Source organism: Macaca fascicularis, chromosome 12, assembly GCF_037993035.2.
Source record: "Macaca fascicularis isolate 582-1 chromosome 12, T2T-MFA8v1.1".
In the NCBI taxonomy this organism is placed as follows: Eukaryota; Metazoa; Chordata; class Mammalia; order Primates; family Cercopithecidae; genus Macaca; species Macaca fascicularis.
In genome coordinates this window covers 87,340,206-87,412,294 of record NC_088386.1, presented here as the reverse complement: position 1 = coordinate 87,412,294, position 72,089 = coordinate 87,340,206, and the positions used below count along the sequence as shown (strand labels likewise).

General features: G+C 38.3%; 1 protein-coding gene, 1 long non-coding RNA gene and 1 other non-coding gene across 10 annotated transcripts; 2 read left to right on the top strand and 1 right to left on the bottom strand.

Moving 5' to 3' along the window:
• Positions 1-17,022: 17,022 nt before the first annotated feature.
• Positions 17,023-26,390, bottom strand: NABP1 (nucleic acid binding protein 1). Of its 8 annotated transcripts, XR_012421322.1 has the most exons (8): positions 25,825-26,390; positions 25,403-25,541; positions 22,518-22,589; positions 21,938-22,041; positions 21,158-21,261; positions 20,749-20,824; positions 20,270-20,336; positions 17,023-18,971 (listed from the first exon to the last, which is right to left on the bottom strand). XR_012421322.1 is itself a non-coding variant. In XM_005573789.5 (6 exons), the coding sequence occupies exons 1-6, from the start codon at positions 25,913-25,915 to the stop codon at positions 18,802-18,804; spliced, it is 615 nt and encodes a 204-aa protein (XP_005573846.3). In that variant the 5' UTR covers positions 25,916-26,390; the 3' UTR covers positions 17,023-18,801. The 8 variants fall into 8 exon arrangements, 3 of the variants coding, with proteins under 3 accessions (XP_005573846.3, XP_005573847.3, XP_073865702.1); XR_012421321.1 differs by having other exon boundaries at positions 20,749-21,261; XR_012421320.1 differs by lacking the exon at positions 21,158-21,261.
• A 439-nt stretch (positions 26,391-26,829) lies between these two features.
• Positions 26,830-67,842, top strand: LOC135966583 (uncharacterized). The gene is made up of 4 exons (XR_010580007.2): positions 26,830-26,906; positions 40,854-41,056; positions 41,286-41,439; positions 66,389-67,842. It is a non-coding gene; the product is annotated as an uncharacterized lncRNA (long non-coding RNA).
• Positions 48,533-48,639, top strand: LOC123568226 (U6 spliceosomal RNA). The gene has a single exon (XR_006691429.1). It is a non-coding gene; the product is annotated as a U6 spliceosomal RNA (small nuclear RNA).
• Positions 67,843-72,089: the final 4,247 nt, after the last annotated feature.

The following is a 72,089-nucleotide window of genomic DNA, read 5'->3' as shown; positions in this document are numbered from 1 at the left end:
GACTTTAACTCACCATGGAGGGCTCCTTCAGGCACTCCAGCTCCCTGCAAAATACTCACCCAACCCAAGAGTTCCAGGAGCCCTTCACAATCCAGGGGTCCCCACTTCTCTGCATGTGCACCCCTGCCTGCTCCCAGCTCAGGAGCAGCCCTGCTGCTCTCACCGGTCCAGCAGGAAACATACAAGTTGGCAACCTCCTGAACCCGTAGCTGAGTCTAGCAGGGCAAGTGGATGTATAATGTCTGCTTTGGCTCCAGGTGTTTGAACCTGTGCGAGAGGAATCTCAGAGCAACCTTGAGCTCTACTATGTTACATGGGTTACTGAGTCAGCCCTTTCCCTTTATCTCCAAAGCTCTCTCCTTCCCCAGAACCCAGCCAGCATGCAGGGCTAAGGATGGACTCTGAGAAAAGTCACTGCATCGTACTCAATGCCTCCTCTTGCCCTGTTAAGAAAGGCTTTGTTCTGGTCAACTTCCACATGCCCAGATCTTTTTTTCCTAGGATGTTTCTCACCCTTTCCCACCACCTCCCTCTCCCACTCAATCACATCTATTGGGCAGTCTCACCAGTGGGTCCTGCAAGGGTAGACGCTACTAAACCCCAGCAATGGGCCTAGCTTGACTTCTCTTCCCAAGAAGCTCTTCTGCCTCCAATCGACAATAAACACAGACAAGCCTGAAACCCTAGATATGTTGATAATCCCAAGGAAGGATTCAGAAGAAGAACAGGGAAGGTAACAGGCAGCGCCAAGAGCACTTTCCCTCCTACTGAGCAGCGGCTACCGGGTTGTTTTGGACCAATGGGTGCTTCATGCCATTTCACAGCACGGCTAAAACGTAGGGGTGGGGGTTTGCACAGACGGCTCAAATGTGACAAACAATTTGTCACGTAAGAGCAGGTAAAACCAGACCTATGCTTCAGAATTTACATAGCCAAGTTCATGTTCTCTGACAGCGCTGTCACATTTCTACCCCTACCCATTACTGCTTATTCCCCTTGGGACATTACCAAGAGTTATTTTCCCACATCCTTTGGCCCTTCCTTCCCCAGATGCTGCATTTAAGCTTCATCTTCACTCTTCAGTGCTCTCCCAACCCTGTTCTTAAGGACTTACTTTTGTTTTGTATGAAACAAAATAATAAACATCCTCTGTGCCACACTGATTCACCACATTCAAATGAGGCATTTGTTTTGATTCAATGTGTATAATATAAATCATACAGAGGACTCATGCTTTTTGCAGGGATAGGGTCTAAAGTCAGCATATAAAATAAAACCATGCATTGCCTAAATTTTTTTTAATTTCTTTAAATTAACTTAGGATGCACAGTTTTATGTATACAGCCCTATACAATAAAATAAATCACTTACAAATGATTCCATTTACTGTAACAGAGACATGAAAAATCTAATTTTCAAAATTTTATTTTTATAGAGTGAGAGAAGTGGGTATTCTTCACTGAGTTCTGGGTAAGGCAGTTGCTTTACATTATTTTAAAAACAGAAAGATAGATGTGTTTTCAAGGGCTAGAGTCCCACAGAGCAGCAAGATGCCACCCTCTAAGAACCATGTCAGAACCCAGACAGACCAGGGGGGCGCCAGTTGTTGGTGTCATGGTGGATGCACTAGTAAAATGAATATTTTTGTCTTTATTTCCCAATTCTGTCTTGTTTTTATTGGATTTTGTTGGCTTTCTTGTTTGCTAAGCCAAGTACCCTTAGTGAATTGTCATAAATTAAATGTGTATGAAATGCGACTTCACGGTAGAGGGAAAAATATTCATCAGGTTGATTATTCAGCAATGTTTGCTTACTCAAATATTTAATCTAAATATGAAGTTAGGCTCCTTTTTACCAGGGGATTGAGTCCTCCTGGTATCACTGGTGCTGCACAATCATATGGCCATACAAACACATCCACATCTGCATGCTCATGGTACATACACACTCACAATCAAGCAGCCACACAACCACCACCAAGAAGGCAGTGAATGAAACACCATCCTCCAAAAGCTCCAATCAATGATGAATCAACGTATTCTCCCACTAGTGGGTAAACTCTTTGGTGTCTGTGACCCCACATTAACTCCCTCCTATGTGGCAAGTCGTTACTCCTACTCCCCTGTGTTCCTGTGGTGCCCTACTGGCACTGAGCTCCTTGGCTCCATCTGCACTGTTGTCTCGCTGGGTCCCTGCTGTGCACTCTGCTGCCCTCCTTGCTGCCAGCATTTTGCAGCCGCCACCTTTCTGCCTCCAGCGCTGCTGGCAACTTCTATTATTGCTGCATTTGCTGAGAAAGCCAGTCCTACAACTGTCTCCCTTCTCTAGAAACAAAAAAACAAAGGGGAAAACAAGGCAGTCTCAGGGACTAGTCAGTTTTCTGTCCTTCAAAAGTCCGAGGTCTTAATTTCTGGTTTGTATAGAGTCTCAATACTACCTCACAAAGGTAAGAGGAGGTCTTCCCAGCACTAGTGCTTATTTCGGGATGGCTGATGATGGGGAAATCATTAACATGAAATAACAACAACAAACATTTACATAGCACTTAGAATATTCTAGGAACTGTTTAAAGTGCTTGGCACACATTAATTTATTTAATGCAATTATTATACCAGTCCCTTTCAATGTTAAAAGCATGCTTATACCTAAATTGGCCTCCTAAGCCCCAGATCTAAACTTTCCAATAGAAGGGAAATCCTTTGCTCTCGCATCATCATCCAGAGTGATAGTTACGTCTTCCCACTCAGGATATAGTAAGATTGGACAAGGTTAATACCTGGCCTGTCCCAAATTCTGAGCATTCCTAGATTGTTATATCATAGTATAAAGGTTTAGCTTTCTCAGGGCAGATAATGTGTCCATTCAAATTTTTAAACTTTTTAAAAAATGAAAATAAATAGAAGATAGAAAAATATAATAAACCCTTTTATACTAGTCCCCAATCCTTAATAATTATCATCTTATGAATAATCTCACTTCATCTATACTCCCACCCACAGTACTATTTTGAGGCAAATAACTAACATCCTATCATTTCATCTTGTGTGACCAGCTGCCTTGTCAATGGGCAGGAATATTTTGAAAAGAATCCTTTTTTCTGAGTAGTAGTTCTCAATAGTAGGCTTAAAATATTCAATAAACCATGCTATAAACAGATGTGCTGTCATCCAGGCTTTGTTTTCCCATTTATAGAGCACAGGCAGAGCAGAGTTAGCATAATTCTTAAGGGCCCTAAGATTTTTGGAGTGAGCATTGTAAATGAGCAAGTAAATGAGCATTGGCTTCAACAAAAATCACCAACTGCGTATCCCCTAACAAGAGAGTCAACCTTTTCTTTGAAGCTTTGAATCCAGGCATTGACTTCTTCTCTCTAGCTATAAAAGTCCTAGATGGCATCTTCTGTCAATAGAAAACTCTTTTGTCTAATCATCCTTCAGTATTGCCTCCAGGTCCTTCTACATATACCCAAATACACACATGCTCAAGTCCCACAGTCAGTTCTGTGGAACCTGCATATATGAAAAGATGGCCCTCTATATATGTGGGTTTCACATCCCATGAATACTGTATTTTCAATCTGCATTTGACTGAAAACAATTAATGTAAAAGTGAACCTGCACAGGCACAAACCATGTTGCTCAAGGGTCAACTGTGCATTGAAAATCTGTTGTTTAAAGCAGCCACCTGTCTTCCTCTGTTTGTGTTGCTATCAAGGAATACCTGACACTGGGTAATTTACAAAGAAAAGAGGTTTACTTGGCTCATGGTTCTGCAGGCTGTAGAAGAAGTATGTTGCCAACATCTGCTTCTAATGAAGAGCTCAGGAAGCTTCCCCTCGTGGCAGAAAACAAAGGGGAGCTGTTGTGTAGAGATCATATGTCAAGAGGGAAAGCAGGAGAGAGGGGAGGTGCCAGATGCTCACAGAAACCAATAGAACAAGAACCCACGCATTTCCACAAGGATGACACCAAGTCCTTCTTAAGGAATCTGCTCCCATGACTCAAACATTTCCTATTAGTTCCCACCTTCAACACTGGGAAACAAATTTCAACATAAGGTTTGGGGGGACAAACATTCAAACTATAGTACCAACTTCTTCAATTAACGATCTTAGCTAGATCTTCTGGAGAACTTGCTGCAGCTTCTACATCAGCACTTGCTGCTTTACCTTACACTTTTATGTTACGGACTTGGCTTCTTTCCTGAAATTTTATAAACTGACCTCTGCTAGCTTCCAACTCTTCTTCTGCAGCTTCCTCACCTCTATCAGGCTACATAGAATTGAAGAGAGTTAGAACTTATTCTGCATTAGGTTTTGGCTTAAGGGAATGTTATAGCTTGATTGATCTTCTATATATACCACTAAAACTTTCTGTATATCAGCAATAGGCTGTTTCACTTTTTTATCATTCATGTATTCAGAACAGAATTCTCTGGTTTATTTCAAAATGGCTACTTTTCCCATCCCTCTGCCAGAAGCAGAAGAGGATTTTTCTTTGATATTCACTATGAGAACCTGCTAGAGCTCCAGGAGATAAAACTCATGAAAGTGTGGGAGCCCCTCAGTGATTGGGTTTTCCTGGTGTTTTTAATCTCTTAGAATTGTCGCTCTGAGCCTCCAGCAAATCATCCGCTACTGTTCAAGTTTTCCTACCCTGCACTGGTTCCCGCGGAGCTTTCTGCTCCTGGGTTTTTGCTCTGGTAGGTTGTGATTCTTTGTATTTGCCTGACTCTACAAATCTGTGAGGCAGTTGTTTGCTCTATGACCTCACTGTTCTTACAGATCAAAGAAGAGTTGTTGACTTTTCAGTTTGTTCAGTTTTTTTACTTGTTGTTACGGTAGAGTAGTGATGTCCAGGCTCCTTAAATGTGGAACTGGAAACTAGAACAGGACACAACAGGTATCTCCAAAATATTAGGACTCTTCAACATAGCCAACAAGCCATGTCACACTAGGAAAAAAGTGACCCATTTCTTAATATTATCAATATCTAATCACAGTTCAGGTTTTCCCAAATGTCCATTGCATACTTTTATCCAGTGGATTTTTTCACAACAACATTCAAATAAAATTCACGAATTGCATTTAACTTATGTTTCCCTTGAGAGGACTTTCCACAATCATCACCCCTTTAATTTCCTTGCAATTTATTTGTTGAAGAAACATAGCTGTTGGTCTTGTAGGGTTTCAAACTTTGTTTCTGGATTATTTAACTTGTTCTCTGTACTCTAATTTCCATAAACTTGTAGATATAGAGACCCGAATACAGTCAGGCTCAATTTTTTTTGAAAGAATGCTAGTGTTAGTTATTATTGCTTCATATCAGGAGGTGCATAATGTCTGGTTGTCTAGTGTTTTGTGATTGATCAAGGTGGTTCCGAATTGTCAACTAGATCCATTTATGAGAAAGTATTCATCAATTTTCCAAAATGATTTAGAAAACATTGGTGATCATTTCATAGATTCATTATTTCATTAGAAGTAGCAAAATGGTGATATTATAATGTTGTTATTCCTTCTTAATTTATTAGCTTGAATTTCTTATAAAGAAGAACTTTTCCATATCAACTATTAGATTACCCTGAGGCATGGTTTCTATAGGAAAGACAATATAAATATTCTATTATTCTTTTTATTTATCTTTTTGCAGAACAATGAGTTTTCTGTGTTTTGAGTATATATAACATATATACATATATACACATATATTTTATATGTATGTAATATATGTAATACATATATGTATTGTATGTGTATATGTATATTATATGTGTTATATGTATATATACATATAATATAATATATTATATGTGTATATATGTATATATATAATATATATACACATATAATTTTTTTTTTCTTGGAGGCAAGGTCTTGCTCTCTTGTCCAGGCTGGAACGTGGTGGCATGAACATGGCTCACTGAAGCCTCGATCTCCTGGGCTCACAGGACCCTCCCATCTCAGCCCACTCAGTAGCTGGAACCATAGACATGCGCCACCACACCCAGCTTATTTTTTTTATTTTGTGTAGAGATGGGGTCGCGCCATGTTGTCTAAGCTGGTCTCAAACCCCTGGGATCAAGCAATCTTCCCGATCTGCCTCACAAAGTGTTAGGATTACAGCCATGAGCCACCACATATGGCCAAGCATAATTTTAAACTCACAGATTTTAATATGAATTTTGATTTATCATAATTGTTTTGGTATACACAATTTACCATATTTGGCAAGAAATAATCCCTTCAAATTGGCTCCTAAGTCCTTTAAAATGTAGTATTTTTTAAGGGTTTCCTTTCTTTCATGTTCAACAAGATGTTTTCAGCTTATCTCATACATTTGTCATTTCTCCAAGGAATTCTTATTCCTTTTAGCAGAAAATTGCATTTAGAGACTATAATCTGGGTTCTGAGGGTGCTCATTACTGATTTTCAAATAACAGGGCAAGAAAATGTGCTTCTGTAAAGGAAATACATTATGATTTTATAATGATATTTCCAATTCAAATTTGTAATTATAAATACAATTTATAATTTTACTTAGCAGCTTTGATTTTATATATATAGATTCTTGATTCCTAATATTAACAAATTGCATGTTATTTATCCTGCAAAATATATATAACAGATTCAGAGTAACAATATTAACATATGTTATTATTTAACATTAATACTATTAGTAAGTTAATTTTATTTTTAATTCATTTTTATTTATGTTTAATTTATTTTCATACCTTAAGGCATATCCACTAAAAATGCATAGACAAATGACTGTGTTTTAAAAATACTTGAAGTAATTCTCCTCTGTGTGTTTAGGGCACCAACACAATTCGTTTCATTTATTTCATTTTGCTTTTGCTTTGGATATATAGTCATGCACCTCATAACATTGTTTCAGTCAACAATGGCCCACAGTGAACCATGTAAGCCCTGGTGGTTCCATAAGACTGTAATGAAGCTGGACAATTTCTATCACCTAGTGACACTGTAACTGCAGTGACATCATAGCTGTCTTAATGGTATAGCACAATCCATTACATATGCAAATCTATGATTAAAAAAGAAGCAAATTGAGTAAACCACCATGGACATATTTCTGAAAAAAAGTGACACCTCCTCAAAAAGAGCCTCAGGCAGGTCCTTCAGGAAGCATTCCAGAAGGTATTGTTATCATAGGCGATGACAGCTCCATACATGTTATTGCCCCTCAAGACCTTTCAGTGGGACAAGATGTGGAGATGGAAGACACTGATATTAATGATCCTGACCCTGTGTAGGTCTAGGCTAATGTGTGTGTGTCTTAGGTGGTTGTTTTTAAGCTTTAAAAGAAAAAATAAATAAATACATTTGAAAAAATTTTGAAAAGCTTATAGAATAAGGACATAAAGAAAATATTTTTGTACAGCTGTGCAATGTGTGTTTTAAGCTTAGTGTTATTACAAGAGTTAAAAACTTAAAAAACATTTAAAAAGTTTATAAAGTAAAAAAGTTACAGTGAGCTAATTCATTATTGAAGAAGAAAATGTTTTTTTATAAATTTAGTGTAGCCTAACTGTTTATAAATTCTATAGTAGTGTAGAATAATGTTCTAGGCCTCCATATTCACTCACCACTCACTCACTGACTCATCCTGAGCAACTTCCAACCTCTGAGATCCATTCCTGGTAGGTGCCCTATGCAAGTGTACCATTTTTTGACTTTTATAGTGTGTTTTTACTGTACTTTTTCTATGTTTAGATAAACAAATGTTCACCATTGTGTTACAACTGTCTACCGTATTCACTTCAGTAACATGCTATACAGGTTTGTAACTTAGGAGCAATAGACTACATCATATAGCTTAGGTGTGTAGTAGGTATATTCTATGATGTTGGCACAGGGACAAAATTGCCTAATGGCACCATTTCTCAGAATATATCCCTGTCATTAAGTGACACATCACTGTATAAGTATTTTTTTATCTTGATTGTAAGTGTGCACGTGTGTAAAACATTTACATGGTTCTAAAGTTCTAGCTACAAAACAAAGTAAATTTAGAGATATCTAACTTCTATCTGTGTCCCCTCTTCTAAAAAATCATTATTAGTGTTTTTTATTAATTCTTTCATTTTTCAAATAAAAGCAAAATACATATTTATATTCTCCCTTTATTAAATAAGAGGTAGCATACTCTATTAACTATTCTGCACCTTTTTTCACTTAACAATATATCCTAAAGATCATTTTATGAAAGTATACAAATTTCCTACCCCTGTTGGAGCTGCTTAGTATTCCATGGGGTGAACACACTGTAGTATGTTCAACCATTCCTGAGTTGGTGGACATCTGAGTTGTTTCCAGTCTTTAACTATTATACGCAATGCTTCGGTGAACATGTCTTTTCGTATTTGTGCCATTGTATCTTTAGTTTTGTATCAGTTAGCTTTTGCTATGTATAGCACACTACCTCAGAACTTAATGGCATAAAACAACAATCATTCATTAGCTCAAGATTCTGTAGGTCAGCAATTTTGGCAGAGCTCAGTGCTGTCCTTCTGTTGTTCTCACTCATGTGACTGAAGTCAGCTGGCAACTCAGCTGGAGCTGGATAGTCTAAGACAGACTCATCCATGTGTCTAGTATTAGCAGGCTGTGAGCCAAGGTTTCTCAAGTGACCTCTCATCCTCCAGCAGGCTAGCTAGTGATCATTTATATGGTCTCATGGCAGTCTCATGGCAGTCTCAGGGCTCCAAGTACTTCAAGAGAGAGCAAGCTCAATGCCCAAGCACTTTTCAATCTTCTGCAGCCATCAAGTTTGCTATTGGCATTTTGATCTAGCAGGACACATGAACAAGCCCACTGTCAGTAGAAAAGAAGAGGACTAACCAAAGACATGCAAACATACTTTCCTGCTTCCATGGGAGGGGTATACCCCCATCTCTTTGCAAATCATCTACTGTGGAGAGACATTACTAAACGTGGGTGATACAGTTTGGGTACTTGTCTCCTCCAAATCTCATGTTGAAATATGATCCCCGCTGTTGGAGATGAGGCCTAGGGGGAAGTGTTTGGGTCAAGGTAGTGGATCCCTTGTGAATGGTTGGACACTTTCTCAGTAGCAATGAGTTCATGTGAAACCTGGTTGCTTAAAAGAGCCTGGTATCTCTCTTGCTCCCTCTCATCAAGTAATATGCTGGCTCCTCTTCTCTTCCACCATGACCAAAAGCTTCCCGGGCCTCCTCAAAAGCTGAGCAGATGCTAACAACCATGATTGTACAGTAATATGCTGGCTCCTCTTCTCTTCCACCATGACCAAAAGCTTCCTGGGCCTCATCAGAAGCTGAGCAGATGCTAACAGCCATGCTTGTACAGCTTGAAGAACCATGAAAAAAATATACCTCTTTTCTTTATAAATTTTCAGCCTCAGATATTTCTTTGTAGCAATACAAAAGGACTAATACAGCAGGATTGCTAGGTCACAAGGCAAATTCAAATGTAAAATTGCCAAATTCCCCTCTATAGAGATTATATAGTTTTGCATTTCCTCCATGAGTGAATGTTCCTATTCCAATAGTGTTACCAAGAGAATATGTTTTTTTGTTTTGTTTTGTTTTGTTTTTTTGAGACGGAGTTTCACTCTAGTCACCCAGGCTGGAGTGCAGTGGTGCAATCTCGGCTCACTGCAACCTCCACCTCCCAGGTTCAAGCAATTCTCCTGCCTCAGCCTCCTGAGAAGCTAGGATCACAGGTGTGCACCACCACGCCCAGCAAATTTTTGTATTTTTAGTAGAGACAGGGTTTCACCATGTTGGCCAGGCTGGTCTCGAACTCCTGACCTCAGGTGATCCACCCGCCTTGGCCTCCCAAAGTGCTAGGATTACAGGCATGAGCCACCCCACCCAGCGAAGAGTGTGTGTTTTCAGACTTTCATATTCTTTCCAATCTAAAAGTTACGAATGGTATCTCAGTGGTATTTTAATTTACATCTTTCATTATGAGTGAAGTTGCTTCTTTTTATATACTTAAGGGCCATTTGAACTTTTTTTCTGTGAACTGTCCATATTTTTTGCCCATTTTTCCATAGTGTATTTTGTCTCCTCTATTTATACAAGTTCTTTTTATGTTAGGAATATTAGCCCTTTGTGATATTACACATATTTTTCCCAGTTGTCATTTTATTTTTTAACATGTAATTGTAGTCAAATTGATCAATCTTTCATTTAATGCCTCTGAACTTTGAGCCATTTTTAGAAAATTTTCTCCATTCTTAATAGAACTCACCCATGGTTTTTTACTGTTTGTGTGGGGGTTAGGGAGAGTATCCAGTTTTCCCAACATCCAAGACTCCATATTTTCCCTGTTGATCTGATACTACTTCTGTCGATTTAAATTTGACTAATTGGGTCTGTCATATGTTGACATTTAAAGTATGACTAATCTCAGGTAAAAATGTAAATTAGTAAAATTCCATATTTTGTTTTCCATTTCGCCTCTGCATACACTTCCTTTCAAAACTAACTCCAATTCTATCTCCTCTATGAAGCACCATCCAGGGTCAGCAGCAGCCACAACGTTTCACTACTGTTCAGTCATAACAGTATAGGCTTTGGTGTGTTGAACTCAGTCACCTTGATCTCATGCAAACTACTCAATCCTTCTCATGGGGATAACAAAACCTCCCTCTCAGGGTCATTCGTAGGTAACTCACTAGCATAGTACTTGGCATATAGTGTTCAACAAAGTATAGCAGCCCATTAAAGAAGTGGAAGGAGAGGATCGTTAAACAATTGATGAGAAGGAAAAGCAAAGACCTGATATGCATGTGACTCAGAAATGTGGAGTTCAATGCAGACACCTCTGTTGGCAGTGATAATGTGTCATGTGTTTGTGTACATACGTGCACGTGCACATGGACTGGGAAAGAACTATATATTTTTAGTCTGTTTCACTCAGGAATGCTTCCCTGTAGACTCAGGTTGGTGGATTGTAGCGGGGCGCGGGGTGTCTTTGCTTGACAAGTAACTTACACTGTCTGGCTATGCCGATTCTGAATGCCAACCTAGGAGTATAAAATCCTGAGAGGGCACGTCAGCCCAGCTCATACCTTAAGAAAATCAGAGCTTGAGAATCAATATCTGCTGAAGAACCGAGCACCCAAACTGCAAACACTGAAGTTCCAGGATACCCCCTTCTACGCTTGGCACTCTATCTCTGAGGACTTCATATCGCACCCTGCCACAGGCTCCTTCTCTTGTTTAGAGCTGTTCAGGGCAGAAGAGTGGTGTGCTAACTCCTTTCAGCCAGTCCTTGGATGGCAAGTCCTCCTTCATTTCAGTAGTTTCTGCCCAAATGTCAAGGCTGACAGGTGTAAATCTTGGGAAAAAAAGAGCTGGAGCTAAGTTGAAACAGGGAAAGAATAAAATACCAAAATCTTGGAACTATATTTGAGATGCATGATGGGGTTAGGTTTGGCTGTACTCCGGCATGGTTGAGAGTTATAAGTCTTGGAGAAATCTAGAGATGACTTTGGCATATATGAAATTTTCCTTTCAAATAAGAATGTTTTCTAAAGTATCGAAAGAGTGATGGCTGCTGGTGCCATGGAAAAAGAGATTGACTGGGGAAGGCACATTGGAGAGGCTTCTAGAATGACAGCAATGTTCTGTATCTTGATAGAGGTTGTGATATAAGCCTAGTTAGGTATTTGTTAAAACTCACTAATGCACAACTTAGATTTCCATATTTCTTTGTAAATTTTACCAAAAAAAAAACACCCTGAAAAATACTGAATTCTAATGAATAGGCATGTTGCAATGTTTAGGGAAAATTGTACGGTGTCTGTAATTGACTAAAAATGTATTAAAAATGCATTAATGGCTGGCCGGGCATGGTGACTCATGCCTGTAATCCTAGCACTTTGGGAGGCCGAGGCCGGAGAATCACTTGAGCCCAGGAGTTCAAGGCCAGCCTGGGGCAACATGATGAAAACCCTTCTTTACCAAAAATACAAAAATTGACCAGGCATGGTGGCTCCCCCCTGTAGTCCCAGCTACTCAGGAGCCTGAGGTGGGAGAATCGTCTCAACCTGGGAGGCAGAGGTTGCAGTGAGCCGAGATTGCACCATTGCAATCCAGTCTGGGTGAGAGAGAAACTCTGTCTCAAAACACATAATTAAAAATGTATTAATAGGATGCACAGACATCTGATAGTGGCAAAATCTAGGTGGTGAGTATATAGATATGTACGCTAAAATTCTTTCAGCATAGCTATATGTTTAAAATTTTTAATAAAATGTTGGGAAGTCATCCAATACTATAGTTATCAGAAGCCAATAAATCACTATGCACCTCTGGGTGCACAGCAATCCCGAGGACTGTCACCAGGAACAGAGAATTCCTTCCAATGTGTCCTCTGCCTGGCCCTAAGCAAGCCACTGACCTCCTTTCTGACACAAACCTGGACCCACAAGTTCTCTGTACTTTTATCATCTTGTCCCTGCTGGGCAGAGGTGAATGGAAAAACACCAGTGTACTCAGCTAGTGGGCAGGTCTTTGTAATGAAGACCCAACTCTACATGCTGTGATGGTAAATCGTCAGCATAAGTGCTTTTCTGTGCCCAGACAAGACAGGAAAAACTGGTTTGTTTTAAAAAGAACATATTGTAATAATTCATATAAATTGCTTAATATTTCAGATTTTAAATTACAGATTGTTTTCTAATAATGGCATGGAGAAATGAACAGTATTTTATCTTATTTCCAATGCTGATGGAGAAACGGCTTAACATTTGTTGAGCCTTAGATATGGAGCAGAGGTTTTGCATGCATTAGCTCACACAGTCCTCCTAACACTTCAAGTACATAGCTCCAATATCATTTTATAACGAGGTTCGTGGTCCTGGAGCCAGTAAATAGATCCAGGACTCAAACCAAGATCTCCTCAGCCCAAAACCATGTTCTTTTTCATGGAAGCACATTCTGGCATTTAAAATAGTTTATGTTCTGCAAAGCTCACATAACTACAACAGCAGCAGTCATTTGACCAGGATTTTACCAAATACCATTGGGTAAAGGAATGAAATTTCTAAGGGAAGTGTCGTGTTCCACTTCAATTGTTTTTACCAAACCACCGCTCACCAAAAGGCATTTTTAACAGTTTACACTTCTCACCAACAATATAGACAGATGTAATGAGAATACAAAACTTGGCAACCTTTCCCATATTTTCTATAGCTTTAGGGGCAGTTCAGGGTTTAATCTACTTAACTGAAATTTAATGTCAGTGTTGATTGTTCATAAACAAAACAAATGGCCCAGGTGCCCCTTAATGATTTTCCATATCATGCTTACACCACCGTCACGCAAAAATTGCTATTCAATGGAACAGAACCATTTCCCCCACGTGTTAAACTAAGCCAGATTTCTTAACAGACAGAAACTATGCATTAATGACCCAGTAGATGGCACTAGCTGTGCTGACTACCTTTTTATTCAAGTAGTCCAGCAACTTAGGTCAGAAGTTTGTTTCCTACCAGGGCTATAAACATTTGATACTGAAGATTAGAAAAACATGGCAATCAAATCATGATTTCCATGTTACTTGCAGAAAATATTCATTGTAGTTGCCTCTCTGTACAGAACAGGAGATCTTTACGTGGAAGATGAAGGGTGGTTTCTGTATTTTCAAAAGTATTTATCAAGTCTCCAACTCAACTACTTTTCAATTTGGACAGCCTTCTTTCATATAGTAAAGTAGGGAATTGAGGGACAGGAGGAAGGCAGAGGATACCGATAACATGATTTTGCTGAGATGAGCAACAATAAACTCTAAATTTTCAAAACCTTAGGGCAAAAAAAGCATTTTACTTTTATCTAGATAGGCTCAAGTCATGTAACCTCCCTATTAATATCTGATCCTCACATTGATATATAATTTAGATAATTTTATTTGAACCTTATTCAAAATTTGCAATGCCCACAATCAGAGGCCATACTAAACCTCTTATTCTGCTCAGGGCTATATGCTTTACCCAACAATTCTGCCCTCTGGAGGCACATTCTTTTAAGTACAATTTTTTGTTTTATAATCCAAAACTTCAGCATATATTAGCCTCACAAAGGTAAAAGAAACTGAGAAAATATATATATGTGTGTATATATATAATTTCAATACAAAGGGAGATCTCAAGGGCAGGAAGCAGGCAACCGCAGGGTTTCAAGTGCAGATCTCCCAAATGTACTGATGTTATTCTAGTAATGCAGACCTGTACTTTTTAACAACCTGTACTTTTAACAAGTTCCTGGGAAGCTTCATGTAGATGGTTTCTAAATCATTAAGAATTTTACTCAATATCTATTTAATATACAAACCAAGAAACTAGACTACCCTATGCTGAGAAACATAAATTTTGATGGAGTAGAAGACATAAAACTTACTTGAATTTCTGATTGGAAGTAACATTTTTAAAAATATCAATAGCCCTTCAACAGAGGTTGAGACATATTGTGGGGGTGTAATCAGTAGTTGTGTCAATAAACTCTCAAGAGACCTGTGCTCTTTCATAGGTCAACAGTGATCATCCAAGCCCACATGTTCTCAAATCCTGGGGAGCCACAATAAAATTGTGGGTTGTCGACCAAGACCCTCCAAAAGACTTAAAAGAAACGTCTACTAGTCAAACTTCTTAAAATGTTCGTTGTCTTCACATCATGCTGGTTATCTCACAGTAGTAAAAAGCCCTTAGTAACATCTTTGGGTCTAATGTTAACATGGAAAAACATTTGTCATAAACCAGACTTGATTTCCTCTTTTCCTATCTGTGATCTATACTTTGAGAAACATCAATAGATCATTTTAGTTCAGAAACGTGGAGTAATTTGGTTACAGTATTTGAATTCCAAACTCAGGCAGTCCCCAGTAAAGCAAACTGTGAGACATTTGGATATAATTTAAATATACCTGAAAAGTAAAATGTTTTTCTAGCTTTTCCCTCAGGGCGTAACACCACACCATTCATAACAGTGCTATTTTCCAAAGGTCGCAATTAGATTTCCTCAGAAGCATACCTGAACTGTTAATCATTACAACTCTTTTGTGAAATATGGGACTGGTTAATTACCCAGTGTAATCACTGGCTGAAACCTCAGCACACTGGTTATCACCCCAGTGGAGGCAGGTTTTCACCTCTACCCCTACCTGTACCCCTCTCTTAATGCCCATACTAGAGAACTGTGATCTTCTTTCTCCACTAGAAATGTTCAGACTTTCATCAGGTAAGGGATAAAACAAAGACAAGAGACAGATCTTTTAAAAAAAAAAAAAAAAAAAAGTAGTAATAGGGCAAGTAAACTCAGGTTAGAGGAATTTGGGGGCATTCCATGTTGTTACTATTTCATATCATGTTCAGTTTGCTGTTTCTAGAACCCTTTGAAATTCATTAGAAGAACTTAGAAGAACTTAAGAGTCATTCTCAGCCTAAAATGGCTTGGAGCAAACAGCCAGTATGTTAATGACACCAGAAAATGTCATTTCAGTAACTAAACTGAAATGTTAAGCGCTATATGTCCGCAGACTGATGTAAAACTTGTACCTTCTGAGAAAACTTTTTAAGGCCATTTACCTACTTTCCTATACTTTAGAAGTTCTCCTATCATAAATTGTAACTTAAATCTTTTACTAACCTCACATCTATTTGTTTTTAGCATCATTCCCTTGGCATTACTCAACCCAGCAAATTAAACATTCATTTAAAATGTTAAATGATAAAAATACAAATGACAAACACTACTATACATATTCAGGTTATCCTCAAGTTAAACTGTCATCAAAGTTAAAATTACAAAGGCTATAGGGACAAAGTATAAAGCACTGGTACACTAGGAAAAACTGAGTGTTTAAATGCCTATGGGAAAGCACACTATAGCCTTCCCCACTAAATATCATTATCTGGCTTTATGGATTTTATCTTTCAGTTTCTGTATTAGAGCAACTTCTCCTAGAACCTGCCCAAACAAGAAGGGGCAAGCTGATCTGATGAGACTTTGATCCACTCCAGAACCGTTTTGTAGAAACGATATGAGGGACCCAATTCTGGTGAGGGATATTTTTATACTGAGTGGTTTTTGTTTTCAGTAGGTGTTGTTTAAACTTATTTCAAAGTTGATAGCTGAGAGCACCAGGAAGGAGGAAGGTAGAAAACTTTCTTCCTCTTAACTTCTTGATGAGTGTGTTCCAGTAGGCTGGTAAGGCAAATATTCATTATGGATTGTAACTCACTTTGCTTTGCTTTTGGAGGCTTCCCTTAAGAAAAAAGAAATCTGTTAATAAATGATAAAAACACAGAACAAGGTTACATTATTGAAGCAAGTGTCAATCACAGAAGTAAAAGCTTAGGTCTTTCTCCATTTAATCTCAACTTGTTAAACAGGGGTTCACAACCGCTAGATCAGTATCCACTCTGGCCTGCTAGGAACAGGAACACCCAGCAGGAGCTGAGTGGCAGGCGAGGGAGCCTAACCGAGCTCTGCCTCCTGTCAGATTAGTGGTGGCATTAGATTCTCATAGGAGCACGAACCCTATTGTGAACTGCGTGTGCAACGGATTCAGGTTGCACGCTCCTTATGCGAATCTAACTAATGACTGATAACCCGAAGTGAAACAGTTTCATCCCAAAACCATCCCCCCCATCCCATGGAAAAACTGTCTTCCAGGAAACTGGTCTCTGGTGCCAAAAAGGTTGGGGACCACTGTATTACAGGGTAACAATACTTTCATACTGAATTCTGCATTTTTTTCCTACTGTTGGGGTATAAGACGACATTATTATGTGTCGCAAGTCATTATAATTACTTACATGGAAATCTTAAACAAGTCTAGAAAGGATACTGATACTTACTTGTTTTCATAGTTGTGGAACCTAAGGCTTAGAGACATTTCAAGTGTTAATAAAACTCACCCAACATCACAGGTGACGAGACAATGAAGCCAGGATTGGAAGCCCAGCATTCCATACCTGACAGTATTAAATTTTCTAAAACTCCAAAATCTTTTCTTTTAAAATCACCTTTAATGCCACATCCTCCTACAAATAATTTAAAGTGTTGCTCCTATCTTACTTATATAAAACAATCATATACTAATTTGTTTTTTAAAAATTCTAAACATCCACAATTTTAAGAAACATATTCTCTATCCCAATCCTTAGACAACTTCTTCTGAGGTATTCTGTAATGTGAAAATCTTATGAAAACATTAATCACAAACAAAGCCAAATTATAATCATGAATATGCATATGAATAAAGGAACAAAATTTCTATAATTTATGTAACCTCAGTTACAAAAGTACTATAGAAGACAAATAAACTTGTGGAGATTATTCGGGATTTTGTCTAACCCTTAACACTTTCCACACAGTGCCTAACACATACTGTGTACTGAAATATTTGTTAAACACACTGAAGTAGGATAAACTGGCACAACCTTTTGTATTCAAATGCTATGGAGTTTTCAGAAAACAAAATCTACTTATTTTGTGATTTGAAGTGGAAAAAAAACAAAGCAACAAATGCAGAGCTAAGTAGCCATAAGGTTGATACCATCACTACAACAGTAGTAGTTAAGATGTACTGGCTCTCCACTGTAAGTCATTGAAAGAGCAAAAATTAGGTACATTTATTAACATTAACACACGCTTTATTCAAGAGATAATATTCAAAGAGTTAAACCTAAGAGTTTATCCACCCTACAGTAAAAAGGGGAAGTGGGTACCACTTACGACATGTACATAAATTCCACCTTTACATTTCTGAATAAAGCTGTAATTGCTTCTTTGATAGAGCCATTTCTTAAAACTTTTGCTAATAAGGCTACATGAACTGTGTTCAGAAACTTTGACAACATGCACACTCACCCCTCTCAAAGTTAGTACCCAGGATTTTCACTCCAGGCTGAGTACCTGTTAAGTAACGAGGACTTAAGACTGCATGTTACTATATAATTCAATTTGACTCACCTCCAGTATGTTTATAATTTTTTTTAAATAATCAGATCAATGTTTATTATAACGTTATAACTCTCTCAAATTATACTTCGGTATTTAACATGGTAGTTGCAAAAAATAAATATTCAAGGCCCCACTTTTAAATTTTCCTCCAATGTAATCCACAAAGTTGATAATACATGTTAGGAGCACTACTCTAAAATAAATGTAGCTTTCTTTTAAAATTACTTGTTGAAATATAGATTACATTCTATTCCAAATTCTGATAAGGAATCTGTTTTTCTGGTAATACAACAAAAATTTGAGATGAGTCAGTCCTTGGAAAATCTCAATGGTAGTCACTCAACAAAGTCAATCATTCTGAGAGCCACAAACACTCAAAAATTACTGCTAGCATTGACAAGTTCTTGTGTTTTTTGATAGTTATTGCTTTAGTTGGCAATATCTGAATACAAGACAAAAGAACATCTCCCATTAAGCCTTATGTTAAATATTACAAAACTTATACAGAAGATAGACTCATAGAGGCTATAAAACTGATGTAACTCACCCATGAAATGGGTGCAGGTTTTTTAGAGGCTATCCAATAATCTTTTTGCTCTAAAAATAAATGCCCCTACTTTTCAGTGTTCCCATTCTTCAACAGGAGACTTGAGCAGCTTAACAGTTTTGCTATAAAAACAAACCATTCTTCTTAATAAACCAAGAATATAAAAGGAAACCCAATAAAGGACATACTTTTCACAGTTAACAATAAATAAAAGTGCAGTAAGTGTTCAAGTAGGGCATGTAGTATAAAAACTACACGTGAGTATTTAGCATAGGTCATCTTTTAAAGGCTCTCCGAGGGTCCCTGCCATTACTGATTGTGGTCATCACTGTTTGATTACTAGCGGTTCCTTGGAGTTGTGGATTTATAGGTCCCCGGCCATTGCTTCTGCCAGCATGTGAAAACTGGTGTCCCCTTGATTCAGGGTCAGTGTAAACACCATTTCCTAAAAAAGAATACAAAAACTCATCACTATTTTCAGAGGTAGTCTATAGAAGCAGAACTATCTTAAGTGCCAACACGTTATTAATGCTTAAAAATATTAGGTAAAGCACACACTTTCATTTTCATACTGAAAAAAAAAACACTCAAGGTGGGCTCTAAGTTCTTCCAAACGTATTGCTATAAATATGTTAACTTGATGCTGTATTAATAGAGAGAAAAAAGCCAACTTGGGCATCAAAATTAGAAATTTATTAATAGAGTAAAAAACATGCATTGCCTACACTATAAAAGTAAAAGAAAGGGCAAAATAGTGAATATTGGAATTTGGCTCAAAGATGATTAATATCTCAAAACAGACAATGTTATTCTAACTTTTTAAAGGCAAAGATGGAGTTTCCCACAATATGATCAGCTATGCCAAGACATGTAGCCTTCAAGTTAAAACATGAGCTGGACAGGCTCAGTGGCTCACACCTGTAATCCCAGCACTTTGGGAGGCTGAGGCAGGTGGATCATTTGAGGTCGGGAGTTCAAGCCTAGCCTGGTCCATATGGTGAAATCCCATCTTTATTAAAAATACAAAAATTAGCTGGGTGGTAGTGGCGCACGTCTGCAATCCCAGCTACTTGGGAGGCTGAGGCAGGAGAATCATTTCAGTCTGGGAGGTGGAGGTTGCGGTGAGCCAAGATCACACCACTACACTGCAGTCTGGACAACAGAGTGAGACCCTGTCTCAAAAACAAAACAAAACCAAAACTTAAGCCATCCTAATGAACTCCAATCACAAAAGACTGACCTTTCCTCATATATTTAAGACTTCAGAAGACCTTTAACAGGGCTATAAGGATCATAAACATGATGTCTGGGGGTCACGTTAAATGACATTTGAGGGTCATTAGCCTTTAAACGTCTCAGCTCATCTTTTAAAGCAGCAGCTCCTTGTACATGAAAAATTAAGGTAAACTATGACTCTAAAGATAAAATGCTTTCAGTGCACCAAAATAACCAGTAATTCTGTGTCTACTATAAGTAATCACTAGATTACAGAAATTTTATAGGAATCAATTTTTAAAAAAGCATGGTATCTCTTCACAGATATCACCAAAACCTAGAATTCTCAATAAATTGGCTTAAGTTTATCGACTTTCTAGAGAATCAGCTGATTGGGGATTCCCTGTTTACTGGCAGTTCATCTTTATCACTAATTTATGCCTAAAGACATTGCTTTTCATCTAAATCTTTATAACTCTCTTAATTCTTACACCTGATCACAAATGAAACACACAAACAAAATCTTACCCACTGGTCCAAATGTACCTGTACCCATATTATTATTTGTGGAATTATTCTTCTGTTCACTCTGTGCCTAAAAAAAAGTTTTTAATTTAACCAAATGAGAATAAAAACACAATTATATTATTACAACATTACTATATCCTTTCTTTTTCAAAGTTTTGGGTATTTTTTTTTTTAATTAAAATTTTAAAAGATTTTGCCTAGGTCATTCAAGGTTAAAATGTTAAGAAATGTTTCCCAAACCTTTCAGAGCTCTGTTATATCCTATTTCCTGATAATTAGTCACCATACCACGAAGTGCAAAATGGCACATATATCTAGTAGATGACACCTCAGATATACATCCTCACAAAACATAACAATAAAAATTACGTATTCTTTTAAAAATTCTCATTATACTGAGTATCAACAGGGCTAACCTAGTCATAGAATTGTAACACAGTCAAAATTAGCCTAATCATAAAAGTATACTACACAATTACCCCTTTGTTCTGCTGTCCTCGATAATCTGGGTTGGGTTCACTGAAATTTGGCACTTCTGAATAAACCATACAAAATCTGAAAGAAAATAAAGAACAAATTAAATGACTTCTGAAATAAAGTCATCAACCCTTCTTTATATAACATCTCTAACTTTTAGGAATGAGCTTATGTGTCAAATTAATAGCAACAAACTATCTCTTCATTTACAACAAAAACTTCCCAAATGATTATGTCCCATAAAACATCAAATATTTGACTGTCTACAAGATATATAACATTCTATTTTGTATTTAAATTCTTCTTTAGTGCTGGAAAAAATAAATCACATCAAAAATCAAGGACACAAAAACAACTCTGTCCTGTTTCTCCACAAAAGCTGATCAAAGGAAAAATAACATGAGAGTGAACCATGTTTAGGGTTCCAGGGTGGTTTCTCCAGCAGTGGTAATGGATTTGCACCGATCCATTCACCCACTCCCATTCAGTCCCTCTTTTGATCGATCACTGTGGATCTGCAAAGATAATCATTTAGGATTAAGAATGGTTTCTGGCAATAAATAAAAACAGGCTACATAGCCACCAGTTTACCTAAGTGCTTCCTGTAAGTTGACCATATAATGTGTACTAACATTACACAGAAGCATTTTATTAGCTCCTCACCATACCGAAGACAAATCAGAACCAGTTTTGGTAAATCCTAGACCGACCCTGACAAAGAGCAGTCATTAAGAAATGAGTGACCTCTAATGGTTTTTCACATAACTGACCCCCATTATTATCAACACCTCTGTCAGGACAGAATCCTGAACCTTTCAGTAATAGACACTAAGACCTTTCATAACATATAACTCTATGAATACTACCCTAAGTGAATTCTAACTTTCCTTCTAACAAAGGCAAAGTGTTAAACATTTCTGATCTTTAAAAGCTAGCATGATCATTTCTTTTCCTTCATTATTAACCACAGGTTCTCCAAATAAGTATCTTATTCCCTCAGTGGAGAACAGTTTTCCTTTTTTTATTTGGTGCCATTTGTGGCTTCTCTCTTTAAATATCTTCCAATTTGACAGGCATTAAGTAGATGGCTGAGCATTAACCAAACAGAATGGACTGATGATTTGGCTCACTGCCTATACCATACTTTATGAATACAACCCAATGTCTAGGCTAACATGGAGGCTGAATTACCTTACACCCCTAGAGAGGATGGCTCCTCCAGGTCAGGGTGGAGATCATTACCAGGGTAGTAGTGTATGGAATCTCGCATTGCGGCTGCCTGCACCGCACCTAGACTGTGGATAAATAGAGGACTTCAGTTTTCATTGCTGCAAGTCCTTTTAACATGAGTACATATTCACTCACAACCATAGAAAAAGAAATTTTAAACGTATGGCCTGAAACTTGGTGAATCACTAGCTTCATATTTGGTGAATCACTATAAGAGAGAATTTACTTCAAATGGCACTTGTGACACCTAAAAAATGAACATTTCTAAAACCTACAGAAATGCTCCCACTAAGGCTGGTCTCAACTGCAGCTTCTTCTACCGCTCTTTGCCAGGAAAAACTGACACTTTCAACCACACAAAACAGTACTGACAAGTGTTACATTTGTACACACGAAGTTATTTTTTCAATTAAGCTACCAAAGACACTCAGTTTACTAGTCAAAAAAGCCAAAGAAAAGGTTTACAGTTCATACCTACCAATTATTCCGTAGATATTATTTATAATGTATGCAATTATACAAAATGTATTTTAATACTTACTCCCCAATTTTTTGAAGTTCACCACCCCTTCCAGTATAAAGTGTCAGACATCCTTTCCACATGGATGCATACCTAGAGAGAAAAGAAACATTATTTCTTTAGAAATATATTTATTTTCTTCTATTTAAATCAAGTAAATCGTCACACTATATATTTTTTGTATTAAGGTAGAAGTGAGGATCAAGCCCTCTCTATCCACCATAGTAAATCAAATACAATAAATCTAACTTTGATAACTTGCTATTTACAAAAGAATACAAAAATTCTGTTGAATTTTGACATAATTATATAAATCATAACAAACCCTGGAAAATAAGTCTTTTTGCAAAGCAAGCATTATTATACCTGATGATCACATCTTTAGTCAATCAACAAAAGAAAAGCTTTTAATTGCAGACATGTAAACAGAAACTATTTTTCAGCCACAGGATATGTAAAATCACCCTAATGTTTCCTTTACAGTCTAGTCAAATAATGATATGTTTTTCCTTCTGCCTCCATAAAAGACACAGGATTTCTAAGCTACCGAAGATCTGGTAGAATTTTAAAGTGCTAAAAAAAAAAAAACTAAGGTCACAAATCTTTCACCTATCTGCCTTTCCAAACATGCAATTTTTAATACCACACTGGGTTTGTAGTAAACGAGCTGGCAATTGTTTACTCCGAACAATTTTGAAAGTAGACAGCATCGTTAAATAAAATAATCCTAGATAGATAAACGGTAAATTAATATTATAAAATCAATCCAAGGTTTGGTTCTCAATGGTTCTTTGTACAACTACTATGGTTACTTCTTGACTTTAACTTATTATACAGTTCTCTTAATTTTAATAAGGGTTATTTATTAAAGACACCATTCACCACTCTTAAGTTATACAAAGTGTGGCTTAGGAGATAGTGCATTAACATTTCACCTTACTAAAATAAAAATTAATGCATATTTTGAGAAAAAATTTGGTTACAATTAAAATATTTAACATTCACTTTAAGAAATGAGAACACTGAGGTGTTTTCAGGATATTCTGATAAACATGTTGATATTTGAACCAACCATTATTTAGATTTTAGGTATGTTTTTCTTCAAAAGCCATTTTTCTTAGATTCAACCAGAATTTAAGGGCCTTAGAATGGGCCAAACTCCAAGCTGAGTGTGTTATTTTGGTAAATAAAGTATAATTATTCCCATTTCACAGAAGAGGAAGCTGAAGTATGAGGTGTAGTAACTTCTCAAGGTCATACTGTAGTAAAGAGTTTCTTTAGTTTTTAATTTTCGTTTAAATTGTACTCCCAGGTAACTGTTCCCCTTAAAATTCTATAGATACCTAACTAATAAGTTTAATTTTCCAATAATTTTTTTGATGGAAACACCTATGACTGTCACTACAGAACATGAAATACTTGAAATAAGATGCTGTTTTTAGCATAAAAAATACTTTCAATCATTGGGTGAAAAATATTTGGGGAGCCAAAAACTCCAATTATACTAATCAATCCTCACCATACATCCCTAAGTAGGAATTCTCTTTTGTTTTTTAAAGATGTGGAAGTTTAAAAAACATAGTTACTGTCATGAGTCAGTGTTATGAGAAGAAAATGTCTAAGTCCTGACTCTCACTTCCTGCTTTGATGACACTTTACCTCACTTCCTGAAGATGTTGTAAGCCTGTAAGGTAACATCAAGGAGCTCTAAACTCCTACTCAGTGCTTTCCAATACTTCTAAGATTCTACTTATTAGGCCAACATCAATCTCCACCGCTTTCCCTGCAGTTATGATAAATTATTACAATTTTATTGATCTCAAAAGCTTCCAAATTCTGTTTCCAAGATCCTTTTCTGACCTTTTATCTTCCTAAGATAAAAATCTGGTAAATCTCTACAAGCAATCTACTTTTTTAAAAAAAAGTTGTACTATTTTTTAAAGCCACCAATCTGCCAATTGACTCTTTTGGATGAAGGTATTGCGGATGTCTTTCTGTCAAACATTTTCTGTGTATCCCTTTGGTTTTTGAACAACATCCACCTTACAACAGAAGACACAAGAAATCATTTTGGAGAATGAGCCTTCCAGATACTGTAAAGTTTCCCTCTTTTTCCAAGTACAAATTTGACATCACAGAAAACGCTAAGTCCTTTACCTATAATTTTATGTCCACATTGTCTAAATAACATAAGTAAAATATTGGCCAGGATTTCAAGTCATTAAAAATGGAGGAGGGGTGGGAAACAACTGAGTGGCAACTATACTAAAGAAAACAACTTATAAAAAAGAAAAAATATGGACTATATCAGTCTCCTAAAAAGACTCATTGACTCTGAATAGAATCAAAAATCTATGCCGGGCGTGGTGGCTCACGCCTGTAATCCCAGCACTTTGGAAGGTGGGGGCGGGCGGATCACCTGAGGTCAGGAGTCGGAGACCAGCCTGGGCAACACGCTGAAACCCCATCTCTACTAAAAATACAAAACTTAGCTGGGCGTGGTGGCACACGCCTGTAGTCCCAGCTACTTAGGAGGCTGAGGCACGAGAATCTGTTGCTTGAACCCGGGAGACAGAGGCTGCAGCGAGGAGAGAGAGCGCCACTGCACTCCAGCCTGGCGAAAGAGCGAGACTCCGTCTCAAGAAAAAAAAAAAATTTTTAAATCTGCTTAACCTGTAAACCGGGGTGTAGGCGCGGATTTCCCAGCTGAAACCGACTGCCTTTCACCGCAAAGGTGTGTTACATCCTAGCGCTGCCCACCATCCAAAGTTAACACCAAAGGGGCTCAAAACTCCTCAGAGTGGCCCACAGAAAAGGCCGGGGACTTCAGGTCTTGCCAAGATCCCGGGAGCCGGCCAATCCCGATTCTGCAGACTGTTACTTCCCCGACTTTTTTGCACACCTACCCTCTGGTCAACCGAATAATATCCCCTGGCTGTATAAGACCTCCGATCTCATCCCACACGGAAATAGTGATGCTGCCCGTTTTATCTGCTACTTTGCACGATCTCACTTCATGGCCGTCTTTGGTTTTGGTCACGCGTCCTGTGAGGATTTAAAAATCAAAGGGAGGGGGTGTTAGATAATGAGGACATCCAGAAAGGCTAACTCCTCCTCCGGTATTTTAATACATCTGGAAGGTGGAAAGTGACCAAGCCCAGGGCTCCCGCCTCAGGTAGGATCCGATCTCCGGCGGAGGCCACTGGAGCCACGTGGGTGGGGGAAGGGAAGGAGGGGGAGGGGAGCCCCGGGCGCGCAGCGGCGGCGCCCCTGTCTCCCGCCCCGGGACGCACAGCGGGCGGTGGAGTGGGCTGCAAACCCCACTTACCTATCTCCAGGACAATAAAGACGACATTTAAGTTTTTCAGTCCGGGCTTAATATCTCTTATAAAAATAAGTGGGTCGTTGACCCTATTCATATTGGGGCAGGTGCGGCTACGGCTGCGGAGACGCGAGTGGGCAGGGCGGGGTCAAAGCTTCCCACCCTCCCGGGACAGGGGCGAGGGCAGAGGGGCGACCTTGGGCAGGGGTGGCGACAGAAGGGGCAGAAAGCGGTTAGTCAGGGACCGGGGAAACCAGCCCGGACAGCACTGAGCCTAAAAAAAGAAAAAGGGAAGAAAAAAAGGGCTCACAAGTTCTAAAGAAAAAAGGCGAACCACTCCGCAAACCAACCCCGCTCCCAACCGGGCGACAGGACGGCAAGCGTGCTAACTGCCCCGTTCTTTGGATAAAAGGAAAAAAAAAAACGCAGTGAGGGGACACTTCTGCCCTGAGTCCCGCTCACTCACACGGGCGCGCGCCCAGCCTGTCCCGGGCTCCGGGAAAGAACGGGTTGTGACTGCGAAACGGGAGCGGAGACAGAACACCGCACGCCCAGCGTCCCAAACAGCGACTGATGAACACGCCCGCGCGCCGGCAGGACCCTCGGCCCGCCCCGCCCCTTTGTGACGTCACGCTGCGTCGGCACGCCTGCTGCCACGCCCGCCTGGTGCGGGGGAGGGGAAGCGAAGAGGCGGGACCCAGCCGCCGCTGCCCGCAGAGCTTCCCTCGCTCCTCTCCGGGGGCTGTCAGCGCGGGCTCCGCCCCCTCGTCCTTCCAATCGCTCTCGGCCCCGCCTCCCCCGCCCGCCCGCTCTCCGCCCACTTCAGCTGTTGCGGCGGAGTGGCAGTTCTGTGCCGCCTCGCTTTCGTGCTGAGGTCTTCTGCCACTCACTGTCCGACTTTGGGGTTTTCTTGCCTTTTTTCTCTCAGAGTTGAGCCCCTACCCGCGCCCTTTAGTCCCTCGGTCACGAGGAACGGTGGAGTTTAGAACCTGTGAGTACGTTAGATAGTTCGCAGTCGAGTAAGAACAGAGTTCGGGCAAGGGCGGCTGGTCCGGGACCAAGGGAAAACACGCTGACATGGTGATAAGGTCAGTGGCTACCAGGCTGGAAGTTTAGCACCAGAAGGGAATTTGGAGATCAATTCAACCGCCTCATTTCAGGCATACTTAAATTGAAACCCAGAAAGGTGAGGTAATTTGCAGAAGGTCACCCAGCAACCCCTGAGCAGGCAGGACTGCAACACAAATGTCGAACGTGGCCTTCCACTGTGTAATACTAAGCAAATAGACACGTAAATTCCTTTGTAGACTTCTCATCTTTCCTTACCCCCTGCTTCTCATAGTACACACCTTCCCCATTTTGCCTTTCTTCTTTTACTTTGCACTTGTTTTTGTACATCTAAAAGGAATTAATTATTCAACAGCAGTGGGAACCCTTGAAACATAATCTGGGGGAAAAAATCAATAAAGTTTTCTTTATGTCGCGTAGTTCTAAAGAGCATGTGCTTTAGAGACAAACCTGGGCTCCAGTTATTTACTTGTGAGACCTTTAGGTCAATTGGCTTTTATTACAGCTTTTTAACCATAATAAAATGGGGATCCCTGCCTCGCAGAAGGTTGATTAAATGGATCATAAATTGTCCAACTAGTGCCTAGCAAATAGTACATACTCGGTATTTTCCCCTTTTTAATCCCCGTTTTACAGGCGATGGAACTTACCAGAGACCAGATAGCTAGAGAATGGCTGAACTCGGTTTTGAATCTAGTAAATCTTGACCCCAGAGCTCTCCAGCCTAAAGGTAATGTATAGACTTAGCTTGCAGTGGTGTAATTATAAGAGTCAAAAACAGACTGAAGAAATAAAATAGCAGGATAAAGTAGTGGGGCATTAAAGAATCATCTAGTTAACTCTTGGTGGTGGTAGCAGAAATGTTGGGAAAAGTGTCAGAAGCCTTAATTTTTTCCCTATTTTTATGAGTATTTTTAGATCAACCACCACTTCCCAAATATTTGCACACAAGCAGCATAGATATTATAGCCCTAGAAAGAGTTGCAAAAATTGTCACAACGTTAGCAAGAGAGTCTAGGCATTTTTAAGGAAACAGAAGCTTCCATTTCATGAACTAATAAAGCCCAAGGTGCCAAAGACACTGATGTCATACTGGAAAGTGGTGTAAAATAAAATTATAAGCATGATTTCAACATCAAATAAAACAAATGATGAAACATGCCAGTTAATGGCAGAACCAGTGTCCAACCTCAATCCCAATCCAGATCAGAAGCTCTGATTCTACCATGGTTATCTGGCAGGACTTGACACTTCAATTGGATTGTACTCAAAGCTGTATTTTCTTACACAGGCAAAATATTCTCACAGAAGCAATATTTAAGGCAGAGCTCTCTTCTTTTTTTTTTTTTTTTTTTTTTTTTAAGGTTTGACAAGATCTTCAAGAGATTAAGAATAGACAGGAAACCAATTAAGAATGTTAAGAGTTATGGCCAAGAGTTTGGATAAAGAAAGTTTGCCACTCAACTCTCAATCATTTGCCCCCAGAAAAGGGATTAGGTTGGGCTATTCAGACTAACTGTATGGACATTTTATAAAAAGGAATCAGAAGCAGAAAATCAAGCCCCACAAAAGCAGAAGTTGGTGCTCCAAGCTGTGGCTCCGCCCTTCCCTTCCTCCACAGGAGAGAACTCAGCTGAACACCTACTTCCTTCCCTACCAACTCAGCAGTTCTCAGAAAGGAAATGGCAACCATATGCTTTCTCATTAACCAAAACGAAAGGCAGCCTTGAGAAACAAGATGTTCTGGACAATACAGAAACCCTTCGGCCCAGGCTAGTTGGTTTCAGCTACCGCTAAATCACTCCCAAAGGTGTGGTTAATAAAAAGAAAAAGGAGAGGTCAAGAAGAACAATTATTGCTATGCAGGTATCTTATATTACCATTCAGTGAAATAGATCTGCCACTCAGTCTACTCATTTAGGTCATAATGATTGTATTACTCATTCTTTAATACATTCACAAGATTACTTCACGGTCTTCTTTTCTCTAAGGCTGTTGTTCTTCAAGCCTCCATTTTTCACAGCCTAAACATAAGCTTACTCTGAGATAATGGACTCTTCCACTTTATGCCCATAACCTCAACACCACGTTTTAGTGTAAAGATGCTTGCTGAGATCCACTATAATACAGAAAGGCATCCATTAGGATCCTGCACATGGAAGGTTCTGTTATCTGGGTCCCCATTGATAAAGGTTTTGTTGTAAATTTTACCCAGCGCTCAGTACCCACGCTCACTCACAGGTTTTGGTTTCTGGAATTACCAAAATTATTTTCACTTTGTTTGCACTATCCATCTATTTAAAACTATTACAACATCAATGAAACAGTTGTTTGTATCAAGTACTGTTTGATTCTAAATATCTTGTATAGTGAAACTTAACAATTTTTAAAATTGACAAGAACCACAGTGTGCTCACTCACCATACAGATATAATCCACTTTGTAACATAATTGGCAACTCAAAAAAAAAAAAAAAAAAAAAAAACAATGGTCTTTTCTTAATTTTCCTAAAACAATTTAACCAAAAGACTCAGAAGTAATGTTTAGTAATGATTGCAGCAATAACCACATAAATCATTCATATAGTGATAAATGCTAATACACTGAGCATTTGCTATGGGCCAGGCGTTTTACACTTATAAGGACTTTACACTTTTTTGGGTTTTGTTTTTGTTTTAGAGACAAGGTCTCACTCTTTCACCCACCCAGACTGGAGGCAGTGGCTGCACCATAGCTCACTGTAATCTGGAACTCCTCTGCTAAAGCGATCCTCCAGGTTCAGCCTCCCAAGTAGCTGGAACTACAGGTGTGCACTACCACGCCTTAGCTAATTGTTTTATTTTGTGTAGAGATGGAATCACACTGTGTTGCCCAGGCTGGTCTCAAACTCCTGGGCTCATGCAGTCCTCCCATCTCAGTCTCCCAAAGTGCTGGGATTACAGGCATGAGCCACCAGGCTTGATCTGATGTACACTTTTTGATGTGTTACTTACGTGAAGTAATTGATCTCATTTTATAATAAGTTATGGAGCTTGCATTTCAAAATAACTGCCTGTTACATGTAATAACTTTTTCTACAAAACAGGTTATTTGCCCTAAAAAGTACATAACTTTGTTTATCTAAATGGGTAACTGGATTTTTCAAAGGCTTTCTAATTCACAGTGATAAGTGCAGTGAACATGTTATCTGATCCCCCAAATCTGATTGTGTGGGGATTGTGAAATCTACTTGTGAGGAATAAATCTGTAGTTTCCCTTGGGAAGAAATGCATCCCTAAATGGGTTAATTCAACCCAGCTACATTATCTTTATTATTATTATTATTATTTGAGACAGGGTCTTGTTGTCACCCAGGCTGGAATGCAGAGGTGCAATCACAATTCACTACAGCCTCGATTTCCCAGGCTCAAGCAGTCTTCCTGCCTCAGCCTCCCATATAGCTGAGACTGCAGGCACATGCCACCACACCCGGCTGATTGTTTTTATTTTTTATTTTTTAGTAGAGACCAGGTCTCGCCATGTTGCCCAGGGTAGTCTCAAACTCCTGGGCTCAAGCAATCCTCCTGCCTTGGACTCCCAAAGTTCTGGTATTACAGGCATGAGCCACTGTGCCCAGCATCTTTTTAATGACATTTAATGATAGAGTGAACAACTTTGGCTTCTGTGTTCTAAAAGGCTTTTCAAATGTATCATACCTCAAATAGCTACCTGGATTTTTTGTTTATTCAGGTTAAGAAACAATATTATTAGAAAATAAACAAACTGAAGACTGACGGGACAACATACAGTGCCAAGATGCTTCAAAAAGAGCTGCTTGCTACTGTTTTCTGATGTTTCCCCTTGTCCTATTAATAAAATGAATAAATAAATAACAGTTTTGAAAAACCCAGCTGGCCCAGTTGCAGAGCCCTGTTCCTTAACAGGCCCTACAGGGAGTTTGTGACAGTATGTATAGGAGATTAATATCATGCCTGACATGTTGGAGTAGAAGGCTTGGTATCTCTTTTTAGAATTCTGACTTACTATTGTGGTTTCTTTATAATAAAGATGGATACCTTTTCTTATTTTGGAGCATTATCAAGCTTATATACATGCACACAAACATATGCCAGTAAATCACCAGGAAGAAACAGTAAATGCTTTCAAACAAACCCCTAATTAAGAGTATTACCCATAGGAGCATAGCATATCCCAGTTCTAAGGATGCTTACAAGTAATGTACGCTAACCCTTTCACATTGTGTACAAAAAAATACAAGCCCAGAGATGTTAACAAGATTACCACCTAGAGCCCCTAATGAACTAATGTAACTTCACAAAAGGCTGCTAATAATCACAAAAAGAGAGACAACCAGTCCAAAACAATTAAATCAATATCTCCCAAGGTGGGACTCGGTCATCAACATATTTTAAAACTCCTTAAGTAATGACAATGTGCAACCAAGTCTGAAAACCGTAGGAGGCTAAGAGATTTTTTTTTTAAATAATTTTCTTTGTTTTCCAAATACCTATTAATATGCTAGAGCAACGTTTCCTTTATATTAGTTAGGGAAATCCTGCATTGATAAATTTCTAGGAGTGAAATTATTAAGTATATATTTAAGACTTCTGATATGTGTTATCAAATTACATTTTAGGAATTTCAAAAGAGATTTGTATTCCATTTGCCCTTTGTATGTATGCATTAAACATAATTCTTTAATTTATTCAACAAAATTTTATTGAACTGCTACTACATGCCAGCACTGGGACTATGTCAGTAAAAAATAATACAAAAATCCCAGACTTCATGGAGTTTACATTGTAAAGAGATAGACAATAAAATAAGTAAAATTATATAGTATATACTAGTGAAAAAGCAGGGGAAAAGATGGGGATTTAGCAGGTAGGAGTGTAGAAAGTGGTGAGGGAAGGTGATATTTGAGTAAAAAACAAAGAAGGGGAGGGAGGGAGTCAGGTGGGTATCTAGGATAAGGCACTCCAGACATAGGGAGAGCCATTGAAAAGACCCAAGTATCTCTGGCTTTTTCCAGGAATAGCAAGAAAGCTACTGTAGCTGAAGCAGTGAGTAAGAAGAAAGTTTAGGCCGGGCGCGGTGGCTCAAGCCTGTAATCCCAGCACTTTGGGAGGCCGAGACGGGCGGATCATGAGGTCAGGAGATCGAGACCATCCTAGCTAACACGGTGAAACCCCGTCTCTACTAAAAATACAAGAAAATTAGCCGGGCGAGGTGGCGGGCGCCTGTAGTCCCAGCTACTCGGGAGGCTGAGGCAGGAGAATGGCGTGAATCCGGGGGAGCGGAGCTTGCAGTGAGCCGAGATCGCGCCACTGCACTCCAGCCTGGGGCACAGAGCAAGACTCCGCGTCAAAAAAAAAAAAAAAAAAAAAAAAAGAAGAAAGTTTAGAAGATGCAGGGACCAGGGGAGAGGGCAGGGATATCATATATGAAGATTTTGTGCTGATTTTGGCTTCTTAATTTGAGACAGGAATCTATTAGAGTGTTTTAAGCAAAGACTTGATATGCTAACCTCACTTAACAGGGTCACTCTGACTGTTGGGTGGAGAGCAAAAGGAGCAACAGTGGAAGCAGGAAAATCAGGAGGTATCATATTAATCCACTTGTGGTGAGTGGTGGCTTGCAATAGGGTGGTAGCAGTGACAATGGTATAATGTGATTAGCACCTGAAGCTATGTGGAAGATAGAGCCAACAGGTCCACTGTCTGGCTGCAGTGGAGCATGAGAGAATGAGATGAGTCAAATATGACCTCTAGATTTTGATTCCGAGCAACTAGTAGGATGGAATTGTCATTAACAGAAATGGGAAGGAATACAAGTGGAGCAGTTAGGGGGATGTGGAAAGATCAGGAGGATCATTTTAGACATAAGAAGTGAGATGGGAAGAACACAACAAGGTGAGTGGTGTGTTGGATGCCAGGTGAATCAAATGTTTCTGGGAAGAGGGGGAGATAGTTGTGTCAAATGCTGCTGATCAGGTGAGATGAAACAGGATTGATCACAGGGTTTAGCAAAAATGAATATCATTGGTGACTGTGACAATGAAGTTGGTGAAGGATGAAAGACTAAGTTGAGTTCAAGAGAGAACAGAGTTCATAAATTAGAAATATGAAAGTAAGCACATATAGCTCCTCCTAGGAGGTTTTTTGCAAAGGACAGCAGAGAAATTGGCTAATCACTTAAGGGGAAAGTGGGACAAAAGAGGTTTTTTTTTTTTAATGTGAAAGAAAAATAGTAACATGACTGTAGGCTGAATGGCATTATTCAATAGAGAGAGGGAAAAGTCAAATTGCTGAAAACAAATCCTTGTCCTTGAGTAGGTGAGAGATGATGGGAGCTAGGGCTGCTGTGGAGAGGTGAATAGGCGCATAGAGGGATTTTCTGGAACAGGAGGCTGAGTTGCTATGATGGTAGGAGTGTGTGGAAGGTCTTTTCTGATAGCTACTATTCCCAATGAGATAAGCAAGATCATCAGTTTAGAGTGAGAATGGGGAGGAGGTGCTGGAAGTTTGAAGTGTAAGAAGAAGTTAGAAAGAGTCATTGGGGATGTGGGGGACTGAATGAAATGGGGAAATGTATTACAATTTTAGAAGCCAACTAAAGACTCATGTGAAGGAAATGAACCGCTAATTTAAAGTTGACCAATGCACATGGTTTTGTATTTTTCTTCAGATACATTCATCTGTGAGAGTTTAGGCACAGACCAGGCTGAGAGTTGGATTTTACCAGTATCAGAGTTTTGACAAATGATAGTAATCCTGGTTTTTGCAACATTTGTTGTACACATCTTTCCCATTTGTGATTTGCCTTTTCCTTTTATCTGTATTTTTAGTGCAGAAACTTTATATTTTTATATCTTCAAATTTATTGTCTTTTCCTATCATGTCTTCCATTGCTTTTTTGCTTGAGGAAATCCTTCATCATGATGAGATGATATAAACTCTTTTCTATACCTTCTTAAATTTTTATGATTAAATATTTACCTCTTATGTATGCTGTGATGTAAAGCTCTAATAAAATATTCATCAAAAAGTTACTTTATTTTTCCAATCTTATTTATTAAAGAAACAATTTCTTAGATTTATTTTTTAAAATATTGTGTATTTTTTCTATTTTATAAACTCAAGTTCCAGTTTATCACTTTTATCTGATTTATCTGACCGTTCTCAGTATTTAACATGCTCTGACTGTTGTATGTTTATGATTCTTCAGCATCTGATAAAGGCGAATACCAACCTCCAGACCCCTTTTTTGTAAACATTCTTTAATCATTCTTGCTTACCTTATTTTCCTAGACTATTTTGTCATGATTTAAAAACAGACTTTTCTCGGGATTTGTTTGGAATTGAAAGAAACCTAACCACTAATTTGGGACATGCCAATTTCTTTATAATATTCAAGTTCCCCATTCAAGAACCAGGCTATGATCCTCAATTCTTGTCTTTTAAATTGTACTGGATTGATTACTCATTCACATTTTTAATACATTTTAAATCCCCTTGAAATCAGAGTTTTACTTTGATTTTCATTTTGCTAGAGTGGTGATTCCTCAAGTAAGTTCCCCAGAAAGAAAAGAGGAAGAAGGTACCTTCTGATACTTTACATATGCAAAAATGTCTAATTTGTTTCTCACATATTTGGGGCAGATATAGAATTTCCACTTGTAGTTTTTTTTTTTCTTAATATTTATCATTAAATCCAATGGATAGAATGTTCCTTGAAACACTGATTTTAGAAGGGAAAAAAATGAAAGAGGCTGGGCATGGTGACTTACACCTGTAATCTCAGCACTTTGGGAGGCCAAGGCAGATGGATCACAAGGTCAGGAGTTCGAGACCAGCCTGGCCAATATGGTGAAACCCCGTCTCTACTAAAAATACAAAAATTAGCTGGGTGTGATGGCGCACGCCTGTAGTCCCAGCTACTCAGAACACTGAGGCAGAAGAATCGTGTGAACCCAGGATGTGGAGGTTGCAGTGAGCCAAGATTGTGCCACTGCACTCCAGCCTGGGTGACAGAGCAAGACTCCATCTCAAAAAAAAAAAGAAAGAAAGAAACCTAAGTGTTATAAAAGGAAGATTAAGTTAGTGTACTATTACTAGGGAAGTATATGTAATTTTATAAATGAGGTCAATATACTGATAAGGAAACAAGTACATGCAAAAAAAGAAGCTACATAATAATATGTATACTAACTTATTACAAAATAAAAACATATATCAATAGGTTTTTATTATAGATATATATATAGTAAATATAGATATTTACTATCTATAATAAATACAGATACATGTTACTATATATGTATAGAATCATTTTCATACTATATATAGATATATAGATGTATTTTCATACTATATATATCAATATATTATATCTATTTTCATACTATATATCTGGAAGAACATACACCAAGGAATAACAAATCACTATGGGTATTAAGATGTGGGAGAAAAAGAACTTTCACTTTTAATTTTATATACTCTGAAATTATTTGAAGTTTTAAAATGATGTGTTATTCATAGGTGTACAGTTTTTTATAGCCAATGTACACATTTATTTCACCTTTTTTATGCTTTTATTTCACTTGAGATGGTTGACCACATCCCTTTTGTACAACATCGGGTCAGGCACTTCTCCTGTGTATTTCCGTAACACATTGTACATATCCCAATTACAGGAATTTTCACTTAAGTTTATAATTTCCTCTTTATTTGTGTATTTCCAAGGAGACCAAAAAGTCAGGTACTTTTCCTGTTTCTAATCTTATGTTTTACCTTACAAAGTACATGTTCAATAACTATTGTTTGAAAGTGTCTGTGTGTTTTGAAAGGGAATGTGTATTATCTAGCATCTGGAAAATAAAAGAGGCAATGCTCAGAAGGCAGAAAAAGGAAGTGAGCTAGGCAAGGTGGAAAGTCCTGAGGGTGAGCTATGCCCATTGGTTGAGCAGCCAAACCACCAAGGGAGCGTTTCTTTAACTGCAGCCTAAGTAAGGCATAAAGAACAAGTGGAGAACAGTGAAAGAAACTGTGCAAGAGCAGTAAGAAGATAACTGGCCTTCTCCATTTAGGGGAATTCCACACCTAAGTGGAAATGTAAATGTCCTTCTCTGGTGACCTCGTAGCTCAGCTATCCCAAGTGGGTGGGATAGATAGGAGTAACGTGGAACCTTTGAAGGGGAAGTTGATAGGCAAATACCACTGCGAAAGCAAGAGAGAGCTGAGTTCTTGGTTATTAAGGTAAAGCCTTAGCTATTCTAAAAAGGAAACACCAAGAAGTGTACATCTATATGCAGAGGCTTAAATAAGATGGAAGTTCATTTCTTCCTTGTGTTGTAGTCCCAAGAAGAGCAATGCAGATTTGCAGGATTTGAGTTTGCAGGAACTCAAATTTCTTCCATTTTCCACCCACCATTCCCTTAGGTGATATCATCAGTGGGTTGTGGTCACACTCACTGATTCCCATCTGTGGAAAAGAAAAAGAGAGGAACGCCAAAGTAAGCAGCTTACTTTTAAAGGTAGAAATGACCCAGAAATTGCACGTACCTTCAGCTTACATGTTACTTCAACTCACATCCTATTAGCCAAAACTTAATCATGTGGTCACATTTAGCCGTGAAAGAGGCTAAAGATGTAGGCTCTAGGTGAGTAATCATGTACCTAGTGTAGCCTTTATTTCTATGGGAAAAGGGAAGTATGGATTTTAGAGGAAAACTGTAAGTCTTTGCCATATGAAGAAACCAAATGTTGTGTTGTTAACCTAACTGGTAAAACTTGAAAGGCTAATGGCCACCAAATGCTGGTCTAAGACTACTATACATGTACAGTACAAAAACCAAGGACAGTGGAGGAAAGCATGCAATTTAAAGGTTTGTCCTTTAGTATGAGATAATATTCTTCCTGTTTTTATGTTGTATTTAATGAGATGGTGATGATGGTAGATAGCATTTCAAATGTCCTTTCTTAAAAAAAAAAAAAAAAAAAAAAAACCCAGAGTATTGGCAACACTACATCAGTATATCCATTCCCTAATATGTGTGTGTGTGTGTGTGGTTGAGATTTTACTGATTCTTGAAATCTTTATCTGGGAACTAATGCTCCATGTGACAACCAAGTACAGAGGGTCAGCAGAGAAGGCAGTATTATCCCTACTCCTCCTTTAACATCGAAGATGGTTTCTCACCTCAAGAATAGGTTTTGTAAACTCTCCTCACTGGACCCACCATCATCTCCTTCTGTATATCCAGTTAGGTCCTCCCACCTCTGGACTCCCATAGTATTGTTTACATGGTTGCACCATAGCTGCAAGGTCTCTAAAGGCCTAGACTCTGGAACTAGCATAATGTCACTTTTGTCACATTCTGATGGTCAAAGCCAGTCATCAGCTCAAACCAGATTCAAGAAGATGGACAGGTAACCTCTGCCTTTTGATGGGAGGAGTAGCAGCATCATATTGCAAAGAAGCATGTAGACACAGAGAAGTGTGATTCATTTGGGTTGTGGGGGAAGGAGTCATTACTGTAATGCTTTTCCACAGCTGACATTTCCCACATGATAACATTCTATCTTCCAGCCTTCCTGTCATGCCCACAACTTCCTTTAAAACAAAGTGCAGTTCATATGGTACCTTGCTTCGTACTATATAATTCTGCCTCCTGGCTTCAAGAAGTCAGACTAGAGATAAGTACTTCTATTAGTTAGGATTAGGACTTACTTCAAGTGAGAGAAAATGCCAACTGGCTGGGCGTAAATAAAACAGAAGTTTATTTCTGGCTCTTGTTAAAGTACAGAGGTAGATTCTAGAGGTTTGGTATTGGCCTCCACATTATCAAGCCTATTCTATCTTGTAGCTCCATTGACTGTACTTTCCATTTCCAAGGTTGCCTCATTATTCAAAACGGCTGCCAAGGCTCCAAGCATCATACATCCCATTTCACTCAATAGAAAGGAAAAAGGCAAGGGAAAATAGAGCCCACTCTAATTCGGGATGTTTCCTAAAAGTTGCACACCCAGCTTCCTCTTATATCCCATTGGCTTGCATTTACTCATATAGACACACCTGTCATCAAGGGGGATCGGGAAGGTGACTTTCTGGTGACTGTGTCCCCAGCCAAAAATCAGTGGTTCTATTACTATGGAAAAAAGAGTAGATAAGAATGAAGATATGAAGGAAGTGAGGGAATAAACCATGTAGATATCTGTGGGAAAAAAGCACAGGCAGAGGGAAAAGCAAACACATAGTTTCAAAGCAGGAGCATTCTTGGAAAGTTTGAGGAACATCAAGGAATCCAGCATAATTAGAATGAGAGGAGGGGTATCAGATGAGAATGAAGAGATAGCCAGGGGTCAAGCATAGTAAAGACCAGGTAATGTGCTGTGAATAAGATATTCTAAGAATCCCAAAGCAAAGCGGTGTAGGGGTCCTCAAGACCATCTACCAGGTTCAGTGATTTGCTAGGAGGACTCACAGGACTCAACATATAGTCCTACTTATAGCCATGACAGTGACAGGATACAGAGCAAATTCAGCAAAGGGAAAGGCATATAAGGCAAAGTCTGAGGAAACCAGTTGCAAGCAAGCCTCCAAGAGTCCTCTCCTAGTGGAGTCACACAAGAGGCACTTTATTCCTCTACAACAAGTTGTGGCAACAGGTGTGAAATACTGCCTACCAGGGAAGCTCAAGGTTTTGATTGTGGGGTTGTCACAGAGGCACCCTTTTCCTGGCATATACCAAAGCCCTGACTGCCAGAAGGAAAGCAGGTGGTTAGCATAATAAACTATGCTGTTTATACTAACAATTTAGACAGAGTGGGCCACTTTTATCATTTAGGGAATGGCCAGAACCCTGCTGGAACCTAAGTTTCCAGATACCCATCAGTAGCCAATCTTGCAAGGAGATTTCTAGGAATAGCAGTCTTGGGCCTATTGCTAATTCTTTCCTGAACAAAAGTACACAGGGAGGGATGCACAGAGCAAAGTAGTGTAGGAACCAGGAAACCAAGCAGAGACTAAGCAGGCTCATAAGTTAGTAGAAGCAATGAGTAAATAGAAACCGTGAACCAGATAAACTGAGACTTAGAGAGTACAATAGTAACAGAAGGAGGAAGAAGCAAAGAGAGAAGTCCGTGGGACGACAACCTCTATTACTGCTCTTAGGATATCAGAGTTGCTATTAATATGTGATTCTGGAGACCAATGAACAATGCTCCAGCTTCACATAAGGCCTGATTATTCCATTAAAATTTTTCCTATACTTGCTTCCTAATGTATTCGTATCCTTATAATAAATTGAAATCACCAAAAGTTAGAGGCATATTTGTGCTCCTTGAAACCTAAAAACACTTCACTAATACATCTAGGGTTTTGGCCATTGAAAACTAGACATTATAGAGAAAAACTACAATGGTAGCCAAAGGATCACTGGCCAACTGGATAAAGGATGAAGATTTATACTGTGGCATAAAACCTCCACCCACTCCCCACCATAAAGCCCCTGCTCCAGCTACATCAAACTACTCACAAGTACATTCAAAGTACATTACTATACTTCTTTGATTTTGATCATGTAGTTTACCCTGTTTAGAATTCTTGGTCTTGTCATCCTCAAAAAACCCTGAAGAGCTTCTTTACCCAGCTCAAGAGTCATTTGCATTCTCTATGAAGCCTCTCTGACCATTTCTTCCCCATACACTCTTGTCTAGCCCCTTCAGAATGAATCTTTATTTCTGTACTACTCTCTCAGCTCTTGGTACATATTTCTGTAGTAGCACATATAAAACATATTGTAATTGATAATTTATGTGTCTGTCTCTGAATAAATTATGGTTCCTAGCACTTAGCATAGTGCTTCACAAGTGGTAATTCTTTACTAACTATGTATCAAGGAAATGAACGGATGAACGAACCAAGAAACAAATGCAATGAATCACATATTGAAGAGTTATGACACCAGGAATAAAAGACAAGGCTCCATGACCAAGACACCCAATTTTCAATTCTCATGCTTGAAACAATAATATCTCTCATCTGTTGGGGTACTTTTTATTTCTCCAAATTATATTGCTTTTGTACTACCCTAGTTCTTTGAAGATACTATTACTTTATTCATGTTAAAGAGCTGTGTTAGCATTGATTATAACAATTTCTCTAGTGAGCAAGCAAATTATTTTCTTAAAAAATTATGGCAGAACTTAAATATCCCCCAACTAAAAAAGTCTGATGCTAAATATACTTAACTCTAGAGTGTCTAAGTGTATTTATACAAGTAAGTAAACACACACAATTATTCTCCTGCTGTGAAAGTACTTTCTACCTCTAGTGGCTTATATGTGTATGCATATTCTTAAGTTAAACTTTTCAAAGGGGCAAAATTTCAAGTAATATTGATTTCACAACCCACTACTCTGACACTAAAAGTGAATTCCCCAAGCAATTTTATAATAAAACCAATTCTAAAAGCTTAGACATGGTCATATCAAACATTAGATAAAATCTAAATTTGTTACTATTTCCATGTTATTTCTTTTGAGTAGTGACCCTTTAAAATCTGATAGTATGTAGGTTTCCTTTATCTCCCTGAGAGTTATCAGAATCAAGGCCTTTGGTTAAATGCTTTCACCACATGTTGTGGTTGTGGTGGCTATTGTTTTCAACACGCAAGAGGTTGCAAGAACTGAACTACACAAAATGGATTCCCCAAAACTGAAAAGAAATTTTTAAAAATAGCACTGTCTGAAATTAAAGCTCATTCGAATTAATTTTGAATTTCCTAGGTCAGCCATCTGAGAGAGGGCTTGCAAATCTGTATTGACGAGATTGGGGTGTTGCCCAATTCTCACATGTGTGTAGAGAGGAGAATGTTGTTGCAGAGTTAGAGAAGGAAACCAATATTTTTTGAACATTTTCTTTGTGCCAGGCTCTTAACATATGCTCTCATTTAATCATCACAGCACCCTTCTATCATAGAGGTCATCATCCACATTCCACGGATGAGAAAAGGAAGTTTGGAGAACGAGGCTCCAGGCTGCACACCTATTGCTGAGGAGAGCTGAAATTCCAACCATGTTTCTCCAGCTCCAGAGTCTGTGCCTCTACCACTTGATATAAAAGACCATGTGATCGCATCACAAGCTACAAATAACTCTAACTAAATGTAAGCTATCCTGGAATTCATCCCTAAAATGGAGTGATCTGCTTGGAGATTAAAATTAAAACAAACAAACAAAAAAAAGAATTAAACAGGGATCAGCAAATTATAGCCCCAAACTTGCTTGCCAAATAACCTAAGGCTGCTTCCAGTCTACAAGGGCAGAGTTGAGTAGTTGTGACAGAAACCAAATGATCCACAGAATTCAAAATATTTTCTTTTTGACCCTTTGCAGAAAAAGCATGCTGATCTGAACTCTGGAAGAGAACCTTTGTCAATCAATATCTAGCGTTGTCCCAGGAAGAGAGATTCAATGTGTAGCAGACACTGGAAAGCCTACCTTATATAAGTGCAAGGGGATCTGCGCTGACTCTGCCCCATTTATTCAAGTGAGTAAATTCCCCTTGCCATGACCTATTAACCGTCAAGAAATCTCATCACAAATACCATTTTCTAAGTACCATAATAACTGAGAACAACTATGAAGAAAAGCAGATAACAGATAATAGTTGCTGTGAAAATATGGCCAAATTGTAAATTAACAGTTTAATATACTGGATTTAAAATCACCACACAATGAATTTATAATTGGTATGAAACTCTTAAGTAGATCTGATCATATCTAAAAAAACTGGTAAAAATTAGTTTCTGAACTTTGCCAGAATCAAAGATTAGGATTCTTATTGACCCAAAAAGACAGATAAATGAAGAATATCCAAGTTAAGAAAGTTAAACAGCCTCTCAATCTACATCAGTTTATCAGTATGTTTCATGCATTAAATTTGTTCAAAGAATAAATAAACTTAATTGATGAAAAAGGTTTATATGCTTTTCAGCAATTGTATTCACACTGTGTTTCTTATTTGTTTTTATACCATGATAGAATAATAGGATGGAAAACATGAGACTCTGCACTATTTTGAATAATTCACAAAAAATTTTGGAATAGAATATAGATAGTTTAAGTTAATTAGATTGGCCCTATGAACCAATAATCTAATTTTCAAAGTAACATGGAAGAAGTAATTTTGGGTTACTAGCAAAAAAATTAAAGAAAAAGCTGGAAATAGTTTATAAAGAGGGAAAAAATTTTTAAACTGAATAAGCTTTAAAAAGTAAATAATTTCTTCTTAATTTGAAAATATAGAGAAATTGGTGACAGTGCACACTTCTGGTTTTAGTCTCTTTTTATATAAATGTGTATTTAGGACAGCTTTAAATTTACAGAAAAAATGCAAAGAAAATACAGAGTTCTTAATATACTCCTTATTCAGTTGCTCCCCCATTAGTATCCTACATTAGTATGAAACATTTATTATAACGAATGAACCAATATATTATTAACTAAAGGATTCCCTCAGTTTTTATTTAATGTCCTTTCTAGATTGGTTTAGTTTACCCATCCCTGAACCAAGTAGACATTGGCAAGGAAAATGGAATTGCTGTGATTGATTTAATTAATCCAGGCCGACCACTGGCAGCCCAACTATATGCCAGCTAACCTTAAGGGTGAAGTTGAATGGATGTTGACAGGTCAATCACTATATTCACTACAATGATTTTCTGATGAGGGATCTGCTAATATATACTATGGGGAAAAGAATCCTGATTCATCAATCAGCTTTTCCTTATTATTCTCCAATAGGACACTCACTAATATAACTAATCATGAATAGCCAGAGATGTTCATGACACAATAATTGTTTGACATTTCTAGAGGGTATTTCTAGAAACTTTAAAAATTTCCAACATTCAGAAAAACAGAAAAATTTTATATGATTTCTTGGTTTTCTTTCCATTCTATTGATAGACATGTTGCTTCCTAGGCACTAATTTAAACCCTATAGATCACTGTCTTTTCTTTAAAAAAAAAATATATCTATTTTTTAGAGAATAAAATGCATTCACAAGATTAAAAATCAGAAGACTCAAGTATATATAGTGAGATTTTCCTCTACTACCTGTGTTCCCTAGTGATTTCCATTCCTCCCTACCACCAAAGTTACCATTTTCTTGTGCATTATTCCAGAGATAATTTGTGCAAATGTGTATTTATGTATATATTCTTTCCTCCACTTCTTTTTACAATGCTCTCTTCACCTTGCTTTTTGTCTTTATATCTTATTGCTCTTTCCATAGTGATATTGAGAGAGCTTGCTCATTCTGTTTTATGTCTTCATATTATTGCATTGATGAATTTACTGTAATTTATTCAATTAATCTCTCATTAATGCACATTTGAGTTATTTCCAATTTTTTGATATTACAAACTCTAAAAAGTGCTGCAGTGTATAAGCTGAGATATATGTCATTTTACCCCATTCCCAGGAGGATATCTGCAGAACAAACTATTGCCTTTCCATCTTTCACCAAAATTTTATTTTTACTCCAAGAACAAGTTTTGCACTGGGTGAGAATACTCACAAAATAACTTTCACTAATCTTCGTTTGTTTAATATAAAACACTCATTCAAGTCACAGACCAAAACCAACTTCATATTATATATTTCACACACTAATTTACACTAAAACTCTATTGTCTCACTAACAACAATCACTTTCTTAGAGCTTTACTTGGAGTACCAGAACTAGCAATTGGAGGACACGTAACAAAATAATACCATTGACTGAATGTGAAACAAGTTGATAACAATATCAGGAAGATGAGACATGCCAGGAGATTGCCTGGCCTTGCTCGGTCGCATGGTAACTTAGTCACTGGCCTTGGGATCCTTTCAATTCAACCTGACATCTCAGCAAAGTTTCTAGGTTTGTGACCCTCTCCAGGGAAACTTCTATACATCCAAAGTTCTGTAAAATTTTCTGTCAGAGTTCTTAAAATTATAATACTCAGGGTATTTCAGATGGCTCCCATTAGCAAGGGTCAGGAAAGCTAAATGCATTCTTTTCTAGTTACCAGTCCAGGGCAGAAGCCAGTGTGCTCTGAACAAGATCTGAATATGGATTATACCATCACCTGGGACTTATCAATGAATGCTCCGTTCAGTCAGTACCCTCAGGAGCTCAGTAGTGGGACCCATAATGATAACATTATAATTAAAATACTCACATTTATCGAGCATTCACTATGTGCTCTGCTACCAGCTTTAAAAGCATTTTTTTTCATGATTCTTTTTCACAATTCTAGACTTGATTCATTTGCAGATTTAATCTAGAAATCTTTTTCATGACTTTAAATTTCAGTCATTTGCAGATGTAGTACAAGGGTCTACAGAAAGCTCATCCCTTCCTCTTCCACTCTGTAACCCAAAGTTAACCTTGATGTCAGACTCTCTCATTTGTCCTAAGAGTGACTAAAATGAAAATATCCCTTCAAGAGGGAACACAGTAAACAGAACCAGTCTTTTACACATCATTTTGACAAATTTTATCATATTCTTTCCAGGATAAAATCTTCCTGAGGAGAGGACAGAAAGAGCTCTGTTGATATGTTAGAAGGTGGGGACAGAGTACTGCTAAAAAGGGAGCACTTAAAGGCAGGTTGATACACAGTAAAAGTTTAGTTGGCTTCAGAGCAGTATCTGAAATATAATCACCATTATTACCCATCTTCCAGTTATACATCTCTGTTATGAACGTGTGGGAAAACAAAGGCCAGAATGGTTTTGTTTGATTCTCCAAAGTATTGATAATAATAAACTTTAAGTAATGGTTCATTAAGTAGTGGCATGCTCAAGGATCAGAAACTTCTAATCAAAGCATTAGATAGCCTTCAGAAATTGCTTTTAGGTATTTATGAAGGGTGTTAGAGATTACCCCTTTTAAAATATAACCAACTCAAAGACCAGTTTCATAGACATTTGCTTTTCAAAATTATTTTTTGGAGATTTTGATCCCGGGTCTTTAAGCATTAGATGTGAGTTATTACTTATGAAGACCTAAAACCACTCAGACTGAAGAAGATCTCTACCCAGTTGCTGCAAGTGGTTGGCAAGTGGCATGGAATGCCTGAAGAAGTGGGTCACACAGTTAATTACACACAATTTAGCCAAGAGGTAGGCAAAAGGCAATCTCACTCTGTCTCTTATCTGTGTCCAGTTTGAAACTTTATCATTGGCAGCAATTTGGTTTTTGTACCTTCTTAGCTTCCAAGGGGCATTAGGCTGGACTGTATCATTTATGGCCTCTCCTAGATAACTGAGTATACCTTGCTGAGTGAATGTCCAGGGCTGAGGGAGAAAAAAAAAGACTGTGTGGTGTCCCACTATAGTCCCTGAATATAGGCTCTAACCAGAAGCACACAACTGGGCTGTGATTACTATGGCCTCACCCTTATTTCCAGAGAATTACCCAGCAACATTACTGGAAATGAGCTGTCTTGTCCAGTCAGCTCCCTTTCTCTCAGCAGAAAGGTTAGAGCCCCATGAATTTCACAATGTTGCAGCTTCTTGGGAAATGCATTATGAATTTCCAAATCTCTTGTTCAGCCTTGATAAAATTCCCAAATGATTGCAAAAGTGAAAATAAAACCCAAGGCCATTTTGAACCTTGGTATTTACAAATAAGACAGGGAATAAAAATTACATGCAAGTAAACTGGACATCATAATTATATCGACTTTTTGGCACTTAGTAGAATCCATAGTTTCTGTGTGGAAGGAATAAATATTGATAGTAATACAAGTTTAATCTTGTCCTCTATTGCAGTAATTTATGGGATGTTAGGACTGATATGAATTTAAATAACATCTACTCCATACCTTCATATCACAAATTTGAGACCAGAGAGACTGTCAACACACTTATGGGCACTTAGCTTACATGGTAGAAAGAACACTCAGCTTACAATGAGAAAACTTGAACTTGAGTCCAAACCCCGACACTTTCTGGTTGTGACTTTCAGACAAGCCAGCAGGCCTCAATTTCTATATTGGCAAATTGGAGTAATTTATGCACCAGGAAGGCTTACTGTGAATGTTGCTTTGTTGAGGGAGGAACAGTGAAGTACCACCAAAAACTCGGAAATACATTGACTCTTAAAACTAGTAAAATTCACATAATAGATGAGAAAGCCACCTTCAGAAATTAATAATAAAATTGTCAATTTAGGATGGAAGAGTTGTTTTTAAAACAAGCCTTTTTCCTGATAAAATATTACTAAATTTTCATCTTTTAAAAATCTAGACAATAAAAAACAAAGTGAGGATTGGCTTACTTATAACGTAGTGAGTAGATCTCCAAATGTATTCTGGAGGAATTGACCATCTACATACAGATAGGAACATATCATATCTGCTTTTGACACTCAGCAAGATATTGGTATAATCTTTCAACATATTTGAGAGCACACAGAATTCTAAGGAAAGTGAATTGGGTGAAACATTTGGGAAGCTGATTTGATCTGAAATGTGATGTTAATTTGATAACCTGAGGAACGACAGTGAATAAAATAAGGCAGATTGGCAAGAAGTAAAACAAAAAGGAAGCCCCAAAAGGCCCAAATGTAGACCAGGAATGGTCCAAGGCTTTGCAGGCTTTATTTATTTTTTATTTATTTTTATTTATTTTTATTTTTTGAGGCGGAGTCTCGCTCTGTCCCCAGGCTGGAGTGCAGTGGTACGATCTCGGCTCACTGCAACCTCCACTTCCCAGGTTTATGTGATTCTCCTGCCTCAGCCTCCTGAGTAGCTGGGATTACAGGCACCCGCCACCACGCCCAGCTAATTTTTTGTATTTTTAGTAGAGATGGGGTTTCACTATGTTGGCCAGGCTGTTCCACCAGCTCCAGCCTCCCAAAGTGCTGGGATTACAGGCGTGAGCCAGCACACCCAGCCAGGGGGATCTATTTTTGTCTTACTTTTTGGAAGTATTGTCTTAGTTATCTTGTTGCTTTTCATTTAGTTTTCTATGTAGTTATTACTAATTCAAACTCTACCTCAATTGTAGAAATCTCCTTTTAATATATTCAAATGCATTAGGACTCTAACAACTTTATCTTCTCAAGGAAATCTGACTTGCTTCCATCTGGATAAGATGCTCTTCAGCATTAAAAATCAAATATTTCTACAAGATTTGCTTGGAAAACAACCATCCCTAGCCCCATCTTCCATTTTTCATGCCCTAGAGGCAACTACTTGCTCCCCAACACTGCCCAGCTGATGGAGGCTGCCTTCCTCATACTCCTGGGGACTCTCCTGGTCATTCCTAGTCTTGGATCTTGTTTCCTGATTCCTATGTCTTACTCTTTCTCAGCTTGTTTCCTAGTAAAGAACATAACTAAGTAGCTTCTTGAAAAAGAATGCAAAGAAAGTAAATGTTTTGAGGCTTTGTGCTATGATTTGACTGTGTCCCTCAAATTCACGTGTTGGGAACCTAATCTTCAAATTTATATGCTGATGGCATTTGGAGGTGGGGCCTTTGGGCGGTAATTAGGGTTAGATCAGGTCATCAGGATGGAGCCCCCATGATGGGAGTGGTGGCTTTATAAAAAGAGGAAGAGAGACCTGAGCTGACATTCTTTTGCCCTATCGCTGTGTGATGTTCTTGTCATGCTGTGATGCAGCAAGAAGGCCCTCACCAGATACCAGTGCTGTGCTTTTGTATTTCCTAGCCTCCAGAATCATGAGCTAAATAAACCTTTATTTTTTATAAATTACTCAGTCTATAGTATTTACTCATAAGAATAGAAAATGGACTAAGACACCTTATAAATTTGAAAATATCTTCAGTCTACACAATACTCTTTCAAGGCATAGAAGTCTCTTTTCCTGTGAATTTTGAAAGCACTGCTCTTTTAGATTTAGGTGTTGCTATTGAGAAGACAGATGACACTCTGGCTCTTCATTTTTAATATTAAACCTGTTTTATTCTAGAAGTTTGTAGTCTCATCTTTTTGTCCCTCTTGTGCTGAATGTTTAAATTCTTCAATACAAATTTACAGAGTGACTACTATGTGCCAGGCACTATTCTAGGTATTGAGGATATATCAATGACAGTTTTATAATGATACTCTCAGGTGAACATGAATTTCTCTCCATCATTCTGGTAGTTGGTGGGCCCTTCAACCTGAAAACCGAGATTGTAAAATTTCAATGTTACACATTTTTGATAATTTCCTACCCTCTGTTCTCTTCTTTTAGTAATACTATTATTACATGTTGGATCACCAGGACTGATCCTCTAATTTTCATATATCCTTTCTCCTCAATTATCCTTATTAGTCTTTCTGTTCTACTTCCTAGGAGATTTCTTTATCTTTAATCTCTTACATTAAATTTCTTATTTTTAATGTCATCTTTTTAACATCTAGGTTTCTTTTGAGCTTACTGAATATTCCTTTTATAGATAATCCTGCTATTTTATATATTTTCTTATTTTATTGTTCTGTTAGCAGAGCTTGTTTCCTTCAAGTTGTTTTCTTCTGTTTGTTTGGTTTGGTTTGGTCTCTATCTTTCATTAATAGGCTTTCCTCAAATATCTAGTGATTCCTAGCTCTCTAGTTTTATTTTAAGAATGAAGCATTGTGCTCGCTTCGGCAGCACATATACTAAAATTGGAACGATACAGAGAAGATTAGCATGGCCCCTGCGCAAGGATGACACGCAAATTCGTGAAGCGTTCCATATTTAAAAAAAAAAAAAAAAAAAAAAGAATGAAGCATTGAAAAGAGGATGTTTTGTATGCATGAGGAGACTCTCCATTGGGTTTGCTACAGGATGATGTGACATAGGCCAACATACTGGGCCAATGTCAATATCTTTTCTTTCAGGCTGATAAGATTGCCCAGACAATATTTCCAGCCTTCTGCTAAGAAAACATAAGCCTGGCTAACAGTGTTCTGGGAGCTAAGTGAAGGAAGAAGATTGAGGAAGTCTCAGTACACAATTTATATACTTAATCCCCAGCCTGCAATATTGTACCCTACATCTTTTCCTGGTAACCCCAATCCAGAGTCCTTGTATTTGTTCTTGGCACCAAAATGAGAGGCAGTCTCCCACCTGATAAGAATAGGAATGGGTCTTTATAGCAGCATGATTTATAATGCTTTGGATATATACCCAGTAATGGGATGGCTGGGTCAAATGGTATTTCTACTTCTAGATCCTTGAGGAGTCGCCACACTGTCTTCCACAATGGTTGAACTAGTTTATAGTCCCACCAACAGTGTAAAAGTGTTCCTATTTCTCCACATCCTCTCCAGCACCTATTGTTTGCTGACTTTTTAATGATCGCCATTCTAACTTGTGTGAGATGGTATCTCATTGTGGTTTTGATTTGCATTTCTCTGATGGCTAGTGATGATGAGCATTTTTTCATGTGTTTGTTGGCTGCATAAATGTCTTCTTTTGGGAAGTGTCTGTTCATATCCTTCACCCACTTTTTGATGGGGTTGTTTGTTTTTTTCTTGTAAATTTGTTTGAGTTCTTTGTAGGTTCTGGATATTAGCCATTTGTCAGATGAGCAGATTGCAAAAATTTTCTCCCATTCTGTAGGTTGCCTGTTCACTCTGATGGTAGTTTCTTTTGCTGTGCAGAAGCTCTTTAGTTTAATTAGATCCCATTTGTCAATTTTGGCTTTTATTGCCATTGCTTTTGGTGTTTTAGACATGAAGTCCTTGCCCATGCCTATGTCCTGAATGGTATTGCCTAGGTTTTCTTCTAGGGTTTTTATGGTTTTAGGTCTAACATTTAAGTTTCTAATCCATCTTGTATTAATTTTTGTATAAGGCGTAAGGACACATGCACACATATGTTTATAGTGGCACTATTCACAATAGCAAAGACTTGGAACCAACCCAATTGTCTATCAGTGACAGACTGGATTAAGAAAATGTGGCACATACACGCCATGGAATACTATGCAGCCATAAAAAAGGATGAGTTCATGTCCTTTGTAGGGACATGGATGCAGCTGGAAACCATCATTCTCAGCAAACTATTGCAAGAACAGAAAATCAAATACTGCATGTTCTCACTCATAGGTGGGAATTAAACAATGAGAACACTTGGACACAGGAAGGGGAACATCACACACCTGGGCCTGTCGTGGGGTGGAGGGAGGGGGAGGGATAGCATTAGGAGATATACCTAATGTAAATGACAAGTTAATGGGTGCAGCACACCAACATGGCACGTGTATACATATGTAACAAACCTGCACATTGTGCACATGTACCCTAGAACTTAAAGTATAATAAAAAATAAATTAATTAATTTTAAAAAAAAGAATAGGAATAGGGAATTCGGTATCCATTAGCTACTTACAAAGAGGTCTCACCAAATCCCATGTTTAAGCACCACCCTCATTCATAGTTCCTAAGATATCTGTGCTTCTTTTTTTTTTTAAAAAAAAAAAAAAAAAAAAAAAAAGGCCTCTCTATGTTGCCCAGGCTGAAGTGCAGTGGCTCTACATAGGTGTGATCAAAAAGCACTGCAGCCTTGAACTCCTAGACTCAAGTGATCCTTCCACCTCAGCTGCCTGAGAAGTTGGGACTACAAGCATGCAACACCACACCCAGCTATGTGCTCCAATTCTGGGGAGCTCTGTAATGTAAATTGGGTTGGTTATCATCAAGCTAAAGATTCAGCTTTCTTGGTTGTCTTAATTCAGTTGCTACTTGTCTATCTGCTTCCCAGTTTCTAAAGTTTTATTGCTGTTGTCTCCTATCTCATTCCCTTTGTCCTTGTGCATTTATGTTTTGTTAACAATTATTTCATTGTTCTCTCAACTGGGTTCAGAAGGAAAGAGATTCGAATGTATGTGTTCAGTCTAACATCTTCAACTGGACTGTCCCAGATCCTGTGCTATTATTACTCTCTATGTTATAAGGAAGTTGGCAATGTTTGTCCTAACTGTTCTAGAAAGACAGGTAGTAAAACTAACAAACACAAATGCAGTCACTAAAGAAATATATTGACCACAGTTTGGATGAAACATCCATCAAGACCTCCATCATTTTTTTGTTTTGTTTTCATTCTATGCTTAACAGAAATCTTCTAATTATATGAAACTCAAAACGTTCAAAGTAAAATTGTTAATCTTGCATTCAAACTCTGGATGCTACCGTGTTCTCTTATTACCATGTAGTAAGATGGTCACTATCCTTCTAATTACTCATGTCAGAAACGTAGGAGTCATTCTAACATCTTCTTCTTCAGCCTCTTTATCTACCCATCACTAAGTTCTGTCATGAATATTTATGACATGTTTACTTCTTTTCATCTCTACTATGAAGGTCCTAGTTCAAGTTACTAGCACGTCTCTCCTAGACTTTTACAATTGCCTCTTAACTGATCTCTTTCAGCAACTCACTGGCCCATTCCCCAAACTGCAGTCATAGACACCTTTGCAAAATACAAGCCAGATCATATTCTACACAACCTGCCTAAAATCTCAGAGTTTCCTATGGATAAGAGTGACAGTCATTAGCAAGGCCTGTAAAAGCCTGCAGGGATTGGCCTTGTTCCTTCTCTGGTTTTATCTAGTGGTACTCCTCCCCTGGTGTCAGCTCCCTAGTCAGGCTGCCTTTCTTTCTGATCCTCTTTTTGTCTGAAGCTCTTTCCCCCTAAAAACCCCTTCAGGCAGAACAGCTCTCTTCTACAGCTGCTCCCCATGCCTAACTGCCCTGTCCATTGGCCCTGGTTATTGCTTACTCAATCCTTAGGTTTCTGTTCAGTGTCACTTCTTCAGGGAAGCCTAGTGAGGTCATTCTTCTTTTGAATTTATACATATAGAAACATGCTTCATTTCTTTATAGCATTGTCTCACTTATTAATTAGGCCCTCTTTTTATGTCTATTTGATTAATATCTGCCTCTCCCACCACACTATAACTAATATGAAAGCAAGGAATACGTGTATTATTTCTCACTACTGTATTCTCAGGACTTGAGTAATTGCTGATTTTCCCTTTTAGAGTTGGTTTAAGAAAAAAAATATCTTGGATGGAGTCTTCTTTAAATTCAGAAAAATTTGAATATACTATCATGCAGCCTTTCTTTTAATGATTCAAGGTCATTGTTATTTTTTAAATACTGTAATACAGCCAATTTCTTAGTCTTTTGAGTGTATAGGGATATCCACTACTATGTTAAATAACCTCAGACCAATTGTCCAGGAATAAAATGAGATAACTCTAAAGTTTTCAAAGGAGAATTTTAGTTCTTTAATGCTCAGCAGAAGACAACTGACTGGTTCAATTACTACCTTCAAATATAGGAAATATTTAATAACAAAATATATATATATATATAGTAAAATATATATCTATAATATATAGCAAAATATTTTGGCATACAAAGTAAGATTGGATAATAAAGAACATTCAAAAAAACCAATAATTATTATTGTTATTGTTACCATTATGGAGTACTTATCACCTTTCAGTAGTAAGCAAGAGCTTTAAATGCATTACCCCATTTAATCCTCATTGCAACCCCCTGAGGTAGCTAACTGGTAGTATAATATTTCCATTTTACCAATGAGGAAATTCAGGCAGGTTAAGAAAGTGGTTAAGAAGCCATAGGCCCAAGCGATTGAGTTGGCATTCTTCCCCCAGGCAGTCTGGCTCCAGAACCTGCTGGCTTAATCCCTTTCATGAAAATGCAGATAAACAATTCTTTTCAAGAATTGCTTCACCAAAAGTAGATAGTTTCACCAAATATATATATATATATATATATATATATATATATACTTTTAAATTTGAGAGAACCTTCATCTGGACACAAGAAAAAACAATTTAGAAGAATTGAACATTGGAGTAAACTACTTTTAAAAATAAGTTATATGTCTGTTTTAATTAACTATGAAAAATAGAATGGACCAGGCATAGAGGCCAGAAGAGTCAGTCAATCATATCTTTAAAGATGAGGCAGGGACCCAGTGATCTTTTGACATCACCTCCAGGTCTCCAACCCTGAGACTGAGTTATCCTTTGTTTCTAACCTTTTCCCTGGGTGAAAGTTTGCCTAATGTAGTCAACTTTGTTTTATCCCAGGGTAGTTTATCCAGGACAAATCTGGCTTTATTGAGTTTGGTAGTCACTTTGCTTAATGACTTGCTGCGTTAACAACTTGGCATTCTCTTCACCCGCGATCAGCACCTACCCAGCTTAATTACTTGCTTTGTTGACATTATGCTGTCTTCAGGGAAACACTTTAAAATCCAAAAGTTAATGTCTTAGTCCTTGTGTGCTGCTATAACAGAATACCCGAGACTGGGTAATTTATAATAAGCAGAAATTAAATGACTCACAGTTCTGGAAGATGGGAAATCTGAGTTCAAGGGGCCAGCATCTGGCCAGGACCTTTTATTATATCATCCCATGGTGAAGGGCAAAGGGAGAATAAGAAAGAGACAGAAGGAGGCCAAACTTGTCCTTTTATAAGAAACCCATTCCTCTGATAATAAACCCACTCCTGTGATAATGGCATTAATGCACTCATGAGGACAGAGCCCTCATGGCCTTATCACCTCTCATTAGGCCTCACCACCCAACACTGTTGTATTGGGGATCAAGTTTTCAACTCGTGAACTTTAGGGGCACATTCAAATCATAGCACTTAACCACCTCCAGTTGTTGTTGTTTTGTTTTGTTTTTTTGTTTTTTTTTTGTTTTTTGTTTTTTTTTTTTTGAGACAGAGTTTTGCTTTTGTTGCCCAGGCTGGAGTGCAATGGCATGATCTCAGCTCACTGCAACCTCCGCCTCCCAGGTTCAAGCAATTCTCCTGCCTCAGCCTCCTGAGTAGCTGGGATTACAGGCATGTGCCACCATGCCCAGCTAATTTTGTATTTTCAGTAGAGATGGGGTTTCTCCATGTTGGTCAGGCTGGTCTTGAACTCCTGACCTCAGGTGATCCACCCACCTTGGACTCCCAAAGTGCTAGGATTACAGACATGAGCCACCGCGTCTGGCCAACCACCTCCACTCTTAATACCATTCCATCCCTTCCTGACCCAAGTATAAGATCATAAATGATACTAAGGAGAAAGATATAGGAAAAAAAATTAAAGAAGTTAGCATGATTGTCATGAGCATTTTGATGAATTAAAAAAATATGAAAAAGATGAAAGAAGACACTATGGCTCAATAAATCAGAAAGGCAAGAGCCTATAAGAATAGTGTTAGTAAGACTAAACTATTGTTTAGAATTACCATGAGGCTTACTTAAAATACAATAAAGATGCTTTAAAGAAATGGATTATATTTTTAAACACAAAAATAATCCAACTTTGGCCAAGCACGGTAGCTCACACCTGTAATCCCAGCACTTTGGGAAGCTGAGGCAGGTGGATCACTTGAGCGCAGGAGTTCAAAACCAGCCCAGGCAACACGGTGAAACCCCATCTCTACAAAAAGTCCAAAAATTAGTTGGGCATGGTGGCTTGTGCCTGTAGTCCTGGCTACTTGGGAAGCCGAAGCAGGAGGGTCACTTGAGCCTGGGAAGCAGAGGTTGCAGTGAGCAGGGATCATGCCACTGCACTCCAGCCTGGGCAGCAGAAGAAGACCCTGTCTCAAAAAAAGAAAAAAGAATCCAACTTTATGGGCTAATGGTGTGTGTGTGTGTGTGTGTGTGTGTGTGTGTGTGTGTGTAATAGTGTGTGTAGAGGAAAGTATGCTAGAATTGGGGTCCCTCCATCTCTTCCCTGGACTTTCCAAGGAGCTACTGCTGACTCCCGCCTTGCTCCAGGGAGGCCTTTACACTCTAATCTCTATGCAGGGGCCATTGTCCTCACCATGTAGTGGGCTGCAGGCCTTAGATGACTCAAACTTGCTTTTGGAGAATACTTGTTCAAAGGCCTTAAAACCTTAAAATCTGCGTGCTCAACCTCACCAAATGCCATTATGTCTCCCTGTCTTATCGTAAAAAAACTTCCCCTGTTCCTCCCTCTGCTGGATCATTAGAAGAAGATGGGGAATAGAGGAGGAATTGTATATCTATTTAGACTCTAGACAAGTTATCTGCAGGAATGCCTTTGGTTTAGATAACTATAAAAAACTCCTCCAGTAAGGAGTTTAATCTGTTTTGTGGAATTTGAGACCAAAATGTCAGAAACACTTCCATACATCAGACTATCCATGGGCTTCTGTAATGTTTTCATAAAAGAGAGCACTTGATATATACAACCAGTTAGCAATTTTGATAGGACAATGCCAGTGGCCCAAAATGACCAGTGATTCTCCCATATGTTAAGATGCATGTGAATATGATTGACATTATCATTCTCAAAATACACTAAACCCCCAGTTTTATAAGGCTTAATCGCCTTTGGAATTATTAGTTCAATGTCTGTTTTATCCCCAAGTTCACTGCAGGCTTTATCCATTCAACAAGATGAATAGTGTCCTGAGAACAACAGCATGCAATACCCTGCTCCTCCCACTTTACACCTGTAATCCTTCCTCAGACTATAATCTTGTTTGAGGTCAAGGGGGTTTTGACTCTCTTTTCACTATTGTGTTTCCAGTATTTCACAGAATCCTTGTCACAAAGTAAATGCTCAATAAATAGGTAGATAAATAAAATAATACATTAATGACTTAGGAAGGAGTGTTGTCTTATCTTTCTCAGGATCCTAAGAACATCATTTAAGCCTTTTGCTCCCAAATCTGTCTGTACTTCAGGATCACCTAGGGAGCTTTTTAAAAAACAGAACTTAGAGCCAGGCATAGTGGCTCACATCTGTAGTCCCAGCTACTTGGGAGGCTGAGGCAGGAGGATAGCTTGAGCAAAGGGAGTTTGAGGCTGTAGTGCACCATGGTTTCACCTGTAAATATCCAATGCACTCCAGCCCAGGCAACATAATCAGACCCGATCTCTAAAAATAGTTCAAAAACTAAAACAAAACCCAGGTTTAGTCCTCACCTTCAAACACTGCAAGTAGTAGTTTACAAAGCTCTTTCAAGTAGTGCGATGTGTTGTTAAATTTGAGAGGCAACAATTTAATCTATCTGGCCTCAGTTTTCTCATCTGGAAAACAGTTGATCTACCCTCTCACAGAATGTCATTAAAATCAAATGCAATAAAATGTAAAGTACTCTGGCAAAGAAGAGACCGTGTATGACTGTGCAAGGTAGGACAAGAATGGACAGCGACCAAATAAATAGCCTACCAGAGAGAAAAAACACACAATTTCACAACCCAAGTGCTTCTCTGTGGCACATACATAACTCAACAAATTCTAAGATTTGAATAGGATCTGAATGTTTTCTGAACAAATCAACTCCTCACCTCTTTGTCTATGAATCTCCCATGTGTATCTTCTGTTTAACTTGGAAACAAAGCACCTATTTTTTTTAAAAAAAAGTATGGGGAAGTTATTGGAAAGACTGGCTTGTTTTGGGAAAGATCATTCATTCATTCCTCATTTTATTTCTTTGTTGCTCAACATTCATAACTAGTCATTTCAACCTCATGCTTAATCTCCAAACTTGCATCAACATAAGTGCTGGAGACATGATCGTGCTCTGACTGGATTCCCTGGATCCCCTTTATTGTTTCTGTCTGCTTATCTCCGAATCTCCCAGCTTCCGCACACTCAACTCTTAACCTAATTCACCAGACCGCTTCTTCAGAGATCTACCCTCGGGCTACAGGACACCATTAGACAGGATGCACTGAGGGCCAGAAGTGGGGTGGGGTGGAGTTGATGTCCCACCCTTCACCCCAGGGCAGCAAGTAGTGAACCCCAGAATTATAGAGGAGTAGGAACACCCAGATTATTTGCCTTGATGCAGAATAAACCATACAGTGTCAATTACACTCCAGAACTCCTGTGGATTTAGACTGAGAATGAAACTTCACCTGCAATTGGACCCTTGCTTGGCTTCTTCCTCCTCCTATTCTACTTCCCCAACTCCCTTATTGGTTTCTCACTTAAGAACTTCCTTAACAGTTATTTGCCCACAAATCTTCATCTCAAGATCTTCCCCATAACTTCTTCATCCTGCTCAACCCCAGATATTATATATTTTTTAAAACTTCATTTACAGTTGTTTGATTACCGAGATGGAGTGTGTACCTATGTGTCCATAATAGTTAAGTCAGTTGATTTCTTCTTTAGTGATCACACATCCTTGGCTCATCTTGTTAATTCAGATTAGGTATTTTTGTGTGTAATTTACATACAGGAAAGTAAACCTATTTTAATTATATAGCTCAACACATTTTTACACATGTACACACCCATGTAACCAACACCCAGATCAAGATATAGAATATTTCCAGCACACTAAGGCTCCCCAGTCTTCTTCCCAGTTAGCAGTAACCACCCCCAAGTAATTACTATTCTAATTTCTATTGGTATAGATAAATTTAGCCTGTTTTATAGGCTTATAAATGAAAACATCTTGTACATACTCTTTTGTGTCAAGCTTCTCTCATTCAACATTATGTTTGGGAAATTCATCCAGGTTGCAGTATAGTTCATTCTTTTTCATTTCTGTGTGGTTTTCCATTGTATAAGTACACCACAATTTATTTACCCATTTTACTGTTGATGGAAATGTGGGTTTTTTGCAATATAGAGCTTTTATAAAGAAGGCAGCTATGAACATTTTTTACAAGTCTTTAGGCAGATGTAAGTAGTCATTTCTGGATGTGTACTTAGAACTGATGTTGCTGGGTCATAGATTATAGATTGTTTGGTTTGATTGGTGGTACAGCAAACATAGTAACTGTCATATTTGTATAAATTTGTGCCCAATTGACTGCTTGTCTTTTTAATAATAGAAATCTTCTTTTTCCCCAAGTTTCATTGCAGTATAATTTTCACATATAAAATTCACCCTTTATAAATGTAAAGTTTACAGAAATACCATATGACCCAGCAATCCCATTACTGGGTATATACCCACAGGAGTATAAATCATTCTACTATAAAGACACATGCACACGTATGTTTATTGCAGCACTATTCACAATAGCAAAGACTTCAACCAACCCAAATGCCCATCAATGATAGACTGGATAAAGAAAATGTGGCACATATACACCATGGAATACTATGCAGCCACAAAAAAGGATGAGTTCATGTCCTTTGCAGGGACATGGATGAAGCTGGAAACCATCATTCCCAGCAAACTAACCCAGGCACAAAAAGCCAAACACTGCATGTTCTGACTCATAAGTGGGAGTTGGACAATGAGAACACATGGACACAGGGAGGGGAACATCACACACCAGGGCCTGTCAAGTGTTGGGGGAGAAGGGGAGGGATAGCATTGGGAGAACTACCTAAGGTAAATGACTGGTTGATGGCACATGTATACCTATGTAACAAACCTGCACATTCTGCACATGTATCCCAGAACTTAAAGTATAATGAAAAAAAAAAATTGACTATAGTCAATTGATTATAGTCATTTAACCGCCACCAAATCAAGATAAAGAACATTGCCATTACCCTGGCTGGGAGTGGTCACACCTGTAATCCCAGCGACTCACACCTGTAATCCCAGCCCTTTGGGAGGCTGAGGCAGGAGGACCATTTAAGGTCAGGAGTTCAAGACCAGCCTGGCCAACATGGTGAAACCTCATCTCTACTAAAAATACAAAAAAATTAGCCCGGCATGGTAGCACATGCCTATAGTCCCAGCTACTCAGGAAGCTGAGGAGAATCACTTGAACCCGGGAGGCGAAGGTTGCAGTGAGCCAAGATCATGCCACTGCACTCTAGCCTTGGCAACAGAGCGAGACTCCATCTCAAAAAAAAATTAAACAAAACAAAACAAAACTTTACCTGTTTATTCTTTAAGATTAACTCTAGAATTATTCCAGAAAGTGTCATAAAAATGACCATTGCCTTCTCTGAAAACACAGATATGTAATAAATCACAAGTCCTAGCTCTTGAGTTGGACAGGTCAGCCTAGGAATCTCAGTCGCTTACTTGCTGGATAACGTTAGACAAGCCGCTATCCTCTCTGATAATCAGTTTCCTCTCCTGTAACATGATTATAATAATGGCGCCTGCATCATGGGGTTGTTATAAGAAATGGTGAACATAACTAATATAAACGAGGGCTTGCCATTTGCCCAGCACTGTACTAAACACTTTATAGTGACGTATTTAAATCTCACCACAATCCTGTGAAGTATGTATTTTTCCTGTCCTGGTTTTATAGATGCAGAAATTGGAGCACAGGGAAGTTAAGTAAATTGCCTGAGGCCTGAGTCGGGCTCACGAGCAGTGTGCCAGCTACTACAGGGCTTCTCTGCTTCACAGATAAGGAGGTGACACAGGGGAGCATGGAGCACAGAGCCCAGCATGAAGAATACAGAAAGGCTAACTTTTATTGTCATCGTTCATCTTCTTTATATTCTCAATAAAGCTGTATAATTGTCTTCATTTAGGTCATGCACATTTCTTGTTAAGGCTGGTCATAAATATTTCATGCCCTTTTGTACTATTGTGCATGGGGTGTCTCTTTTTCCTATTATGTTTTTTCATTGGTTTTTTTGGGGATGCAGCAAAAGCTATTGACTTGTTTACATTGAGTAGCTAAAAGAAAACGTTAGCGGCACATTAGTACCATTTAAAATTCCGCGCCAAACAGCAGTTTTAATTATGCATGTTCTTTTAATATCAAATGAAGTTAGTAGATAGATAATGAGAAAAAAATGGAGGTTAGAAATAACGTTTTAGATTTTTTCACCCTTGGTCAAAGAGGAATAAAGAGAGAAAAGAGTAGAAAAAATGAATACACTCATCTGAGAATAGTACCCAAAAAGCCATAGCATATTACACCTCCCCGCAGAAAAAATTTTTGCTCAATTTTCTTTTTTATGTGATATCTTAAAATAATATTTACAGTTTAAATCAACTAAATAAAAATTTTAAGGTCTTCTCACCACTGGAAGAATTGTGAGATAAGCAAATATTTCTTCCCGTTTAGATGTTCATGTTTTATTATTCTTGTTAATCTAACCAAGAGAAAATAACTATTTCTTGTGAAAACATGATCTCTCTTAAATAGCCAAATTTTGTACTTATCAAGGGAAAAAACTGACAATATATTCAAAGGTTTTGACCTTTGTATAGTAGATATATTTGAAAGTGAATATGTCAACACTCTTAAGAACATTTTAGTGCCAGCCAAGATATGACTGTGTCAAAGTAACATAATGACTGATCTGCTATCAGTCGTGACCTAATGGAAAAAGATGCTTCATTCAAAGTTTAAAAGTAGAATAACTTGAGGAGCGTTAATCAAAGTACTGTTTATAAAAGGTTCGGAAGTATAGAACTACAATGGACGGTGCAGCACAGTGGGACCAGTGTCAATGAAACTGTTGCTGTACCAGACCAAAAGGCAGGGGTGGAGGAGCAGTGGAAGGCCTTCAGACAAAGCCATGTTATGAAGATCCCAAAGGACAATCAGATCCAAATCCAACATGTGAAGCCTAATGTGCACTCAAAGGAGGCCCACTTACAGCACAAGAAAGGATGGTCTTTCCTTAGAGTCACTCCATCCATGGCTCTTGACATTTACTTTTATTAAACAGAAGAAAACTAGTTAATGTATTAATTAAGACTTTGGGTTTGCAAATGACAAACACCTAAGTAAAACTTGTTTAAAGAAAGAAAGAAAATGTATATGATCACTACTCGGAAATTCAGGAGTACAGCTGGCTTCATATGTTGCTGGATTCAGAAGCTCAAACAATTTTAAGTGGAGAATACTTATTCCCCGTTTTCTTTCTCAGGGTGAGCAAGCATGAACAGAACCCTCACACCTTCTCTCAGTGTGCTCATTTATTTCTACCTTCGGGAAAGTAGAAATCTAAGATCTAGCAGAAACTCACCTCACCAAACTGTGAGCCATGACTTGGGAGAGAGTTATCCAACTGGGGATTTGGGAAAGAAATGGGCATCTGGGCATGGTTCAGCTCTTCCAGTGCCCTTCATTCTCTCTGATTAGTTTGTCTGTCTTGTCATCTGCCTTCCTTGTGCTAAGCAGTCCACAGTGGAGGACAAGGTCCAAAGATTCCAGCCATGCCAGTGGCCTGTTGCATTAAGGAGAACTAAGTAGAAGCATGAACTAAGATAAACTAAGGAGCAGAGTGTTAGAGAATTCTTTTGGGCTGCAATCCAAAGCCATGAGCTCAATCAGCTTCTTAATCATAAAACTATTTCTTTTCCAATTACCTAGCCTGCATTTATCTCTAAATTTGTTCTGAATTTAGGTAAAATAAGGTATTGTATTTGGACCCCTAAAAATCCCATCAATAGTGTAATCAGAATACTTTTTTACTCTTTCCACCTGTCAAATGTTTTCCTCTCTAAGCTTCATTCCCAAGCAGATTCTCCTCATTTGGGGGTAAAGATTGCAAAAGGAAGTTGTTTACACTGATCTTGAAGCTCACAATTTCTACAAAAAGAGAGTGATGCATAGTAACTCTAGCGAATATCATGGGGAAAATTTTGTATTGGTTCAGCTTGGGTGACATGTCTATCCATGGACAAGCGTGAAGTACACTGATTGGTCATGTATGGATGACTTGGGTACTCTAGTTTCTGGAGAATGAGTCAGCCTCACCTGAGACATAGGGGGTTAGAGTGAGGAAAGGGACCACACTTAATGTGCAGATTGAGCACACAGTAATTGGCTTAGTCTCAGTAGATTGCTAAGGGAGTTGAAATGCTTTAATTTTGTTTTCTTCATATCAGTGATTATCAACACACTGGAATCATGTGAGAACACACTACCCCAGACCAATTAAATCAGGAAAGCTCTTGGGGATCAGCAGTTTTACAGTCCTAAGGTGTTGCTGATGTACATGCAAGGTTGGCAAACATTATCTTAAGTAGCACCATATTAATTAGTCTGGGGCCAATTAAGGATAACATTGATCATCTTCCATCACTAGCTTTAACTTGTTATTCAAAGAAGGAAGTCTGATGGTAGAGGGAGACTCTGAGAAGATGGAAGTAACAGTAACATAGCTTTTGAATCTTTCTGTATTTTACATAAAAACATACAGAACAATGAAATAGTAAACCCAAATTCCCATGAACAACATATGCAACCAAACTGGCTATAAGATAGCCCCCCAAACCACTAAATAAAAGCAGGTAGGGGCAAACCACAGACAGTGTCCATCAGGTGAATGAAGAGGGAAGTAACTAGGTGTCTGAAAGATGTGAGACAAAGTGACCCACAAAAGAGCAGACCTGAGAACAGCAACTCCCTTGCAGGATGGGGCCCACCCAGAGGAATAACTGCAGGAAGTGGAATCAAATTGAGCAGAGAGGGCCAATAAAAAAACAAGGAAAGAGGTCACACAAAAGTGGGGGAGGGAACAGAGCAATGAATTCACAAAATAGTCAACTTCAAAATATAGAATATAAAACACTAAACTTTTAAAACTGATTACCTCTGGCAATAAAATTTCTGAAATATTTCATTTTAAATTTATACACTTCTTGTGATTTAATACTTTTTTCCCAGCAAGCTTGTATTGCTGTAACACTGGGCATGTGTTTGTAACATCTAACATATGCATGTTATATATGTAACATACATATATTACAAAAGACATATATATATACACACACACACAAAACAGTAAGACATAGTATTCAAAAACATGGTTATGAGCTACCTTATATATGCAGAAGGCAGTGCAGGTTGGACCCATTTGGAGGTCATCAAAATCAAAACCTGTATATCTTGTGAACCCAAACCAGCTATTGAAGAAGAAAAAAGAAACTTTAAAGAAAGATTGTATGAAAAACAGAAACTGCTGGTGTCTTAACCCTCACAGAATTGTCCAGACATTGTGAAGGCAATAAATAGTAATTATGTGAGTGAATGAATGAATGAATGAATGAATATAGAATGTCAAAAAAGTTTAAGTCTGTTTTCAAAAAAATCAACCTGAAAAATCAACTAAGCATCAGAAGAATTAAAAAAAAACATTAATTTTTTTTTTTTAGAATTTAGAATGGGAGAACACTATAGTGTTGAAGTAACTCATTATAATAGAGTTGCCTGAATAAGTAACTCTAAAATTGGGTCATGATCTTTTCACTTCTGTTGACAAACATGTGAGACACTCGATGAACATACATAATTTCTCACCATCCTCTATGCATGATTCCAGTTTTCTCTCTTCCTGAAAACAACATATCAGAATGCAGATGAGAGAATCTTCAGTCTCTTCTATTTAAAAAAAAATGAAAGAAAATCTGGAAAAAATTCAGTACAACTATTATCAGTAAATATGTAGTTGTGCCATAGGAATGAACTTATGTTTGCCTGGTGACCCAGCATATCCTCATTCTGTGTCCTCAGACAAATTACTCTGCATCTCTAAGCCTCATTTTTTTCCATACAGTTAATAATTGTACCCACGCTATTGTGGCAATAAAATGAAATAATGAATGTAGAGTGTTTAGGAGAATGCCGACAAAATGTTGTCTAACAACAACAATAGTAATTTACCAGTAAGATAATCCTAGCATGTATGGCATTATCCTAGCATGAAGAAAACAAAAATGCCATTGAAAACCACTAAATTCAATAGCCTTAAGTTTCATTCTTAGTAAAATTATTTAATTCTCTTTATGTTTCCCTCATGTAGTACTCAGGTTAATAGATCACTTAATCATTTTTTAAAATTCTGAGTAACTACCATGTGTAAGATACATATGCATTTGTTGGTAATTAGAAACTGTATTGGGCTTTTCCTTTTATTTAGCTGTTATTTGCATATTAAAGTTTCAGGGTACTTCTCAAATGAAGGGTGATTTTAAAACCAAAGTAACACTCTGTTGGATGGCGCCTGTCCAGATAGCTCATCTTCCACATATGAGCCTTGGAAGATTCTGGCCAGACCTCTGATGGGCTGGGCAGGAGGAGCTATCCTAACCCTTGGGGCAGAGCTGTGTGGGACCACAGATTCACCAGCTGATTGCGGAAAGCCCTTGTTTTTTGAGTTGTCCATGCCCCGTGGACTTGGTAAGCAAGTCACCCTGCGCTTTAGTCCATGGTGTCACCAGAGTACAGCAGCAGCTACCTGGTTCCTGGTGCATGGTTGCAAATAACTTGGCTTCAGTGATTTCTCATGGAGGTGACTAAATCAATTGGTAGGCTTAGTGTTTGTGTAGACAAAGACTTAGAACCTGTTTTGCGTGGTGCAATTTTAGTTTCTGTGATCTTTCCAGTCATTTTCATCTACAAGCTGTTGGCCCTGAGAATTATTTACATTTTAATTAGGAGTGCTCAACCCCCTCTATGAGTAGAGTCAAGCAGCTTATTTACTTCCTACTGGCAGGCTTCTGAGGAAACAGCTTAGGCAGGCTTGCTGAGCCGTTGAGCCAAAATAAAGTCACTTGCAGAAGAGCAACACCATGTCCTCACTTCTTAGCTTTGCTTCTCTGCTGGGGCTTCTCATGGGGACCAAAACTGAAATGAGCTGTTCTGTGCAGCAATCAAACTACTGCCTGTTTTTTTTTTTTCTTCCCTTTTCTCTGGATGAAGCAAACTTTTTAATAGGTTTCATTTGCATATATAATTAGCACTCATTTTTTTTAGCATAGCCAGGGAGTGAGTTTGTTCTCTGTGTGCCTTTTCAGATAAGCTTATCCTTTTAATCATGTAAGCTTTTCCTTGTTTACAAAGAAATATTTTTAAATACTATTCAGCTTCACCCCCTTCTGAAACAGAGTACTTTAAACAGAAAACAAACTTCCTTTGATGACAGACACATGACTGTCATTATGGGTTAGTCACTGAACTATGCTCTCATACCCACAAGAGCTACAGAGATGGGAGAACTTGTTTGCCCCAGCATTAAATAACTCCACAATGCTGCCTCTTGAGTTCTTGTTTCTGCCTTTGTTTCTCTCCCTTCTCTGTCCAGCTGCCTGTCTCTAACTTTCTCTATTTCTAACTTGCTATTTCTAATCTGCCAGGAGCTAGGAAATCAGATAAGCCTGCTTCCTCGAACTGAGAAATCAGATAAGCCTGTTTCCTAGAACTAAATGTCTGACATAATGTTCTGTGAGAGAAGTGCATGAACTTCCATGCATACTTGGCTATTGTTTAGGATGCTTTTGGTTGCAAATAATTGAAAACACTGGTTCATCATGGCTTAAACAACAAAGAAATTTATTGCTTCCCAGAACAAGAAGACTCCAAGTAGGATACAGTCCAGGAAGGGTACCACAGGCTACATTTTACTCCTGGGGGATTCGACCAGCTCTGTCTTCTCCCACTGTTGGCTTTGTCTTCCAGCTGGTGGCAATAGGGCTGCTGTGGTTCCAGGGCCACATCTAGATGCACCCATGTTCCCAAAAAGGAGAGAGAACATCAACTTCTGTGTCTCTTTTAGGAGAAGGAAACCTTTTCCAGAGGCTTGCCAGCTGACCTCTCCCAAAGGGACCAGAATTGCCCTTTCCTAAGTCCATCACTGACTAAGGAATAGAATTCTTAAAGTTGACCTTGGCTAACTAGTATCCATCCTGGAACAAATTGAAACTCTCTTGGGAAAAAGAAGAGGAAAAGTGGACATTGGGAAGAAACCAACGTATGTGCAAGAAATGAGAATTATTTGTCTACTTATGATTTTATAACTGTGTCTACAATGAGTTAAGACTTGGAACAGATCAACTTTTAGAAAAGTGAAGTATTATTTTAAAATCAAATGAAATGGTAACCAGAGACATTTAGTGAAAAACCAGCTTTGACATGAACCTATAAATGGAGACAAAGTTTGGTGTTGCTTTCATGTGAATATTACAGCACTTGAATGATTCAACCTAGAGTTCATAGTTCATTACAAGGAAATGTGCAAAGAAAGGGGCTGTTGAGAGGAAAGTGACACAGGTAACCGGGATTTCTTATGAAAGCCAGATACCCTTCAAATGTCTAAAGGCAAATATATTAAGTGACAGGAATGTCCCAAGAACAAATATTTTCTTCTTGGAGCGTATTAGAAAGATCTTAAGAGCTAGACCACTCTCTAGGGATAAGCAGCCATGGATATATTAGGCAAATTTGTTTGAACTTTGCTTCTTTCTTACAGCTCTGGAAAAACTTCTCGCTATATAGGGACCTCAAATTACCATCTCTTCAATTAACATAGGAATATAGATTAAATATTCTTCTGGATCCACTAATAAGCCCTCTCATTTTACAGAGTTTAACTTTGCAGGAAGATATCACTACTCCTTTGATGTGGTCCCTGACTCACCTCCCCAGCTCCAAGCTTGATTTCACATTCCATCTCTATGCTCCCCTAGCACTCAGTGCCTACTTCCAACAACAAACTTACCACACTGGATTGCAATCTTTGATTATTGTTTGTCTTGTCCCCTAAATTCCAAGGATCTTGACAAAGGAACTAGGTTCTATTTATTTTTGTATCCACAGGGTCCTGGTACTTAAGGAATACCTTTCAGAAGGATGGATGAATATGAAGAAACTAAGGAGCAAAGGAATCAAAGATTTCTTCCAGTCCACTCGGGAAGTTAGCTGCATAGTTAGAAATAGAACTCTAAACTCCTGGCCTGTTTTCCAAACCACAGATATGCTTGGTTTATGCAGGTAAGGTTTTAGTTTGGGGTGTTGTTGTTAAACAAATGCTCTAAAACTATGCTAGGGGCAGGCAAAGTTTGCAGGTATTAGAGACCAAATGACCCTGAAACCATAGCATCAGTATGTGCAATGTTTTAGGAATGTCAATGTGGCTCAAAAAGAGTTTCTGTGAAAAATATGGACTCTCAACTCTCCTCTCCAAGGCATCTTTAGTTTCTAACCAGTTAGGAGACTGAGCCCCAAGCCTGTCTCTTACCCATTCCATCCCAATATACACGAAAGGCTACATGCTATGAATATGGTGATAACATCTGCCAGAAACCTCCATCATTCATTTTATCCTTGTGACTTCTCTGGTAACTCAGCATCTTAAAGGATGAAATTTTCTTTTTATTGCAAAGTTTCAGAGTCGCTTCAGGCTTCTGTGAGATCATAGCATGCTTTTCTCATGGACTAGGACCAGGCAGACAGTCTCACTGAGTCACAGTCAGAGCAGGGACTCCCTCCATCCCCAGGCCAGCCTTATTATGTACAAATGTGCTACCTTGTCACCTAAAGTATAAATAAAGAAAGGTTTATTCTTGTTCCAGTTTCAATTTGACCAAGCTTCCACCACAGCCATACACCTGTTACTGCATTTGTTTAGTTTGCTGTATAACTTTCTGCAGAATATAACCCTTGCTCATTCCTCATATTGTACAATGCACATATTCCAGAAAGTAGACTGGCCCCAGGATTGATGAAAGCCTTCTTTTTGCTTCACATCTCAGGACTTTTGTGAATTATCAGCACATTAAGTCCTGACTGGAAATGTCAAAATGTTTCAAATTTCATAAACTACAGCAGATAATTTGGCTGAAAACAATTTGGCTAAATGAAAAAGATAATTTGACCGAATAAAAAGTACTTATAGTTTACTTTAAACTTTATTGTAAAAACTTTTATTTTAAAAGTAACTTTGTCAACAGAACAGTTGATACAAATAATACTTATTGAAAATGGGTGAATACAATCACTGGTTTTTCAGTGTTGGTAATTTTAGTGTGTATGTATCACAAGGTAGTGAGGCAGTTCTCTGTGCGTCATCAGCATTTTTGTCTGATTGTCACAATTGGTTCCTTTTTTGCCAATTATTTATGTTATTTGCTTCTTACAATACTGAGAAGTTGGAAAAGAGAATTGTTCAACAACAATATATATTTGAAACAACCTAAATAACCAATAAAATTGGACTTGCTAAAACAACCGAAAGAGCAAGTAATAGGGAAATCTATTAAAACTGGGAATTATATATTTTGTTCCATGCTTTATTTTATTATTTCAGTGCTTTGTTAATTTTCCCCTGGTATAAAAGCAATGTTACTCAACTAAAAAAATAGAAAATACAGATATGCAAAAAAAAAAAAAAAAAAAAGGACATTATAAATCACCTACCTGGTTGAAACTTTGAGTGATTTCCTGTCAGGTAGTTTTTAACGTGCCTACACACATACACATACATACACATTTATAAACACACACACACACACACACACACACACACACACACCCCTGACCCCCTGCAAAATAGGATCATGCCATAACAATGCTTCATAACTTTCAATATAAACCACATATAAGCAAGCTTTAAACTGTTGGACTTTTTGATAATTTCAACTAATATTCCATTGGCCAGAAGCAAATTAAGGGTTATTATAATTATAAATAGAAAAATCTGATATGTGGACAAAATGCTTAAAGCCACATAAAAGGTTGTGACTCAATCCCATGATTAATACTAATTACTAATATATTTTAAATCCAGTTTCCATAAATTAAGACTTTTAACCATATTGTCCTATTGGCTACTTTTCTTTGGAACATATTGTTTGCTTCCTATTTGCTTGTGATCAAATCAGTTTTGAGCAAATTATTGGGACATGAAGGGTCAGTTCAGTGTTAAGCTAGGTCATCCTTCCAATATCACCCTACCTGAGATAACCTTATTGGTCATTTCCATCCCATTTGTTTTGATGCACACAACATCTGAGTGTTCAAAATAGTGTTCACTATGAGACTTGTTTCAAAAAGAATTTTAGGTGATTTTCACAAGCATATTCAACAGAACAATATTAAAAATTTAAAAAAAAACTGGGTGAAGGGTACACAGGAACTCTCTGTTGTATGTTTGCACTTTTGGATAAGTCAAAAATTAATTCAAAATAAAAAGCTTTTTAAAAAAAAATAGCCTGAAGGCTGGATGCAGTGGCTCACACCTGTAATCCCAGCACTTTGGGAGGCCAAGGCGGGCAGATCACCTGAGGTCAGGAGTTCAAGACCAGCCTGGCCAACATGATGAAACTCTGTCTCTACTAAAAATACAAAAATTAGCTGGGCATGGTGGCGGGCACCTATAGTCCCAGCTACTTGGAAGACTGAGGCAGGAGAATCGCTTGAACATAGGAGGCAGAGGTTGCAGTGAGCCGAGATCGTGCCACTGCACTCTAGCCCAGGCAACAGAGCAAGACTCCATCTCAGAAAAAAGAAAAAAAGAATAGCCTGAAATATACACAGATTAGAGAGACACCATTTTCCAAAACTAAGAGAAATCAAACCATATACACACACACAGTTAGATAATGATAAGATGAGGCCAATATGAGAATTATTCCACAGCAGGGCACACTCTAGGGTTTCACACAATTACTACCATAATAGAGTTGGGCCGATGTAAAAAAGAAACATGAAATGGTGTTCAATAGATCAGTAGGGTGAGTATAGTTAACATTAATCAATTGCACATTTCAAAAAAGCTAGAAGAGAATAATTTGAATGTTCCCAGCATAAAGAAAAAATAAATATTTAAGGTGATGGATATCCCAATTACCCTGATTTGATTATATGAATGTATCAAATTATCACATAAACCTGAAAACATGTATATCAAATATGTATCAATTTAAAATATAAAAAGAAACATGGTTGTGATAAAAATCACATTATCACGTGTAAAAATGTACTGTTTTTAAAAAAAAAACAAAAGGTTTTCCACACTTAGGTCGAAGAGAAACTTTTCTGTGGGTTTTCCCAAAGTGAAAAGTAGGTGATATAGGGGTTGCCATTCTCAGCAACACCCTAACTCTAAATACAATCGTGTCCTGGAGAAGCAAAAATAGAATCCTGGATTTAACAGAAAGGGCAGAGCACTTAGATTTTAATAGTCATGAGCTATTAGAAATATATTTTAAACAATTTTCTTTTTAAAAGAAAAAAAAGTCTAACTGTGGGAGGAGTGGTGTAAAGAATGTTTCAGGAAACATCAGCCTACCTGCCTTGTCAGGAGAGCTTTTAAAAAATTAAATACTAGATAAGACAAGCAGAGGCAATATGCAGGTCTGTATTTCCCAGCTATCAGCCAAGACTGAAAAGCAAGACTCAAGGCATTAAGAAGAAATGGAGAAGCATAGTGTTCCCTTAAAATACCTGATGTACCTCATGCTGGGAAACACTGCCTGCACTGTTTATGTGTTGGGTTTTTTATTTAGACCTGTTAAAAAAAATGGAAGGAAGGTCCAGTCTACCCCAAGCAAAATCACACAGGAACTGAAGTTGTGGCACCTATTTGCCTCCCCTTGTAACTTTCTCCCCTCCCCAACTTAAAAGGATGTTGCCTCCAGGCTAAAAAGAAAGGGATGGATGCAATCCAAAGAAGAATGAGGGCCAGGGGAAGTGTGAAGTCCAGCCATGGAGGTAAACCCCCAAGGGAACAAAATCCACTGGGGCCCAGGTGGGCTTGCGTGAGCTCCAACTGGGGGAAAAAAGGAAAGATCCCATGGGTCTCTTTTCCTGGGCCCAGTTCTATTCTCAGACTCTTCCTCTGGTGAGGGAGGATGGAGAGGGGCTTCTTACCACTTTAGACTCACAACACTGTCCTGTTCTTTCCTCCAAGAGATCTAATCCTCACTTGGTATTATTTACACTTAGCCTCTAATGTGATGGAGCTTTTAAACCAGGATTGGCTGTCAGCAAGTCTGCTAGGTTATTCTAGAGTTTGTGGGGTTTGGAAAGGAGTGGGTATTGTGTAAGAATCCAAGCTTCCTACTGACAGCCCTAGGACTTGGAGCCCAGCCAACCTGAGCACAGGTCTCCTAGCCCAGCTACTTTTCTCTGCTCTCACTCCATTTTTTTCTCTTCCCCTCCACTCCAAGATGCTGGGCATGCAGAATCCATTCTTACTGCAATTTCTTCTCCAGTCTTTGCCCTGGGTGCTTAGGTCTCTTCACCTGCCCCTTCCCTGCCCCCATCCCAAGAATGACAAGAAAGCCTTCCTATCCTGGACTGGGCATTGCTCAGCCTCCAGAAACTTGGTTCTGGCTCTTTTGAGAGTGGTTGGGATACTGCTGCATAGAAGGAAACAAGAAAGTGAAGTGAACCAAACAGCCTCAGCCATGGGCATTGGTAAATAAGAAGGAGGCTGGAAATCCTACAAGCTGCAGATCATAGATCCTGATGCTCACTTGCCTTATAATACAGATTCAGATAAGGAAGTTAAGGTCCTGAGAGATTTGTTCAGGATCACTCATTTATTTATTGCCAAAGTCAAGACTAGAATCCACTTCACACAAATATCACCCAATTGATGTTGCTTCTTTCACTGTGCTAGATGCAAGCAGAAAACTGTGGTCTTTCCAGAAATACTCATGCCAACAGGAGTATGGGAAAGATATCAGAAAAGCTTTCCAGGGTCTGTGTGGTGGCTCGTATCTATAATCCCAGCACTTTGGGAGGCCGAGGTGGGTGGATCTCTTGAATCCAGGAGTTTGAGACCAGCCTGACCAACATGGTGAAACTCCATCTCTACAAAAAACGCAAAAAATTAGCCAGATGTGGTGGCACAGGCCTGTAGTACCAGCTACTTAGGAAGCTAACCCTGGAGAAGTCTAGGCTGCCGTGAGATCCCTGCACTCCAGTCTGAATGCCACAGCTAGACCCTGCCTTAAACAAAACAAAACAAAACAAAACAAAGATTTCCACCGAAACTGTTTATAGATAGTATGAAACTAACAAAATATCATTTACTAGATTGTATGTTTTCATAGCAGCAATTTTAAAAAGAGGTCGAATTTCACCACTATTTCTTCCTTTCTTCTTGGAATTAGGCATTGTTTTGATAATCTTGGTCAACTGAAAATATTCTCTCTATAACTATCAAGTTAGTGTGAAAGTTTTTTAGGAAAAAATGCTTTTCTATTTTAAACTGAATCCCAACACATATGTATAGACATCAGTTTCTGGAAGAAGAGCTATTTTTAAATAGTGCATAAAATGGCATTTAAAATAAGCCATTTCATCAGAGTTGCCTCCCTTGCCTAACAAACTATTCTGAAACTAATCAAATGATTCGATTATTCAGTCCAAGTAAACAAATGTTAGTACCTAAGTGTTAGTTTCTGCATGGGACACAAAGAGATGCTGCTCCCACAGAGATCCCCATCTGCGGAAAGGGTTAGATAAGGGCAGAGCAGCTGTCACAGGAGATGGGGGATGAGGGGGGTGA

Bases quoted from the DNA above. Each gene is read 5' to 3' on its own strand.
- NABP1 (XM_005573789.5), bottom strand. From the start codon at position 25,915: ATGAATAGGGTCAACGACCCACTTATTTTTATAAGAGATATTAAGCCC. The intron at 20,825-22,517 runs GTAAGTATTAAA...ATTTTCTTTCAG, and splicing joins GAACTTCAAAAAATTGGGGA to ATTTTGTATGGTTTATTCAG. The intron at 18,972-20,269 runs GTAAGATTTTGT...ATTCTTTTTTAG, and splicing joins AGGTACATTTGGACCAGTGG to GAAATGGTGTTTACACTGAC.